This window comes from Panulirus ornatus, chromosome 14, assembly GCF_036320965.1.
Source record: "Panulirus ornatus isolate Po-2019 chromosome 14, ASM3632096v1, whole genome shotgun sequence".
Taxonomy (NCBI): Eukaryota; Metazoa; Arthropoda; class Malacostraca; order Decapoda; family Palinuridae; genus Panulirus; species Panulirus ornatus.
This window is the reverse complement of record NC_092237.1, coordinates 53,728,505-53,800,593: the sequence shown is the minus strand read 5'-3', so window position 1 is coordinate 53,800,593 and position 72,089 is coordinate 53,728,505. Positions and strand designations below refer to the sequence as shown.

Genomic DNA, 72,089 nt, shown 5'->3' with positions numbered 1-72,089 from the left:
ATTGCAGTCATCACTAGTGGGGTAGCGTCCTCAGATGAATGATGATGACCCCCAGCTAGTCGTCGTCCTCAGATGAATGATGATGACCCCCAGCCAGTCGTCGTCCTCAGATGAATGATGATGACCCCCGGCCGGTCATCGTCCTCAGATGAATGATGATGACCCCCAGCCGGTCATCGTCCTCAGATGAATGATGATGACCCCCAGCCAGTCGTCGTCCTCAGATGAATGATGATGACCCCTAGCCGGTCATCGTCCTCAGATGAATGATGATGACCCCCAGCCAGTCGTCGTCCTCAGATGAATGATGATGACCCCCAGCCAGTCGTCGTCCTCAGATGAATGATGATGACCCCCAGCCGGTCATCGTCCTCAGATGAATGATGATGACCCCCAGCCAGTCGTCGTCCTCAGATGAATGATGATGACCCCCAGCCAGTCGTCGTCCTCAGATGAATGATGATGACCCCCAGCCAGTCGTCGTCCTCAGATGAATGATGATGACCCCCAGCCAGTCGTCGTCCTCAGATGAATGATGATGACCCCCAGCAAGTCGTCGTCCTCAGATGAATGATGATGACCCCCAGCCAGTCGTCGTCCTCAGATGAATGATGATGACCCCCAGCAAGTCGTCGTCCTATGATAATGATGATCACCCTTTCCAACTCCTGCTCTCATCGCTCTCATTTCTGCTGTCTGCGAAATTGATGAAACTTTTACTTCGCTCTTTCCCTAAACGCTTAGAACCTCATTCCCTCCGTCCATACAACCGCCTGCAGTGTTCACGGTGTCAAGTCCACCAGGGATGATCTCTCCCATGTGACGCCTCCTCTGCTCGTACCTTTAACGGATTTTGATCAATCTTTTCCTGCGGCTCTCTTTATCTCCAAGAGCATTTGGTAAGGTGTGGCACGAGTCTTTCCGTCCAAACTTTGCTCCTTTTGGCTTTTTTGCTTCACTTTGTTCTTCGATGCATAGTCTCTTTAAGTTGTTCCATTGCAGTAGCCGTCGATGATGGAACGACTTTTCCCTTTTATTCTGTTAACAGTTGTGTCTTTGTGTGTTATATAGCATCACCTACCCATTTTCTTCTCCTCATAAATGATCTTCCTCCAGTCTTTACCCATGTTAACTCTACATAGCTCACTTTCCCTCCCTTCCAGACTACAGACATCTTTCTTTTTCTCGCTCTGAACATATTTTCTCTCTTATTTCGGACCTTTGGACGTGTGCAGTATCTCAAAGTGGAGGATCAGTCACTTTGTTACATTCAAATGTGAAACAAGCAATTTCTTCGTATCTGTTTTCCTAAGGCTCTATTATTTCATGGTGTTAAGTTTCTAATACTCCAGTTTAATCTTGTTAAGACACGAAACTGTTAGGCTTGACCATGTCCCCGTCACCAGATCTGCATCTCAAAGGCTGAAGATGTTATATAGGTGTCAAAATCATATTTCATTGTGGGTGGTGGTTCGATACACTCAGGAATCTTTTTTTTTTTTTTTTTTTTTTTTCCAAAAGAAGAAACAGAGAAAGGGGCCAGGTGAGGATATTCCCTCAAAGGCCCAGTCCTCATCCTCTGTTCTTAATGCTACCTCGCTAATGCGGGAAATGGCGATTAGTATAAAAGAATATATATATATATATATATATATATATATATATATATATATATATATATATATATATATATATATATGTATATATATATCCCTCCCCCATACCTGATCACCGTTTTCCACGTTAGCGAGGTAGCGCCAGGGAGCCAGGAATAGACGAAGAAAGTCCGCATTCGCTCACATCCATTCTCTCTCTCTCTCTCTCTCTCTCTCTCTCTCTCTCTATATATATATATATATATATATATATATATATATATATATATATATATATATATATATATATATATCTATCTATTAGCTGAATAACACCGACCATCAAGGGGCATTGTACCCTGTTGAATAACTTATCACCATCAGTCTGACTCCCCTGATGTTTAACAATGAACGCTGGAATTTGTCAAGTTCCAAACTCTTTCTCTCCTTGTCTCTTCCCTGGTGCAGTCCCTCCTCCTCCTCCTCCTTCTTCCGCAAACTACACCATGTCTTTTCTCCTTCCCTTCCCATCCCTATCCCTTTGCTCTTCCATATCAGTGACTGGTGTTCGGCTTTCCTCAGCAGAATCCAGTTACCTGTGCTTCATCAACCAGTCCACCTCCGCCAGACTGGTATGCCCATTCAACATCTGTAAGATTATATAAGATTCTCATGAATAACACACGACAGGGAAGGAGTGACCCGACTGTATATTTAAACAGAAGGATCTAACAATAGAGAAATGGTGGCACACGTATCAGTTTAGAGTTTCAAACTGTAGTCTGGTAAAGGGCGCGACAGAGTAATGTTGTGCTCTTAGCCTGACGTGAAGAGAATGGAGAACATATGACTTTATTACATAACCGGTCAGCACCTTCGATGGTGGACGAACAATACTGAAAAAGTCGGTCTCTCTCTCTCTCTCTCTCTCTCTCTCTCTCTCTCTCTCTCTCTCTCTCTCTCTCTCTCTCTCTCTCTCTCTCTCTCTCTCTCTCTCTACCTCGTTTTCGCGTTCCAGCCAATTTTTTTTAGTTATGTGATCCTATTCACTTATCCAGCATTTTTTTTCTTCACGGTTTTTGAAAAATGTTTCGAGATTCATTATATTGGTACAGAAACTCATGCTACAGCCATAACCAAGATCCATCCAGCCCCACGACTCAACCAGCCCCATGACCCGGCTAACCTCCATAACCCAGCCAAGTTTTATGGCACAGCCCCCCCCCCCCCCCCCCCGTGACTTACTCAGACCCCTCACCTCCTAACTAACCACATGAATCACTCTTCTCCATGTTTCTCCCTCTCTCATAATCCAGGTAGCCCCATCTTGGAACTGGCCCCAAGTTTAAGACACCTTACGTATCGAAGTCATCACCGTATTCCAACCAGCTCTTATGTTTCAGCCATCCTTATCTACCAGTCAACTTAAAATACCCTCTTAGCACCGGACCCTGTATTACCTGACTGCAGAAGTGGTATGTATGCATAGTGTGTGTGTGTGTGTGTGTGTGTGTGAGTGTACAATTAATGTGTGTACCCGAGGGTAATATGTGTACAAATTAGGGATGTGTGTCCTTCTCTTGATGAATATACAGTATGTATAATTAACATGTCTTTGTATGGTACTATGTGCGCGGGAGAGTAATATGGGTGCATAATGTGCTTCCTGCATAATGAATCAAGACATTCCCCCTCGTACTAACATGAAGGATTTCTGTGTCGTTGGCACACTGCCCAAGCTACTCTGTTGATCAGGCCTTCGGTGTTAACACTACTGGGGAAGAAAAACTGTGTATATGCTGTGTTACATGGGATAATGTGTCTTAGGCGAAGCATCACTAAGAAAAACTAGGTCAGCAAAGAGGATACCTCCAGCTTACGAGGGGACCGTTTTTTTATTTTTTTTTTTTTTCTAAGATTCACAATGTCTCCGCCTGGCACGGGCGTTTGTCACATGACGACAGCAAAGGGACAAGTTTTTGGCATAAAGGACTTCGTATGTATCATGAGACAATCACGTCTGACGAAGACGTGTCTCTCACGCCTCAGAAGCTGTGAGGCTCCTGAGGGTCGTCGGTCTTGCTTCCAGAATCAGAAAAAAGGACATCGTACTTCATGGGGAAAGTGACGTCACTCATGAGAGAACAAATCGCTCCAGATGAACGTCTTGCCAAGAGGGAAGTATACTCCTGAATGACGACTCTGAAGGACACGTTCCTAACTGAAGAACGTGCCCGCAAGAAGCATGTTTCTGGAGGGACATGTTATTCGCGAAGAAATGTGTTTCAGGGGGAACACGTGCCTGAAGGATATGTCATCGCCGAGGGAGCTTTGTGCCCTGGAAGAAACTTAGTTTCTGAAGTAAAATCTCGAGCTAAAGGAATGTGTTTCTTCAGGGTATCTTGGTGGAGGATCAAGTCCCGCTCTATCCATAGTATGACCTTTTGTTGCTGCGTCTTGACAGGTGCCTTTGGCAACTTTCTTTGGTGGGCACAGTTGTTGTTGTTGACGTCACTGGATGTTGGGAGGTGCCTCTGGCAACTTCCTCTAGCGTAGCACAGAGGTTTCCCCACGAAGCAGAGGTAGAAACTATGGTTTCTAACTCTGAATTGTGATGGCGTCATGGCCAAGTGGAACAGTCATGCGGCCGGTGTCTGTGGTGCTTCCCTGGTCCTGCCTACCACTCCTTCTGCCCTCAACTTCAGCCCTAACCGCCCTCAGCCCTCTCACTGACCAACTTTCCTCTCTTTCAGTCCCTCCCCCAACTTTATCTTCCCTTCCATCCTCATGTCCCACGCCCATCCATTTTTTTTTTCACAAGGTCCAGTATATCCTTCCACCAGACTATAAATATTCATTTATGTATACATTTTTTTTATCATTCCTGTAGAGTTTTGCCTCAGCAGTCCATGTCACCTACACATTTTATGACAATATTCATGCCACTGCCGCGGGGTCAACGTTACAGGTCAGACTAGTTGTGCCACATCGTCTGACCTCTTGTCTGACTGATGAAAGGGACGCGAATATGACAACGTCGCAAGCTATATCATTGTGTGTGTGTGTGTGTGTGTGTGTGAGAGAGAGAGAGAGAGAGAGAGAGAGAGAGAGAGAGAGAGAGAGAGAGAGAGAGAGAGAGAGAGAGAGAGAGAGAGAGAGGAGTGAAGGTGAGAGAGACACGCGCACAGAAGGAACCATATTCAAAACCGAATAAGAATAACAGAAAGGGAATTGTCATCATTAAGGTACCTCTAAGATGATATATTTAGCAAAACCTTTTATATACTTCCTCTTGCAACCTCATACCGTCGACAAGGAGGAAGGATTTGTAGCACAGAGATGCACATGGGGCAGCTTCACTCTGGTTATTCTGTTTTTGAGAACACCCCTGTTGACCAGCTTTGTTTTATTTCGCGCCTTGCACAGCTAACTGACATTATTAATCACTTGAGCATGGTGGTACGATCCTTGGATTTGACGACCCTTAAGACTGGGCCAATATACATCATATCCAAGGGTCGTAACATCTTACGAAAGGTGTTAAGGTAATCATATATTTTGAACAAATACAGTTCATTATATTTAGTTCTATTTCCGACCCTCGCCAATTGTGATGAAATAATATTTACTTATCCTTTTAACGTAACATAAGTGGGTATATTTTTAAAGCAGAGATATATATATTAGGTATTAAATGTGAGGCGGTTTGTAGATAATTGTTCAGCTCCAGCTGTTCCTTCCCAAAGCCTCCCTTCAAAGTTCATTACCGGTAAAAAAAAAAAAATTAATTGTTTCGCGGAGAAAAAAAAGTGCGCACGCACGTAAGTACGCTTTTGTTTATCAAGAGGTTCATTACTTAACTGCAGAAAGGAGGCAGCGTATGAATAGTTGATGGAATGGAAACAGTGAAACAAAAGGCTGGAAGGGAGGCGAAAGACGTTATTGAAGGAGGGACGCGGAAAATAATTAGACGGAGGTTAGAGGGGGAGGTAGCTATGCGGCAGAAAGATGTGGAAAATGTCATAACCAGCAGTGTCCCGGTCGTCAAAAAGCTCTCATTCCCAAGTAAGTTTCCCTAAAACTAACTGAAAATAATAAGACTTGTTTCCAAGCGCGTTAAAGCTCACACCCGATGCAAACGCGTTAGGAATCGCACACCTTGTTTTAATATTCTAGTAATTATAGTGTTGATAATGATGATACTACTACTACTACTACTACTAATAATAATAATAATAATAATAAGAAGAAGAAGAAGAATTATAATTAAGATAATACGGTAAACACACAAATGAGGTACCAAATAAAGGGTGCAAGGTGACAATTTACGAGTGAAGACAATTGTGACAAAGAACATCTTCCATAGAAATTGGTATCGCGATTGTCTGGTATTGGTTCCTTAGATGTTTCTACGCGTGACTTTTGGAGCTAATTTGCAGTACGTGAAAGGGACGAAGCATTTCAAAAGCCTAGCCGGGACGAAACATTTATAAAGCATAACAGCCTAGCTTAACACAGTTCAGGAGTGTATGGCACATCCATGGAGGTTACAACATATAAATGAACCCATACAGTGTGGTGGGATCCTTGCCATGTGGTACTAGTAATCTTATCCAGGCTCCTTGGTGGCTGCCTATCGTTTCCCCTCGCCTGACCAGCACCCTATTGATTTTACGTTCCACCCACCGACGCGTTTTCTTGATATATATATATATATATATATATATATATATATATATATATATATATATATATATATATATATATATATATATATTTTTTTTTTTTTTTTTCTTTTATACCTCGTCGCTGTCTCCCGCGTTTGCGAGGTAGCGCAAGGAAACAGACGAAAGAAATGGCCCAACCCCCCCCATACACATGTACATACACACGTCCACACACGCAAATATACATACCTACACAGCTTTCCATGGTTTACCCCGGACGCTTCACATGCCTTGATTCAATCCACTGACAGCACGTCAACCCCTGTATACCACATCGCTCCAATTCACTCTATTCCTTGCCCTCCTTTCACCCTCCTGCATGTTCAGGCCCCGATCACACAAAATCCTTTTCACTCCATCTTTCCACCTCCAATTTGGTCTCCCTCTTCTCCTCGTTCCCTCCACCTCCGACACATATATCCTCTTGGTCAATCTTTCCTCACTCATTCTCTCCATGTGCCCAAACCATTTCAAAACACCCTCTTCTGCTCTCTCAACCACGCTCTTTTTATTTCCACACATCTCTCTTACCCTTACGTTACTTACTCGATCAAACCACCTCACACCACACATTGTCCTCAAACATCTCATTTCCAGCACATCCATCCTCCTGCGCACAACTCTATCCATAGCCCACGCCTCGCAACCATACAACATTGTTGGAACCACTATTCCTTCAAACATACCCATTTCTGCTTTCCGGGATAATGTTCTCGACTTCCACACATTTTTCAAGGCTCCCAAAATTTTCGCCCCCTCCCCCACCCTATGATCCACTTCCGCTTCCATGGTTCCATCCGCTGACAGATCCACTCCCAGATATCTAAAACACTTCACTTCCTCCAGTTTTTCTCCATTCAAACTCACCTCCCAATATATATATGGATGTTAATGTGCTGAGAGGTGCAACTGGAGGGATGTCTGATCATTATCTTGTGGAGGCTAAGGTGAAGATTAGTATGGGTTTTCAGAAAAGAGGAGTGAATGTTGGGGTGAAGAAGGTGGTGAGAGTAAGTGAGCTTGGGAAGGAGACCTGTGTGGGGAAGTACCAGGAGAGACTGTGTACAGAATGGAAAAAGGTGAGAACAATGGAAGTAAGGGGAGTGGGGGAGGAATGGGATGTATTTAGGGAATCAGTGATGGATTGCGCAAAAGATGCTTGTGGCATGAGAAGAGTGGGAGGTGGGCTGTTTAGAAAGGGTAGTGAGTGGTGGGATGAAGAAGTAAGAGTATTAGTGAAAGAGAAGAGAGAGGCATTTGGACGATTTTTGCAGGGAAAAAATGCAATTGAGTGGGAGAAGTATAAAAGAAAGAGACAGGAGGTCAAGAGAAAGGTGCAAGAGGTGAAAAAAAGGGCAAATGAGAGTTGGGGTGAGAGACTATCAGTAAATTTTAGGGAGAATAAAAAGATGTTCTGGAAGGAGGTAAATAGGGTGCGTAAGACAAGGGAGCAAATGGGAACTTCAGTGAAGGGCGTAAATGGGGAGGTGATAACAAGTAGTGGTGATGTGAGAAGGAGATGGAATGAGTATTTTGAAGGTTTGTTGAATGTGTCTGATGACAGAGTGGCAGATATAGGGTGTTTTGGACGAGGTGGTGTGCAAAGTGAGAGGGTTAGGGAAAATGATTTGGTAAACAGAGAAGAGGTAGTAAAAGCTTTGCGGAAGATGAAAGCCGGCAAGGCAGCAGGTTTGGATGGTATTGCAGTGGAATTTATTAAAAAAGGGGGTGACTGTATTGTTGACTGGTTGGTAAGGTTATTTAATGTATGTATGACTCATGGTGAGGTGCCTGAGGATTGGCGGAATGCGTGCATAGTGCCATTGTACAAAGGCAAAGGGGATAAGAGTGAGTGCTCAAATTACAGAGGTATAAGTTTGTTGAGTATTCCTGGTAAATTATATGGGAGGGTATTGATTGAGAGGGTGAAGGCATGTACAGAGCATCAGATTGGGGAAGAGCAGTGCGGTTTCAGAAGTGGTAGAGGATGTGTGGATCAGGTGTTTGCCTTGAAGAATGTATGTGAGAAATACTTAGAAAAGCAAATGGATTTGTATGTAGCATTTATGGATCTGGAGAAGGCATATGATAGAGTTGATAGAGATGCTCTGTGGAAGGTATTAAGAATATATGGTGTGGGAGGCAAGTTGTTAGAAGCAGTGAAAAGTTTTTATCGAGGATGTAAGGCATGTGTACGTGTAGGAAGAGAGGAAAGTGATTGGTTCTCAGTGAATGTAGGTTTGCGGCAGGGGTGTGTGATGTCTCCATGGTTGTTTAATTTGTTTATGGATGGGGTTGTTAGGGAGGTAAATGCAAGAGTCCTGGAAAGAGGGGCAAGTATGAAGTCTGTTGGGGATGAGAGAGCTTGGGAAGTGAGTCAGTTGTTGTTCGCTGATGATACAGCGCTGGTGGCTGATTCATGTGAGAAACTGCAGAAGCTGGTGACGGAGTTTGGTAAAGTGTGTGGAAGAAGAAAGTTAAGAGTAAATGTGAATAAGAGCAAGGTTATTAGGTACAGTAGGGTTGAGGGTCAAGTCAATTGGGAGGTGAGTTTGAATGGAGAAAAACTGGAGGAAGTGAAGTGTTTTAGATATCTGGGAGTGGATCTGTCAGCGGATGGAACCATGGAAGCGGAAGTGGATCATAGGGTGGGGGAGGGGGCGAAAATTTTGGGAGCCTTGAAAAATGTGTGGAAGTCGAGAACATTATCTCGGAAAGCAAAAATGGGTATGTTTGAAGGAATAGTGGTTCCAACAATGTTGTATGGTTGCGAGGCGTGGGCTATGGATAGAGTTGTGCGCAGGAGGATGGATGTGCTGGAAATGAGATGTTTGAGGACAATGTGTGGTGTGAGGTGGTTTGATCGAGTAAGTAACGTAAGGGTAAGAGAGATGTGTGGAAATAAAAAGAGCGTGGTTGAGAGAGCAGAAGAGGGTGTTTTGAAATGGTTTGGGCACATGGAGAGAATGAGTGAGGAAAGATTGACCAAGAGGATATATGTGTCGGAGGTGGAGGGAACGAGGAGAAGAGGGAGACCAAATTGGAGGTGGAAAGATGGAGTGAAAAAGATTTTGTGTGATCGGGGCCTGAACATGCAGGAGGGTGAAAGGAGGGCAAGGAATAGAGTGAATTGGAGCGATGTGGTATACAGGGGTTGACGTGCTGTCAGTGGATTGAATCAAGGCATGTGAAGCGTCTGGGGTAAACCATGGAAAGCTGTGTAGGTATGTATATTTGCGTGTGTGGACGTGTGTATGTACATGTGTATGGGGGGGGGGGGTTTGGGCCATTTCTTTCGTCTGTTTCCTTGCGCTACCTCGCAAACGCGGGAGACAGCGACAAAGTATAAAAAAAAAAAAAAAAAAAAAATATATATATATATATATATATATATATATATATATATATATATATATATATATATGACGTCCCTGAAACCAAAACCATTGCGGATGAAGGAAACAAGAGAAAATGAAGATAAGAATTGATAATGTGGTTTTAGTATATCATTATAATCATCATATTAAAATGAAAGTATTTCGTTCTCTATATCCTGCTGTATCATGGCTCCTTTCCTCCATCTTCAGTCGCTTCGTGTTAGTGGTCAGGACGGAGTAGCAGTGCTGCAGGATTCTGTACCACATCTTTTCTGACCTAGTTATTCCTGCTGTTGGTCTAATCTGTGCACTAGATCTCTCCCCGGCCCTATAGAAGTATATAATGCTCCCTCCTCCCCGTAGAAACACCTTCCTCGCCTCTCTTGATTATCCCACGCAGGTTGTGCAAACATCTATCAATAACTTTTGTTTAAGGGTTATCATGTAATGTTTGCTTCTCCCTAAAGGGCTATAGTTTACACGTCCGTGGGAAGACGTGCAAACGTCACTGGCGGCGGGGTACCCATTCTGGCAGGTGACGGTGTTCACGCCCGTGGCAAGTGCTACCGATATGCGTCCGTAGTAGGGTGTGGAGTATGCGTCCGTGGCAAGCGATGCAATACACATCCCGACACGGTGTTGCGCACGGTCTTTTCATGTGATAGTGTGCACATCCGTGGCAGATGGTTAGTGTACATCTAGGTGAAAGGTTATGGTGCACAGATCCGTGGAAAGTGATGGCGTTCGTATAAATGATAGATAGTGATGTACACATCCCTCCTGGAAAGTTAAGAATGAACCCCGGTAGCCAATAGGGAGGGCTGGAGTGATCTGGGGTGATGGTAACAGTGATAGTGGTGGAGGTAGGGATTTTCAGGGTAGTCAGCCAGCTGGGAGCCTTAACAAGACCTCTTTGTTTACGTCCTGATTGCTGGAGAAGGCCAAGGAATTGGTGAGAAGGTAAGGCCGCAGATTTAACGGTGACTGTAAAGTGAAATATGTCTTTCTTAGCTCCACCTTCCCTTTACCCCTTTCACTCTCTCTTACTCGTCGACCCACTCTCATTACCCGTGAAACGAGTTTCTCTCTCTCTCTCTCTCTCTCTCTCTCTCTCTCTCTCTCTCTCTCTCTCTCTCTCTCTCTCTCTCTCTCTCTCTCTCTCTCTCTCCTGGCGTTATTTGTCCTCACCATCTTGGGAGATTCCTCCTCAAACATTGATATTTTTACAACCATTCTCACCTACCTTTCACAGTCTGCCACAGGTCCCACCGCTATCGACCCAGACTCAGTCCTCTTCCAGAGGTAGTGTTCGTTAGCACATTATTCCCACTTGCATGGGGTTGCGTGCCTAGCCTTCGAAGCGGAGCGAGCCCGGGTCTATAAATTTCCACTCCTTACATAACCAGTTTAGGGGCCCTCCCTTACAGGTTTGGTCTTCGTTTTCTGTCGTGTGTCACTTTTGAGCTATGATGGTGATGTTATTACTGTAAACTTATTGTATAGCTACAGCTGAGTCAAGCTGATAAGGCATGTACACGTTTCTTATGTGCTTTTCTTTCCGAAAATGAACGTGATCCGCTTCGTCATGACGTCAAACTGTAGACGAAGCTGTAACAGTAGCGTTCGTTGTCAAGGGTAGCTTCCTTGCGGTAATCTAATGGCCCACGGGCAGCACAACGCCTTTTTAACATATAGTCCAATGGTGTTGCAACACTCTATATGCGTATGGTCACTGCTCTGTCAGGGGAGGTTGGGGGGATGGACTGACATTCGAAGAGTATGTCATGACCTTAAAAAAAAAAAAAAAAAGATACATCTTATGATTGAGAAATTAAGGAAATTTACTCTTATTTTATTATCAAGTAAAATCTTTTTGTAAATGTATATCGAATTCTTTATCACGTTGTAGTCTATAGGTATGATGGTGTGGTCTTTGATTTAATCCTTATGAGTCAGGTCAAAGGCCAAGCCATTCAAACTTCTATGGTCACACTGTTGAAGGGGTTAAGATTGTCTAATCAGGACATTTATTTCACTAATGATATACGGTGTTATGCCTGTATCGTTAGTACTGCCGTATTTTCCTTAAAAATTCTACGTTCATTTCGAAAAACTCGGGATTACATTAGTGAAATGTAAGATGTGACTATAGATTTATGTTACATTGTATAGTAACCCCAAAACTTCTGTGCCCAATAATTCGCATCACCACGGTTGCGAACGGTACCAACATCAATCATTCTTTTGACAAATGATAAGAATGAAATTAACGATGATTTTCAGTGAAAGTACTTGATTGTCTATGAAAAGAGTAGTCTGGCATCAAAAATGAGTAAAGATGAATGGATGGTGATGATACGCGATGATTTTTTTTAAAGGTGTTTAATGACGTGACGGTGTATTAATCTGGTAAAAAAAAATTATCACGATGATTAATCACTTTTAACACTGAGTTACGTGACATAGGGCGTACAAGTAGTTGCATTAGAAGATGCAGCGAGTTTAGCACAGTTGACACATCGGGACATTTTTCATGACATACAAGAAACCGTGTTTTACCTTTACTGAACTATGGTTGTGCTGGAATACAGTTACACAGATTGTACTAAATTTCACAAGCTAAACGGTGACAGTAATACATCACAGCTAAGGTGAAAGGTAAGATAGTCTAAGCAGAGAGGAGGAAAATGCATTGGTGATTTATGGTCAGGAACCTTAAGAGCCGTGAAGATAAAAGTGATAGGTAAGGTTAAGGTGGACACTTCAGCAGAAACTTAGAATACATTGACCCCCGCAAGGGCAAGGGAAACGGCGGCTAGGCTCCAAGCGTTGTGTGACGTTGGAGTGCCGAAAATACACATTGTTTTGAAAAACAAAAAGTGAAAAGGAATAAGTCCAAGAAAAACATTGTTTTGAAAAACAAAAAGAGGTATTTGAGACTGTGTATTGTTACTTAGGCACTTACTAGTGAAAAGGAATAAGTTCAAGAAAAGATAATAAGTAAAAAAAAAAATGGTGGAGCATGATTCTAAGAGCATTACTGATGCTTAGAGGAAACCCTTGTACGTGTGTAGGTGTGTGTATGTATTCGTTAGGATGTGTGCATTTAGAACTCGTTTCTCGTCATTACAAAGATCGTAGATCAGACAAGTTATTCTCGCTATGATAATGAAGTTTTAGTTTGTAACCTTTTCACAGATTATTTTTTCTCCCTACAGGAAGAAGCCAGGCTGGAGGACAAACGGAAGATGCGCTGGCCGAACGTGAATGAGCGATAACCTTATCCCACACTCTTAGAGTTTGTGAGTCACTGCTAATGATATGCTGTCTCCTCACGCCAGAATAGTGGAGGATGTGATTTCGATGTCTAGATAACCTGTTGCGGTGATGTAATCAAATAGTTGTATTTAGAGAACGACAATGGTTATTTCAGGGCGGATGTGAATATGGACTGTCCAAGTATTCATGTGACAAATGCATACTTACAACCCAATCTAGTGGCGTAAAACTTTGGAGTCATCAGTATCAAGAACAACTTAATCCGGTTACGAGAGCTACTTCATGCAGAGTTCGTTAGTTGTCATCCCAGGTGGCGAAAAGATTCGTCGTCAAAAACTTTAACAGACATTTTATCAGGAAAATAAGGAAGGGGTACCACTCTAAAAGCAATACGATTGCATCGTGAATCATACTTTGAGTAAGAGCTCGTCGTGAACCAAGTGTTTTGTGGGAAACAAAAATGGCAATCTTCATGTGTCTCATGAGTCGAATTGGTTAAGAATTATGAATTGGTTCGTTAGAAAACTGTCCTGGAACGCATCATCACTATCATCAGTAAAACACTAATGAATTGATACTGTCATTGATGAGATACCACAGTCCGCCACGTTTCCAACCAGCCGCCGTCAGATCACCTATAAGACACCAGCAGAGATGGAAACAATAAGAGGAGTGTCAGGGGAGAGAAAGCAGTGGCTGAGAAGCAATGAAACAAAATGTAAATAGAAAAACTTATCCAGTCGAGAAATAAGGTTAGGAAAGAGAGAGGAATCGTTATACTCGACTGACAGCAAGACAGGAGTTTACACGCTTACATCAAGAAAAGGGAAATGAGATACTGTACTCCGTAGAGACATAGGTATACAGATGGCTACCCTCTCTTGTAAGAAAAAGAAGGCATAAAATTTACTGAAGATTAAGAAATGAGACTGATACACCTCACTGAAAAGGAAGTTTTCACAAGAGGTACACCTGTGATTATTAATAAGAGCATTCGAAGATGAGAAGGCCGTACTCGAAGGCGACAGCATATCAGGCATCATAATTCAATGGGGCTAGAAATTCACCGACAAAAATGTTAAATCTGACAGGACATAGAATGCTACATCGACATTAGGATGGCATAACGACCCTAACAGAGTTCCACACCTCACACACACACTCAGATGGTACAGCATGTGTGTCTGTCAGCGACCGCTGCCAGGAATGACGGCGACACTGACAGTGGTGTTGTTGGCGATGATGGCTGTCGGCGAGCGGACACAGCACTTCCAAACTACGACCCAAGACCAAGATAGTCGGCCAACTTCACCTGGACGGACCGATGTACCTATCACAGCAGGAAGCCATACAGATTTGCCTTCTAGTGTTAACACACGAATGGGAGACTTCACTTACAATGAATGTTATGAGGATCACACTCAGCCTCGGGCAAATAAAAAGTCAGTTGTAATACGAGATTCCTTAAGTAATGAGAGCATTAGTCGAGAACAATATAGCGAGGCTGACGGTTTCTTTATGGAAAACAAGAGTTTCCCAACAATAGCTGGAGCAGCAGGTAGTACAAGTGATCACTGTGATGGAGACCAAAATGCTAGTGGTGAGGTCGGCAGTGGGGAGGAATGGCGGGAATGTCTGCAGTTAGCCTCGTCTGAGTTGGTACAAGTAGGCTTCCGACGTGCGGTGGCGCTAGGGCTGAAGCAGTGCGCCCAGCTCTGGTGCTCTCACGTGCAGGTGAGTGAGGAGCGGGAGCATTTGGATGGTGTTTATCACGTGGTGCAGCTAGGACATGTGGCCGAGCACCAGCACGTGTGCCTGCTCAACCTAACTAGGATGGTCGTGCTGCACCACTCATGGCCTATGTGTTCCAGCGACTTTATCTGCGCCACCAACCACTCCACCTTCGACATGTCTGCTTTGGACTGCATGCCACTACGGTGCCGAGTGGCGGAGACGTTGGTGCTGGTGTTCATGATGTTAGCTTCTACCTGCATTACCATCATGAGCTTCGTCATTATGGCTGTTATAGTCGTCTGTCCGCAATTCCATAAGCCCAAGTATTATCTAAGGTTTTCTCTTGCGGCAACGGATTTCCTCATAGGAATTGTGGTGTGTGGCCACGCTGCCTACAACCAGTGGGTGGGGCTGACAGAGATCCCTTCCGAAAGGTTCCCTTACTATGCCAACCTAAAGGCGAATCAACTGTTTCGTCATGTACCCAATTGCCTATGGGGTGTGTCGGACGTGTTCACACAGATTAGTGGCTTCTTTGTCACCTCCAACATGATCATCTCGCTCTACACTTTGTCCTTGATGAGTTTAGATCGGTACCTGTTGCTCACCAGGACGCACTACCGAGCCCTGGTCACCTCCAGCCGGGTCACTGCAGCCCTCGTCGTGTCTTGGTGTTGTAGCCTCCTCGTCCCGTCGCTTCACTTCATCTACAGACCCCAGATGCAGTACGACATCTGTGTCAATTACGACACGTCGCCACTAGACGTCCACATCATAAATAACGAGAGCAAGATCGCGACAGCGGACTACAAGGTGTACCTGAAGCACATAGTGCCCTTCGTTGTAACGCTGGTGGTGATAGGGCTTCCTATCGTCACACTTTTCGTATTTTCCTTCAGGGCTCTCCGTAAATATCACTCTTACACTCGTGAACGCTCCGTCCGCCAGGTCAAGTCTGCCCTTCAGCTGACGCAGAACCACTGTTCTCTATCACGGCAAGTCAGCTCCACCAGCCTAGCTTCCATAGTCAACCTCGGTGCCGTGCCCAAACTCCACCATCTCCATCCCCTTGTTGCACGGAAAGGGACTCCCGTTGGCTCTACCCCGCCTCCTTATAAGCTCAAATTTACCTTTAAGAAGAAAACAGAGAATGACGACGGGATTTGTGATCCCAAAATGAGTGGTTCGTCCACTCGGCTGCAGAAAGCGGGTGTCGACAACGCTACCGCCGATAGTCACACAACATCGCTGACAGGTAAGTTCCGCACAGGATTAAAAGCCTTTCTGAAAAGATTGTCAGTAATGTAGAGATGTGCAGGGAAGTTGGTGAAACTCCTTCCTTTAGCTGGCAAAATTTTGTGCATCCGAACCTTACCTTAGATAATCCAAAGTCCTTAATACGTTTCAGCTTATAATATTCTCTTGTATTTGTGCTTAAAACTTATTGACTCCCTGTTCTTCGTAGCCAACGGCCTTCACCGTGTCACTCACCTGCTGACTTACATGTCATGTTTTAGCTAACGTAGGTAAGGATAACCACGCAGTTTGAATTTTCCTTGACACGAAAAGTAGCAGAAAAAACATTTGTCCGAGTTGACAGATTTTCATAAAGCGCAAATTGTCATGGGACAGTAAGGAATAACATTTATAACAAAGTTCTTCCATTTTGTATCGGATCGCACCACCTAATGTTCATTTTTGAAAAGCAGAAAGGCAAAGGAGGTAACCATGGTCTCCGATAACAAGGCAATCTACGAAAACGTGTCATAATGCGCTTTACAGTACCTGAAAACTGTATGCAGATATTGTTCTTTTACTCTTGTGCTCTCTAGTATTCTAGGTATCAAATATTTACAAGGTTAATAATAATAATAATGACACTTGATTGAATGTACGAGAAAATGCGATCGTCAGTACATATATCCTAGATGGTGTCGTTGCGAGGTAGGAGTTGCAGTACTTGTATCCTAATGCGTTTCTCGTAAGGTAGGAGCTGCAAAGCTCCAGACGGTATCAAACTTTTTTTTTTTTCAGTTTTATTGCCATTCGTGCTTACTCTCGTTATCCTCGATCTTTACGCCTACACTCTATCAGCCCATTTCTTAATTCGAGGTTGTTATAGTTCCGTGAAGCGCTGTGCAGACTCGTGTAAAACGTACGGAACAATATCCATCGTCTCATAAATCACCGATGAGTGTTCTTGCTTCTTCCTCATAGGAACATCTCTTCCTTTATCACTCTCCACTATTTGAGAGTCGTAAACAGGACATTGTGCGCGCAGAATCAACAACTTTAGAAAGATTCCTTCCCTGGAAGCCCTGAAGACATGCATTATACAATTGTTAGTTCTTTTACGGAATTGTTCTTCAGATGCTTTTGTTTATCTGTTGTGTGGAGTCTGTTGTCACAATAAGTTTATTGAATCTACGTCTTTGCATGCTCGTTGTTGTTCTGTTTTGCTCTTGGAGGCTGTACTCGGCCACCATATTCATTGTGATGTACCCAGCAGGGATAGATGTGTTGAGGACATCCAGCGGGTCGGCAGCAGCTGAGGCGCCTGCGGAAGGTGAAGCAGCGAAGTCATGCGGGGTGTCTGTGCTGGGGGCGTTAGGCCTGCAGCGGGTCCTCGCCTCACATTCCAACACTCACCATGCTACCGCCACCATCCGACGACTCAGAGGGTCAGCTTCTTCACGTATACGTCAGAGAATCAGAACCAATTCAGACAGAATCCTTGTCATAATGAAATGGAGCAGACTTTTATAAAAACATAGTAAAATATCTAAAACTGTCCGTGTAAAGCATAATTCTAGTTCACAAGGCTTGCCTAATATTTACTTTTGGGAAGAGGCTCTTGCACTGTTTGTCCTTCAGTTTAAAATGAAAGGTGATAAACAATGTCAACTTTCTTCAAACCACCTAGATGTCTAACTGCACACTTCCAAAGGTAAAGAATCCTTGGGGAACTCACTGTTTTGAGTGGCAACCAAGTCAGATATGCATGTCTTGAATTTGCAGCAATTTCAAGTGGTAAAAGGCCATGCCATGCACAAGGCTCTTGAGAATCATGTTCCTGATATGTATCATGACCTCAGATACACTTTCATGCCCATGAGGATGATCAAATTTACTAGGTGGTATCCTAATGAATTACTCTGGAAGTGTTACAGTGGTGTGGCTGCTATTGTTGGTGGCTTGTGTATTGCAGTAGTGAGTCTGGAGGTGTATAAACTACAAGTATTGGAGTGGTGTGGCTGCTGTTGTAGTGACTACAAGTGTTACAGAAATGCGCGTGCGAGCGGAGAGCGAGTGACGGTGCGGGAGAGGGACCGAGAGATCACTTGCACCGTCCTGGTCAATGTGGCCGTCTTCGTCTTCGCCTGCTTCCCCCTACTGGGAGTCGGCTGCTGGATGATGTTCCTCTACTTCACGCAGCAGGTAGGTGGCTCATTATGACTTCTACTGAACGAGTCAGGTTGTTCCTGCATTTTGGACGCCAGGTCATTTGGTTCCTCCTCCTTCACACGGTAACTTGTTCCTTTATACTTTTTCAGCTGTTTTGTTGCAAGTCCCTTAATTTGCTAAAGCAAACTAGTGGTTCTCTTATCTTACTTGCTTTAGGAACATCGTCACTTTCCTTATCTACAAGATATACTATTTACACATTGTATTTTGATAAATAAAAAAGAAAATCCGTCATTGTCTTTCTCAGATATTTTTGTTTACATCATTGACTATGTGATTCTTAAACTTATTTCATTTAAGCCGTGACACACTAATTCAATATTTCTATTTGTAAAACCCTGTATATGTAATTATTTTATTCATAATTTCTCAATAGACTTAAGTCTACGCGATTTTCATTCCCTTATATACAATGGTATATCCCTGAGAATATGATTAACCTGTTTCCTTTTGTAGTTTAAAATTTCAATCTTAATTTTTTTCATATCATCCAAAAGATGCCTTTAAGTTCATACCTGGCCTCAAATTGTTTCTCGATTCATTTCCTCTAAACCGTTAAAGATGATGCTCTTCCATCACTTACAGCTTCTTATGGCATAAAAATATTCTTTTTTAATGTAATCTCGTTTTGTAACACTGTGTGGTTCTTTGAACTACTGCAAATCATCACACCCTTGGCTGTGACGAGCCATTTCACTTGCACTATAATGATTCCCAACAGTGACTCTTTCTGTGTTCCTGCAGGAGGCTATCAACAATCCCCCACCTCTGAAGCAGCTGTTGTTCGTCGCTCCTTGGCTTATGGCACTCAATAGCCTGTGGAACGCCGTGCTTCATCTCTCCTACAACCATAAGTTTCGCGCAGCCACCCGGCATATGATCTGGGCCACCTGCAGGAAGTTGTGGCACATCTGTACGAGACAGAACAGGTACCAGGAATAAATCCAGTGAAGTACTGGTGTTGAATAGGTGTCACGAGTCGACCTGTTGCAGTGGTAAGAGCAGGCAGGTGAGACAGATACCAGGAAAACAAAGTGAAGGGGTCAAAACAGGCTTGGGGAACAAATACCAGGAGAACCAAGGGCGTGAGTACCAGCAGGTACCTGGAGTGAACACGTCGCAGTATAAATACACATTATGTGGGAAGGCCGTCACGTGGGAATCAGTTACAGCAGTAAGCACAGATACAAGAAGTGAACTCTGTGCAGATGTAACACATGTTACACAGAGACTAAGAGTAAACGCATCGCAGGTGGGAAAGTACCTGAAGTAATTCCGTTTCATCAGTAACAACAAGGTAAACGAGATAAATACCAGACGTCAACAAACTTCGGTAGTAAGGAAAAGCAGATGGGACGCTTTTCTAGGACAGTCTCTCTGGGCAGCAACAAGAACGCTTTCCAAAGGTTATCCTAGCAAGAGATAAACTTGAGTACTGATGAGCAACGAACGAGATACACTATAGAGAGCCAAAACATTTGACTCGAAATTAGTACAAGTTCCACAAAATGGTGCAATATTTGCTTCTGGCAAATATACAAGGTTAGAAGAAACAGAGGCTGCGGAGCACACTTGAAAGTATGGCACTAAGATTTGTGAGTCAAGCTCCAAGGGTAAGTGTTGCTTAAGGCGATATCTCTCCCCTCCGGTGCAATAGCTTTAGTAAATGTAACTGTAGATCCTGTGTGGATGAGGATTGTGGTTTCTTCAAGGGATAAATGGAGCTTGATGAGGTATGACGCCCTAGGAAAGGGGTTACAATAGGCTAATTTACCCAGTATATTAAGAGATGTCCCTCACAGACCACTGGAGAATAAAAAAAAAGGGTGGTTTTCACATGTTCAGAGCTGAAATTTCTTAGATATAGGCTATGTGGTGTATACTTCATGTTCAATATGACACTTATTTGAATAAAGATTCACACACACTAATCTGCATCAGTCATGTGAAATGATAACTAAAAGGAATGTCTTTTGTCTGTTAAAACTATCCATAGTAAATGTTCTGTAGCTGGGTATGATGCACTATGTGTAGTAAAATGTTTATACAATATTACATACCTAAATTCATATAAGGGAATTATATATATTAGTATATCATGATATCTATAATGTGAATATGGTTTCAAAGATTATGTAATTGTGTGACTGAGTCTTGTATATTATAGCAGGACAACGCCTTTTTTGTGGTTGTACCACAGGTGAAAAATCACCTTCGACAAGGCAGCTTCACCGTCTTTTTGACGAAGGGAATAGAGTCTTATCGGTAAATTTCTCACTCCAAAGGATTCGATCATTTCCCTGCTAGAAGTAATGCAGCATTGGAACTGCAGAAGCTCTTGGAAAAGTTGGAAAAGAGGTCATGGAGTAACACCAGGACCCTCTCAAGATTTCCTGGGGCGATATATATATATATATATATATATATATATATATATATATATATATATATATATATATATATATTATCCCTGGGGATAGGGGAGAAAGAATACTTCCCACGTATTCCCTGCGTGTTGTAGAAGGCGACTAAAAGGGAAGGGAGCGGGGGGCTGGAAATCCTCCTCTTTTTTTTTTTTTTTTCAATTTTCCACAGGGACCTGCGGTTCCAAGGATGTGCAACTTCCAGTAGCTGGGAAATGATGAACTCCTTTGAAGTGAAAGGGTTTTGACGAGTCTGTACTCCTAGCCTAGACCAGGTACCCATTTATCGACCACCATCGAGGGAAGCATGAGCAGGTGGGTTGTCTATGGTGAAAAGTTCCGCTCCCAGAATTCGACTCTGTGCGGTCCCGTGTTTGAATTCATGGATAGTGACGTTAACCATCGCATTACTATATCGAAATGAGTTGCCTTTATGTATTTGCAATTCTTATCCAGTATTATTTGCTGGTATATATTTCACCTTGGATACCATTTCATATATTGTAAGCTTAGCAGAAAATTAAATCACTTTGCAAAGGCTGTGGTGTCCCAAGTATACTCAGTTACCCATGGAAAGGGGAGTTCTGATGTAGCCTTGATGTATTACAGACATCTGTAAATATTTGGTTCACTGTTAAATTCAATATTTACTTGTACCTGCCCAAGACTTACTGTTTGTACCTGTGTCGTGTTCATTGCAGATGTTTATGAAGCATCCATATATGTTCATAGCAGTAGTTCTTAATACTTATAACTTCATAAACATTAATGTATAATTGCTCTTCTCTGTGACCAAGTTGATGCCATTCAAAAATGCCAAACGTCTTTGTTCTAAACGATATTGATATAAATGTATGTCACAGTCACTGGTAATGCACTATACTTACAACAAAGATCTCCCAACAGCTGCTAGAATCAAGTTATACAAACATTCTCCTACATGATTTTACTAGAAACAAAACGCCTAGTTACAGAAATCTGATTATATTTTTATATAATTCTGCAAACTTTAGAACAGCTCCAGCGATCATCTGCAGTTTTATTGCTCTTAAATGATAATCGAACTCTTGACAACAAAAACCACGTACTTTTTATCTGCTTCTGACAGCAAATCTAGCCTCCAACTTGTTTTTCACGATAATCCCACCAGCTAGTACTATATATCACCTTAAATCTAGAAACCACACTCCCTACCATAAACATTGAATCAATATATCTCACGTCATCAACTTGATCACCCACCTCACCTTGAACCTGGTAACGTACATTCCTTTTCACAAACATGGCCATTGTAGAATCCATCATACATTTGGCCACAAACAAACCTCTTATCCTCTTAAGCACAACGACAAGACCCTTGAGTATGATGGCCTGGCCTATAACCTGACTATGCGTCAATTCAAAGATGCTACCATATCTTTGGGTCGTATAGTTGTGCTCTGGGTTTGACCATCCGCTTTGGCCGGCATCATAGCTCCAGACCTAACCACAAGCCTCCAACACCTCACTCGTTCAGCACCCAGCCGACACGTTCCTCGCCATATTCCTGTCCACCTACATGTATTTCGCCACATACTTGTCCTGCACTATAAACCTGGCCATCAGTTCCACGAAACATTCCTCTCTATATACCTGACTACCGACTATTATCTCATTTATACACCTAACTATCGATTCATCCTACATGTAACATATGAACACCAATTCATCCCGCACAAGAGACTTGAGCAAGAACTCAGTCCACGCCAAAATGTTACAATCTTGGCGACCAATTTGTCTGTTACTATAGCGTTATTGTTCTTGAGTATCTAAATTACCTATTCAAATTGGATATATGTCAAATATGTTTTTGAAAAAAAATAGCAAATGTACATTAGTCTTCAGAAACGAAAGGCCTTCCTAATTTATTTTCTTTTTGTCTGTACCTAATCAACGTAAAGTGATGGAATACCGAAGCTGATTTCATTGTAGAGAAAATTGTAATTTGATCAATTTATAATGATTTACTAATGGGAACTATTTCTAACCTCTAAACATCAACGTGACAAAAAAAAAAATCAAAAGTGAGTTTGTTTTTGGGATGGTAGGAGAACAATCTATCATCATGTGAGCCACAGTAATATCTCGCTAGCAAAGTTCGGCATTCTTTTTCCATTTTCCCCAGGTTGTGCAATGACATTTTTAGCAAATTTCACACTGTACCTTAGTAAATCAAATATATGTGATATAATAAATGTATATCCACGTGTATCATTTTTTCCCTCTAGACGGGTGATGTTGCGTGAAACAGCTATTCGCCTTAGTTTCCATGTTACAAATTACACTATTTTTTTTTCACTGATTTGTTGATATACAAATAAATAACCTAGTTTAGATATCCTGTCCTTTTATTACCCTCTACTGGTGGATCTGATGACTCGTTATGTTTCGAAAATAAATCAATCGTACATGATATTTGTGGTAGATACACAGGTCTTCAAGCCTGTACCAGAATGTAACTACGCTTTTTACATAACTTTAGATTTATATTTTGTTGTTTAATCATTCCCTATTGCTCGCAGTCTTGCTGACCATTGAACAAAGCGTAACTAAGACAATAACATCAACGACACTATGCATAAGGATCCCTCTGCAGGATTTTAATCTTGGACCAGCTGAACTTATCCACGCGTATACAGTTGTATTTTTCACTACTGTATGCATGTTTCTCAGAATTAAAAGAAAATACAAATCGCAAACGGCGCCGAATTTAGACCTGTAGAGGCCCACAGGCAACTGAGACGGTAAAGGGGGTCTAAGCTCACATCATGAAGAATTAGTTTTTTTATGCAAATTGTATTTTGTAAATGTCTCATTTGGAATCATTCACATAACAGTAATGATACTGGCAAAGGCTTGATATATATTGACCTTTGACTAGTGACCTTGTTTTCGATGCTGATGCTGAAACGCCCCCCATCAGAACCCAACCGGATGATCCTTTTTCACATCCAAGATTTGTTTCAAGTCTGTCTACCGGTGTACAGTAATGTGTCCCAGCCACACTTTGCTGGGTCATATCTATATTAACCATACTCTCTTATCAAAGAGACCGCTTACCTTGACCCATGATTAAACATTTCATTTTTAATGATAATTAGAAAAGTCACGTCTACAAACAACCAGTTTTGGAGTAAGCCTAGCCTAAGGACACTAAAGGCCGCATAAAACCATTCTTGGGACTGAATGCGGCCCGGGAGTTGGGAACTCCTGTAAACTAATCTACTCGATTCACTTACTTGTTCATCTGCAGAATTATGAGAAATGGCTGCAACTGATGTACTCCAGAAGCTCAGACTCGACATCAATCAATAGGGTATGAGCCACACCAGACGTCTTTTGTATCTTTATCAATGTGGTCCATAAGTAACCATGTGTAGGCGATCGTTAAAACTGGAACTGAAAACAAATAAGGGAACTCAGATCCAGAGTTGTGGGCGAGTGGCTGAAATATAAATGATATATAATGATCATAATGCAAATTTCAAATGCATGCGGTGCTATTTAGTACATATCATGATCAGTAGAAAAACCATAAATCATTCTATGATTACCTCTATTCCAGCTCTTCATACACTTCCATCAATTGGTCTGAAGTAAATATCCTCTCTACACCCCCTCAAGTATGGAAATGTAGATGTGAACATCTGTGAACAAATGAGCACCACGAACACTTCATAAGTGAGATCAAGTTCCTCTCTTTTGAAATGAGATGCGCTTTAACACTGAGGCTATACAAAAGATATATCTTGGGAAAACTATGTAATTTGCTGTAAGTGATTCATTCGTTCTTAAAGAATAAGACAAACTGTTGTCTACCAACACTGCTTATCTAATGTTGGCAATTTGGCGTGATACTATACTACAAGCTTAGTGACACTGCAATTTTAGAACACTGTGAAATAAATCAATCTTTTTACTAGAACTCTTTTATCCCAAATGATTGTTACTCACCTACGCACCTACTACCCGTCACTCACACCACACCACCACGCACTCATTCTCGTCCAAGCCTATCACTCATCAGTCTTGCATCCGTAATCCATTTTTTCTCTCGCTAATAGTGTTGGTGGATTGCATAAGTGACAAAGAGCCAGGCTGCACAAGCCCTACTTTTTTTAGAGCTGGATATGAATAAACCAATTTACGTATATCACACAGATGAGTAAAATAAATGCTATTATAAAACAAAGCAGTAAAAATAAGCTGATAAACGCAGATAATACTACAATAAATGTCACGATTAAACGATGTACGCATATACGTATTCAGAAGCAACGGAAACAAGTAGAACAAGGCCCTGAGTATTCATATATGAGCCAACAATTGTATTAGTCATAAATCAGTCGATAAGGAGTGAAGTGTTGGTAAATGTTAGGGACCACTCTCTGTTGGAGTTTAGGATTCTCAAAAACAAATCAACTTGCCAAGAGATGTTGTGGAAATTGTCAAAGGAAACTGAAAATTAAGGAATACATCTACTTGATAATGAAAGGAAGAACAAACGAAAAATCAAATCATCCATAAACATATTTGGTTCAAAAGTATCTTATTCTTTTCAAACTTGGCGCGGTAGCCAAGTCCGGGTGGCACCCTGGCGGCGAATAGTGGCGCTTGTTTTGGTTTCTGGCATTTTGCATCATGGCGGACGTATTGGACATCGAAAACGCTGAAGAATTTGAAGTTGATGAAGATGGTGACCGTAAGTGACAGATTATCACACTATAAGGCATATAGGTGACGTGAGGGAGGATTCGTGGATCATATAAGGATAGAATTACAGTTGCTTTTGGAATCCTTTACTGGAGGGGCCCTTGTATAAATAGGCCCGGCATGAATTGCCATATGTAGACATTCAGTAAATGTGATAACCATTTCTGTTTCAGAATTCGTTGTTACGATATGAATCATTCCTCTTCTGAGTCTTACACCGCAGAAAATCCTTAAAAATCGTTCGAAGATTGGGTAGAAACTCGCAAATATGTTACAGCTAGAAGTGAAAGTGCCGATTGCAATCCTTATTTTTTACGTTAACAGCCCTGGGTTAAATGGATAAGAGGCCTTAGCACTTTTGCCGCCAGTCGTGACAGTTAGCAAAGTCTCAATAGATACAGGCGAATGTGGAAATGGAGCAATTTAGGCCAATGCTCACCTTAACCCTACCTAACCATAAAGTAAATTAGCATAAGTTCAGTTAAGCTCCGCATCGCTATTTGGGCTGGATGTTAAATGACTGGGAAAATGATTGCTAATGTTTCCAAATACAAAGATACTTTTTATAAATGATACATGTTAACGAAAGTGGTACAATTGGAATCTTTACATTTTGTAGATTTAGAATTGTGGATGGGATTTTAGGTGTAATCTTGTGAAAATGATTGTTAAGTAACTCTTAGCCCCTACCCGAGGTTAGATTAGGTTTTCATAGGTCCTGTTGATTGTTGGGTGGGGTCAGATGTGTATAAAGATATAGATATGGAATTATAGCCTAAATAAATCTTCCTCACAGGATCGAATTCTAATATTTCCATAGACTCTTGGAGCCCACTGTTTACCTATGAGAATAATTAACCCATTCTCATAACCCTACCATTAATGATTCATTGAATATTGAAGAATGATTTGTAATAGTGAGAATTGATAATCTCGCCTTTCATTAACATTGAATCATTATAATCATAAAACATGGCTGCTTTCATAAACTTTTTTTCCACTTTGAAACTAGTTTCGGGAAATACGTACTCAGGTTTAAGGTTCCTTATATAGTTTCTTGTGATTACAGATTCATGTTGAGGACTTAGCATATCTTTTATACTGAATGATATCAACTAAGACGATATTTGTATATCAAGAAAAAGCTTGGGAGTAGTGTAAAAGTAGGTAATGCACTTGTAAAGAATCAATAAAACCTTAGATTCTCACCTAACATCCTTAACAGTCAAGATTTATCATGATGTTTATTTTTTTTTTATTGTTATACATAACCAGTTTCCCGTGTCAACAATTTAGTTTATTTTTTTTTATTGTTATACATAACCAGTTTCCCATGTCAGCAATTTAGTGCCAAGAAACAGACGAAGAATGTCCCATCCACTCATATACACATACATATACGTAAACGCCCACATACGCACATATACATACTTATACATATCAACATATACATACACGTGTACATATTCATACTTGCTTGCCTTCATCCATTCCCATCGCTACCTCACCCCACAGGAGAATAGCATCACTATCCCATGCTTCTGTGGGGTAGCATCAGGAATACAGACAATTATTATCATTATAGTATACCAGTCAAACCCATGATTGCATGCTGGTACTATACAAATGGCCCTGGGTGTGAACAAATGGCTGACACAGTGAGTGTTCATTTAAACCTTAGCATAATTTAGATGAATTTGACGAGGTACTTTATTTTCTGTCATTTTGGCTACTATGTGAGATTTTTTCATTATGTTTTTAACCTACTTTTTCATTAGTCATTTCTACATTTTCTCTTATATGTAACCCTCACTTCCATCATCTTATTTGGTATTGCTAAGGAAATAGCTTAAGTGCTTAAAGTCTTGCTTGACACCTCTTATTACTGTCTTAAATACTACACCAGCTGTTGGACTATAACATATCTTCATTGTTGCAAAGGATTCATGTATTGTTTTCCTGTGTTTACAGAAGGTTTGGTTAAGCTCAAAGAAAGAGCAAAAAAACGTAAGGGTCGTGGATTTGGGGGTGAAGATCGGTCTGACCGTCAAGACATCCTGTATGAGGGAATGGATGTAGATGATGCTGATGCTGAACCTGGACCACAGAGATGTTAGTAATTCTCCTTGTGTTTGAAAGTCATGGGTGTTTGTAGCTTGTTACGGATAATTCTAACTAAATTTGTACTCATTGACCAAAGTGCAACATGATACATTTTTATTTTGTATAGCTTTTTGTACATTATTTTGTTGCATCATCCATTTCACATATCCTAAGACATTTTACTAGTTATGCCATATACCCCTTAGTTGACTGACAAGAGAATTTTTACCGCAGCGGTAGAGGGTTGGATTCTTTTTGTTACGGGTGTCCATGAAGAAGCACAAGAAGATGATATTCATGACAGATTTTCTGAATATGGTGAGATCAAGAATATTCATCTGAATCTAGATCGGAGAACAGGATTCTTAAAGGTAAGTGGATTTTGAATATAGTATCCAAGGGAAATCTTTAAGAATTTGTATTTTAGTAAAGAATAGTACAAGAAATGGAGCTTCATGATTGTAGAACTCCTTCCCTGAACTGTGCAAAATAGATAATTACTCATACACACACACACACACACACATACGGTTTCTCATGGAGGCAAGTTGTTCAAATGTATATAAGAAAATTTCCAGGGCAAGCATGTTTCTGAGAATATTAGTCAGAGAGGCAAGACATAATTATTAGTTGGTCTTATAGTCACCCCAAATTCCAGTGGAAATTAGAATATCATGCATAATGTAGCTGTTGACAAAAGTGATAATGTAATGATTGAAGTCAGTTTTGTAGTAAATGAGGAAGTAAAAGGAATAGAAATGGAATCAGACACAAAGAAGAGATGAAGTAATGTAAACTACACAGAACTAAACATTTTTTTTTTTGGACATATTGGAAAATGGAGTTTTTTTTGACAATCCAGTACTTCCAAGGTATAAGGGAGCAGAAAATGAGTACAGGAGGATAGGAATAGAACAGTGAAACTTTGGAAAGGATATAGTGGAGAGAGCAGGTGATAATCCAAAACTTACCAACAGTTCTTTAGAAATAAATTGTAAGCTAAAGAGCAGTTAACCAATGCCAGGGATTTAAAGGAAGAGTTCTTGAGGATAATGTAAAGATATGTGAGGAACTAGATAACGTTCAAAACTGTTCATGGTGAAAGGCACTACAGCCCCAGCACTAGTAATGTGGAATGAGCAGGTGTTTAAAAGCACAGAAATAACAAGAAAAGACAGAACATAAAAGGGCCTTGACCCTTTGGAAGTTCATTCTGATAGAATTTCTTCGTATGTGCTTAAAAAGTGGAGAGATACACTCGACAAGCCACTTGAAATGTTCAGTTTGGTCACCCAAACTAACATGTGATCTCTTTCCAGGGTTATGCACTTGTAGAATTTGAGACATTCAAGGAAGCTCAAGCAGCTCTAGATGGGCTCAATGGTGCAGTCATTCTTGGACAGACAATCTCAGTGGATTGGTGCTTTGTTAAAGGACCTAGAAAGTAAGTGCTTCACCAGGGAGTTTTATTTCTCTCATTTATTAAATGGAATTTCATATTAAGAAAAATCTATTTTTTAGCAATTCCTTTTTTTCCTTCTTTTAACAATAATTGAACTAAAAGCTTTTCATAGACTTTAAGGGCATCCCTCCTCTCCTGGCAGCATGTGGGATTGGGGCTAGGGACTCAAGTTCCACATAATCAACTTTGAAAAAATTTGCAGGTTTTACATTTTATCCTCCCTACTCCTCTCACTTGTAAATAGGAGTTAAATGTAATAGAATATTTTTTGTTTAGTGTTCTCTTGTATGTAGGTAGAATGGGTTAAGTTGGTGGAATGGAAACATTATTATGTTTATTTGCTGTACAGTGGTAATTTTTTTATTGTTGTCTGTGCCACAATTTTGACTTTTATATTTTCTTCAGGAGCAGAAAGGACAGGCGGCGACGATGAACAACTAAAGTTTTTTGCTAACTGTGAAGTGAATGTTGAGGTGGCTGAACTTTATGATTTGTATTTATACAAGTATCATAGTTAATGTATGATTTGTATTTATACAAATATCATAGTTAATGTATGTATTAAATATCCCTAATGAACCATTTTTAAACAAATACATTTGCACCAATTAATGTACCTTTTTTAGATTTGTAAAAAAGAAATCTGTTGTTTCAAGATGAAATTTTCATGTAATATTTTGTACAAGTACAGGCACGGAAATTAAAGACAGGAATTGCCTATTTAACTGAAAACAAATGTACATTTCCATGGGACCTGGTTCTTTATTAAATAAAGAAGTTTCATTACGAAGTGTAATTTCATTGATCATTAATTTTGATTTTACTATTGTACTGCTTGTTCTTGAGGAATATTGGTTTTCCTGTGACATAACAGAAATTGTGATGTCATGTGTAATTTTGATATTACTGATAAGCCTTTGTGTTAATTATTTCACCACTCTTTAAGAAATGATTCTAAAATCCTTTCCATGTGGCTGCTTTGTGCACAGTTTATCTTTCATGAGTTTCACTACATCCTCTCTTCATAAACCACCTGCCATGACTTCTTATTTTGCATACCTCTACATTTAAAACATCCCACACCTGCCACCCTATCATCGACCATGTTTGAATTCGGCAACCTTTCGAAATACATCTTCAGTCCACCTCTTCTTCAATCTCTATAATACATAATATGTTGCTGCGTGGGTAGCACAGAAATGATGAGCTATCCCCACAGCACTCTGATGGTTACTGATCAACTGATATGTAAAAATATGGGTTAAGGATGAAGAAACATCATCTGAGTTGTCATGACTCTTCTTCATGACTCACAGCTCTGCTATTTATCTTGCCCAGCCATATACAGCACACTGACTTATGGAACCATCTTATACTGTACAGGACACATCAGCAGTCAACTGATTAAACACCTCAGCATCCCCTTCATAGACAGCACTGCAAGCACGAGAAAGATCACAGTCATTTACAACATAATTTGTAATCCATAACAGTAAAACAAAAACAGTATATCCACAACATACATATCACTCCTTACCATATGCCCCTAATATAAAATCCCCAGCTATAAAACCCATCCAACATGCACAACACCTACTTGTGTGTGAATTTTAGTGCCCACTGTCCTACATGGCTCAGCAACACTTGCATCCAAGATTGCAGAGAACCCTTGAACCAACTAGAGCCCTTCAACATCCCCTACTTATGCAACTAAATGATGGCTCTCAACCCACAACAACCAACTCTACACAAGGATCACTTGGAGCACAGTATATGAACTATCCTCAAGCCAGTTGCCAACTGCAATAAGGTTTCAGCAAACCCAGCCTACCCACACAATCACCAAAGAAACATATAAAGTATGGGAAAACAGTCTAGCCAGCAATACATGGTGCCTAGTAACGAATCTTCAAAATTTCATCCTAGATAACTTTCCATCTCCTATCATGCAATTTCACACTTCATCCGTACCACCAGCCAATCCAGCAAAGAGCAGACAACAGAAGGGCTTCTCCTTTCAAGTCATGGACCTCATAGCGATAAGAAATTGACAAAACCACTCTTCAAGGAAGAGATCATAAGCAGTATCATCACTTATATTATAACTGGAAAACATATGACAAACTGGCATGCATTCCTTAATTGTATGAACCACAAAACCACAGCAACCAATTCTGGAGAGCTGTAAAGAAAATCTACACATTCCATCCTGCACAAATGAAAACTTAAACATAATAATTTGACACTACTGAAAAGATGGCCACAAACCATCCACAGACATTACTGAAAAGTTAGCAACAAACCAACCACAATCCTTGAAACAGTTTTGAAAACTATACAAACTTTACCCCCAAAACAACTGCTTCCCCACCCATCACTGATCCATAACAATCAAGCAAGGTGTCTCACACACACACACAGCATAATTTAGTCCTAAGCACCCCATATATGCTGCAAATAGGCCAGAGATTCCACACAACACTTCCTGGATCACTTAACCAACAAAAAGCCTCATTCTGCACAGTACTAGTGACAACAGATAAACCAGTATTTGACAATATTACCAGATTCCCCCACTAGATAACTCTTTCCAGACTTCCTCACACTAAAGATACTTAAAACCACCCTCTACAAACCTGGCAAAGTGGTTAATTAATTTCATAACCTGCTTAAGAACTAGTCATTCTCAAGGGCTCCACCCCTAACATGATGAATTCTTACTTACTGAGTTTCCAGGGAGCAGCAGTTCTTTCTCCAACCCTCTTCAGTTTCTCTGCACATAACTAACCAATACCCAAGCAACAAATATTAAAGATCAATTTGCACAATTAGAGCAACTCCAAATTGACTAGGTATAATGTAGGACACACACATGACATTTACTCTCCACACCACAGACACCAATACAAAGTCATAAACAGACTAAACATCCTCAAAACACACTGACACCAGCATCAAAGAAGGAACAGAATAAATCAAAGTCAAAAAGAATAATCTAACCTATCCTATCATCATTTGACCAATACCGATAACTTCAGCAGTGTAGCCTCGATAACTGACTATTTTCTCGATATTTTATGCCATCTAACCTTCAAAATAGTATTCATTCAGAGAGGAACATAATATGGAAAAAGGTTAATCAGAGGCTGACAGTCAGAGTATATCAAGCCATATTCGGGAAGATATTATTGAGAAGTTAACTCAGCGATGTAACTGGGGACAGCGATACAGATGCCATGTTAGCAAGTATTGATAAGCATAAATCAATCAAATCTATGTTAAGTAAGTACAATACAACATTGGTTTCATTAGCTCCGTTATAACTAATTAGTAAGTTTCCAGAACACAGAGTGAAATTGACCAGCATACGGAAAAGCCTTGGATTTGAATCGGCAGTCTTAAAATTGGCCTTGGGTCTTGACAAGTAATCATGTAATTCAGCTTTAAATAATCATGCAATTCAATTTTAAGAAAACACAGGAGGAAGAGAGATGAAAAGGAAAATATGAATAGGAAAAAGTTATAAAATTACACGTTGCGAAACCAATACAGATTGAACTAAACTTATAAACCCGTTAGACCATACTTGGCTGAACCTTAACCAAATGAATTTTTTAGATAAAGTATTTAGATGGTAAGAAATTGATCCTGAACATGTAGTTATTAATCCCAGAAAATTCCGTTTCCTTTTTTTTGATGAGATTGGAGAGATCTTGTTTGTGTAGTAAGCGACTTAGTCTCCATACTGTAAACACGCTTAAACCCATAATGGCATGTTTTGAAGAAGATCTTTTTGATTTCGTAGAGGACGATGTCGATAAGCAGATTGAAACTTTGCCAGAAATAGATGCAGTTGATGAAGATGTTGATAAGAGGTAATCCTTATTTTAGACTGTAAAGTATGTGCAGTGATGGCATCATGTGTACGAACTTCGTGTGTCACGTTGTTGAAGTTTCCAGGCTAGTATTTTTGTAGATTGTGAGAACGGGATTCCGACATAGATATTACCACTGTTTTTGCTCTAAACACATAGCTGATTACACATTGTACTGTGAAATAACAGAAGAGCTCCGCCAGCTTATGGTGAAGTACCAGTTTGTGGGCTCCATTGAAAGTGTATGAATTTAAAATAAACCTATATCAGTGGACTTCTTACACTCAGATAAAGTGATTTAGAGTGATGTTACGGTATATGACTTTGAATGTCATGTAATGAATTAGTTCTGTTGGGGAAAGTTATGATCCGGTATTCCAAAACTGAATATCACCAAAATTCAAGAGGATTGCATTTGATTTGGTGAAATATACCTGTCATACTATAGAACACCTAAATGAGTAACATGATAAATGTTGATATCAACATTTTATCGCTTTTATGTGTTTATGAATTTCTTTTGAGACATCTCACTCTGTGATGTGATATTATCCTTTCTGGCACCAAAATTTGGGTGCTTTTCAAGTAAAGTGAAAAACAATATATAGTGCAAAAGAACATCATACAAGAAAAATTGAACAACTGAGAAGCAAGTGATATAGGACTCTCAAGTTCCATTGAGAGTGTATCACAAAGACTAGGGTATGCATGCACTGCCCTATCTGATGTTCACATGTCTTGCTTGGTGGCACATAATTCTTTTTATCTTATATCAATTGTTACCTGCTGATGATATCCCACATGTGAATATATTGTTTTTCATTCCCTGCCTGGCCTTTTTATGATTAAAAAATCTTTCCTCTTACCTGTTGTTGTGAATACCTTGGGTTGGAATCATGATCTGTGCATTGTGCACTCTGAAGGGCAAGGAGTGAAAGGATGTCATTGACCAGGATATGATGCATATTGGCTAAATGTTTTTCTGTTGGTAGGGTAAAAGACTGATAATTTGAGGATTGACCAGAGAGTGAGTGAATGAGAGCTTCTTCACTAACATTAAGAGGTATATACCTGGAATGAGCCATTCGATGATATTCCCCAGGGGACACTACCTTAGAGAGAAACTTTTCAACTTTCAAAACCAATAGTTTTTGTGCATTTTTTCTTGTATATAATTCTTTATCTTGTGTTAATGGTGCAGTTGTTACTTGTCTGTGGAACTGTATGAAAATACTTCTTTATTATTTTGTGGTAGATGTTACTTTAAGATTGTGTCATGCAGCATGAATATGTAGCAGACCTTTAATTTGTTTTAATCAATTGGTATTTTCTGTATATAGAATTTTTTTCTTCAAGCTAACTCATCCCTTGATGCTGCCATTGAGGAGGGGTTAAGTTGACTCTACTTATGATTGGTAAGCTAAGTTGAACATAGTTGAGGGAAAGATGACAGTCAGGCCTGACTTTCCATTTTCAAGGATATAATTAACAGCTTTCCATGGTGTGTAATCTGTTCAGGTGTAGAAGGAAATACAATACATGATACCTTAAAGCTCAGATTTTTAGCCCATTGATGTTGAAGGTACAGACCAAATACTTTCCCTTGTCACTTCTTTTTTTTTCCTTTTGTAATTCTCTCAATATTTCATTTAAGGTCGAGCTTAGATATGGACTTCTGTCCATAACTGGAGCAATGAATATAAAAAAATGGATGTGCATGTTTGTACATGAATTGTGTGTAAAACTTCTATCTGTTTATTTATATCTCTGATGCCCATTCCCTTCAGGAACTCCCATGAAGAGTTGGCCATGGCAAAAGAGTGCATTTGTTATTGTCCTACATGCTTCTGCCACATACACCATTCCATGCATGTGGTCTTCCTCTCACACCAACTCCCTTTAATAATGGCATCATACACTTTCCTAATAATCTCCCTATCTTGCATTCTTTCCACATGCCCATACTTCCTCAAAGTATTATGTTTTACTCATTCTGCCAGTCCACAATCTATCCCCGTTGCATTCCTTGCCATACCAAATTTCTCATTCACTCCCTCATTACTTTTTTCTTTCCATCTAGTCATACTACATGCTCTTCTCACATAACTCATTTCTACACCCTAGATTCGTGACCTCTGTGACTTATGTCCATGTTTTGACTGTGTAGGTCAGGGTTGGGAGGATTATGCTTTCCCTTAATTTCTTCACTTTCATACTTACACATGCTTTTCACTTACGTTTGATTGTGCCATCAAATGATACATCACAGATGTACTAGATCTTTTTCTGCTTATCTACAGGGCTGTGGAGGAACTCAATCAGTTGTTGGGGAAACGAGCTGCAGAGGATGACAAGAAGATTAAGGGAGCAGTGAAGAAGCGTCGTTCACAAGTGGAGGAAACACAGTCAGAGCTCAGGTTAGTTTAGCAGAAGAAAAGACTGATATTCACACTTGACTGTACTTTTAATGTCTTACTGTCTTTAGTTTCAAATACTGATATTCATAGGTGAATTGTATTATCTAATGCTATTTTGATGATTTAGTTGGTTTTATGATCTCATGAGTAATGCATGTGAATTGCTGTGGTATGTTGGTCATCTTGTAAATTATAGTATTTTTTTCTAAGTTTGTCAGTTCTTATTTTCTATTTTTCCTATATTTTTATAAGGAAGATGCCTGAATAGACGACACACTCTCAGTCGTTCAGTACTCCTTTATCTTGCATTTTTGTTGTATCTGTAAGTAAACCTAAGATACTATGACAAGGATTGTTTGCAAAATTGTTTTAATATTTGTATGGTATGTAATTTGTTAAAAGGATGATTTTTTCTAGTCTTTGGCTGGTGCAGAGTTAGGCCTTATGACTGTTAATTTCAATTGTTTATATATGATAGCCTAAAAGGCATTATTATCAGAGATGCAAACAAACCCACTACTTAAGATAAAGTTTGAAATCTTCACTTATTCTCTCCTTCAAATTTTATACTTCAGGAGCTGTTTTCATTGTGAATGTTGGAAGCAGTATTGGTATATTACACAAAATTTTATTGTTGATGCTGTGGTAATAGGATAATTACTCTCAGTGTTTAACTCCTTTTTTTATTATGTTATTTAGATATGTAGTTGCTGATAGATATTGATAGTGTAAGGAAAACATACTCTTTAAAGTCATTCCTTATTTCATAAAATGCTAATGGTTTTGATAGCTTCAGTCACTATGTACATAGGTAGTAGAGAGTATACTGAGGATATTTGTAGGTAGTCTCAGCATATATCTGTGAAGTATAGTAATGATATAACGCTTTCTTAAACAGTGAAAACACATCCTGATTCTCATTTTTCCAGACGTATGCATATGACTAACTGTATATATATATATATATATATATATTATTTTCAGACTGACTGAAGATTTACCAAGAATTGCTGTCCACATCATAGAAACTATGGAGGCATGTACACATGAAGTAGCAGTCCCCCCTGGAGCAACATATATTCCACTTAAGCCCCCAAAAGACAAACCAGCAAAGACTTATCAGTTTATACTGGATCCTTTTCAGAAAGAGGCCATATTATGTATTGATAATGATCAGTCAGTATTAGTGTCTGCTCACACATCTGCTGGTAAGACAGTTGTTGCTGAATATGCAATAGCCATGTGTTTACAGCACAAGCAGAGAGTAATTTACACTACACCTATCAAAGCCCTGAGTAACCAGAAATACAGAGACTTCAGTGATGAGTTTAGTGATGTGGGTCTGTTAACTGGTGATGTTACCATCAACCCAAATGCCTCCTGTCTTATCATGACCACAGAAATTTTACGGTCCATGTTATATCGAGGCTCTGAGGTGACAAGAGAAGTTGGTTGGGTTGTTTTTGATGAGATTCATTACATGAGAGACAAGGAACGAGGATATGTGTGGGAGGAGACCATTATCCTGCTTCCTCCTACAGTCCACTTTGTTTTTCTTTCTGCAACTATTCCTAATGCAAGCCAGGTTAGTAGAGATTTTTGTTTTTATGCATTTACTCTTTTTATTAGGTATATCAGTTTTGTGTCATTTTGATCCATTGTATTTATGTCTTAGTGCGATTGTGATGCTGTGTTAGATATCCTATATGGATACTATGTTAGGTATCCTGTATGATTCAGAACATTTGGAAAAGTATTAGCAGTAATCTAATTGTCTATCTGCCCCCCATTTTTTTTCTTTTTTACTTGATCGCCATTTCCTGCATTAGTGAGGTAATACTAGGAACAGACAAAGCAAGGCTGCATTTGCTCACATCCTTTCTCTAAACATCATGTGCAATTAAATTTTACATTCTTCCAAACTCACTTTTTATGATACCAAGTGTATAGTATTGGGTACATTCATGCATGTAGTGTAACAACTGATAGCTTAGACATATGATGAGAAAATTCTGTATGATTAATGTTACTTTTCTTTTGTGGTAGATTTCATAACTTTATCAATATTTTATACTTTGGAAAATCACCTTTGTCTGATAATTTCAGTTTGCCCAGTGGATCTGTTACCTTCACCACCAGCCCTGCCATGTAGTGTACACAGAGTACCGACCAACACCACTACAACATTATATCTTCCCGGCAGGAGGTGAAGGGATCTACCTTGCTGTTGATGAAACTGGAAAGTTTAGAGAAGATAATTTTAATACAGCAATGACTGTTCTGCAGAATGCACCAGAACAAGTAATGTTTGGGATGTTATAAGTTATGAATGATAAATTTTAAGTGTGAGAGTTTACCATTGACCAGTTGCTTAGAAATTGGTAAAGTTGGTCTTAAGAATGTTTTTAGGTTTGAGTATCACTTAAAAGGAAATTGAAAATGGCTTTAAGAGTGTTAAGAGGTTTTAGGATGCATTATTGATTCTTAGGCTAGTTTAAGTTGACTAGCCAAAGTTGACTAATGGTAATGAGTATTTATGGAAAATTTTAATTTGAAAAGTTATTTCTTATGTAACGATGCTTTTGTGTGGTTAGCATATCTTAACATGCAGGAGTGAATAAGTTTTCCTTTCAGTTGTCCAGTGTTGCAAAGCCTGTTTTATTCATTATAGTTACTTAACTATACTTAAACTGATCAAGTTATAAAAGTCCTTCACCTTCTTTCACATATCTCTGTGTAGGTCTTTTACAGGTTTTTTACATGTCTTCACTTTCTTGGTTAAATTTCATCTACTCTCTCCATACCCACAGCACCTCAGCAGAACCACTACCTTCTCCTTAACAGAAATTCTAGATAATGATCTTGTCTCTTTATTTATTCTTACAATGATGATTAATCCTTTTAACTCTGCACTCTTTGCATGTGAGATTTTTTTTAGCAGACTGCATTCTATAGACTATTTTGCTGTGTATCATCTCTCTTGAAACCTATCAGAGGCATCTCTTTCATTAGATCTTGTTATATGTGTAAGCATGTATCTTCCTTCTACTTTTGTTTTTTTGCTGGGACATTCATAGATTTGGCATAGTCTAAAGAAACTATTTTTTCTGATTCAGATGGAGATTACTAATTGGTCATTGGGAGGACCTAGGTCAAGCCATAGGCTACATACTTTGAGTAGATTGTTAACAAAGGGTGAGAGGTATTTTACTTCACCAGAAAGCAATGGGTGTGGAGGTTTCTAACCTCCAGGGATTCTCATGGAAGCTCTTGGAACACTGCCATGGAGAGATTCTTTTCATGCTTGAGAACTTGCATTTTGATGTATTTGAATATTGTGTGTCAGTACGACAGTGATTGAAGCAAAGTTTTACATGCCGGGAGAGTAATTAGAAGTACATATAGATGATAAACTTTAGTTCACTTTAACACACTCGACAAGTTGAGAATGTGAGTGAATGGAGAAGTCGTATACTTTTGTTGCATCCATGTAAGTAGGAAAAGGGAATAAAGATAATAGAATAAGAATAGGTAGATTTAAATACAAGAAATCCATCAAAGCTGGATCTTTGCTTTAGTGTTTCAAGATGTGCCGGTTGGTTAGACTTGACTGTCTTATCTGCTAATAATGACTCAGTTTTTTAGGATTATTATATGTATTATTGAATTTGCAAAGTGTTATTTTGAAAGCTTTTTATGTTATACTGAAAAAGTTGTTAGAATACTTCTTTAGTTCTCAGTGAGTTTTAATCCCATTTTCAGGCGAGCTTAAGAGGCAGGAAAGGAGGAGTGAAAGAAGGTTCAGATTGCTATAAGCTTGTGAAGATGGTCATGGAACGCAACTTTGCTCCAGTCATCATATTCAGTTTCTCCAAAAAGGAATGTGAAGCGTATGCTCTCCAGATGTCTAAGCTTGATTTCAACTTAGCAGAAGAAAAGATTTTGGTGGATGAAGTTTTCAACAATGCAATAGCAGTCCTTTCAGAGGAAGATAGACAGCTTCCACAGGTGGTGTCAGTTTTGCCCTTGCTGAGACGAGGAATAGGCATTCATCATGGAGGTAGGTAATGCTTTCATTTGGATTACATATCATGTTTATTTTATAGTTAGATGCCATTACAGGGAATTAGATTAGTATTAACAAAAAGTTATCACATTTTCTTTTAACATAAACAGTAATTCTTGTCCTGTATAGATGTTGTTTCATGGGTAAGCTAGTGTGAATGTTTTTTTTTTTTTTTTTTTATACTTTGTCGCTGTCTCCCGCGTTTGCGAGGTAGCGCAAGGAAACAGACGAAAGAAATGGCCCAACCCCCCCCCCCCATACACATGTATATACATACGTCCACACACGCAAATATACATACCTACACAGCTTTCCATGGTTTACCCCAGACGCTTCACATGCCTTGATTCAATCCACTGACAGCACGTCAACCCCGGTATAACACATCGCTCCAATTCACTCTATTCCTTGCCCTCCTTTCACCCTCCTGCATGTTCAGGCCCCGATCACACAAAATCTTTTTCACTCCATCTTTCCACCTCCAGTTTGGTCTCCCTCCTCTCCTTGCTCCCTCCACCTCCGACACATATATCCTCTTGGTCAATCTTTCCTCACTCATCCTCTCCTTGTGCCCAAACCACTTCAAAACACCCTCTTCTGCTCTCTCAACCACGCTCTTTTTATTTCCACACATCTCTCTTACCCTTACGTTACTCACTCGATCAAACCACCTCACACCACACATTGTCCTCAAACATCTCATTTCCAGCACATCCATCCTCCTGCGCACAACTCTATCCATAGCCCACGCCTCGCAACCATACAACATTGTTGGAACCACTATTCCTTCAAACATACCCATTTTTGCTTTCCGAGATAATGTTCTCGACTTCCACACATTCTTCAAGGCCCCCAGAATTTTCGCCCCCTCCCCCACCCTATGATCCACTTCCGCTTCCATGGTTCCATCCGCTGCCAGATCCACTCCCAGATATCTAAAACACTTCACTTCCTGCAGTTTTTCTCCATTCAAACTCACCTCCCAATTGACTTGACCCTCAACCCTACTGTACCTAATAACCTTGCTCTTATTCACATTTACTCTTAACTTTCTTCTTCCACACACTTTACCAAACTCAGTCACCAGCTTCTGCAGTTTCTCACATGAATCAGCCACCAGCGCTGTATCATCAGCGAACAACAACTGACTCACTTCCCAAGCTCTCTCATCCCCAACAGACTTCATACTTGCCCCTCTTTCCAAAACTCTTGCATTTACCTCTGTAACAACCCCATCCATAAACAAATTAAACAACCATGGAGACATCACACACCCCTGCCGCAAACCTACATTCACTGAGAACCAATCACTTTCCTCTCTTCCTACACGTACACATGCCTTACATCCTCGATAAAAACTTTTCACTGCTTCTGACAACTTTCCTCCCACACCATATATTCTTAATACCTTCCACAGAGCATCTCTATCAACTCTATCATATGAATATGTATTGTTAATATAATTGTAGGAAATTTATGAATGTGACAAGTATGATGTCTGTAAAAAGAGTACAGGTTGAGTATCCTTAATATGAAAATGTGAAATCTGAGATGCTCCAAAATCCGAAACTTTCTGAGTGGCAACATGACTTTACAAGTGGAAAATTCCACACCTGGCCTCACTTGCCCATGCTGGGCTCTGAATCTCTGTTGGCACCAGTTTGTTACAATCCATCTTCACTGCCAGACCTACATGGATTACTCAGTGTATTTGTTTTTCCTCTGCTCTGTGTGAATAAGTTTAAGAAAATAACTGCTTATCAGTAGCATATAGATTCAGAGTCAGGATTGAAGGTGATGCCAAACATCCACTGATTGTTCACATGGGTGGCTGATGTTGTGATACCTTACCTTTCTGATGGTTCAGTGTTACACAGAATTTTTTTCATGTGCAAAATTATTAAAATTATTATATACATTACCTTCAGGCCTTTGTTGTCTTTTCTTAGCGCTACCTTGCGCGCGCGCACGGGCGGGGGGTGCCATTTCATGTGTGGCGGGATGGCGATGGGAATGGACGAAGGCAGCATGTATGGATATGTACTTATGTATATATATATATATGCCTATGTATGTATATGTATGTATACATTGAAATGTATAGGTATGTATGTGTGTGTGTGTAGGTGTGTATGTATATATATGTGTATGTTGATGGGTTGGGCCATTCTTTTGTCTGTTTCCTTGCGTTACCTCGTTAACGTGGGAGACAGTGACAAAGTATAATGATAATAATACTGATCATGATAAGAATTACCTTCAGGCTATGTGTATAAGTTGTATATGAAACATAAATGGATTTTGGGTTTAGACTTGGGGTCCCATCCCAAGATATCTCATTATCCATTATCATTCATGACAAAAGTATATGCAAATTTTCCAAAATCCAAAACACTTTTGGTCCCAGGCATTTTGGATAAGGGACACTCAACCTGTTGTATAATGAATACAGTAGCTTTCTAGGGTGAATAAACAGTATTATAATGTCTTACTGATTGTGATGTATCTTTTTGGATAAACTTGCTCATCTCCCAATATATGGAGATTATGAAGCAAGCAGTTCAGAGGAGCATCTTAATTTTTAACTATGTCAACTTTTGAATATGTTATGCTTTTTGGTTTGCATGCATGTAAATAATCTCTTTCAGAAGTTAACAGAATTACTTAATTTGAGAGTTTAAACCATTTCTATACATTTAGCGTCAGATAATTGAGGCATTTTAGTAAGTCTGTATATTTACTCCACCCTAAATTGATGGGCATGGAGATGATGATAAAAGAAACAAGGAAATAAAGTAGGATCACTCATCTTTATTTAAGAGAAAGTTTATATATGCTGTATTCAATGAATAAGGATGTTTTATATGTTACAAAAGTGAATTATTCACTAAGAATTATGCCTCACCCAAGAGTGACCTCTGTTGGGAGAACCCAAAAGAAAACTAGAGAAAGTGGACTGTTTTGAATAAGATATACAGTTTTTGTAATTACACTTATAATCTGTTTCTTTTATGTATGATAAATTCTGCATTCATAACATTAGACATGCAAAAACTTTCTTTACTCTTAACACTTTATGTTATCACATGACAGGTTTGCTACCAATTATCAAGGAAACAATAGAAAGCATGTTTAGTGAAAGTCTTGTAAAAGAAACAAGGAAATAAAGTAGGAATACTCTCCTATATTTAAGAGAAAGTTTGTATATGCTGTATTCATTACATAAGGCCTTCCCCAAGAGTGACCTCAGTTGGGAGAATCCAAAAGAGAGCAAGAGAAAGTGGACTGTTTTGGATAAGTTATAGAGCTTTTGTTATTACACCTATCTTTATTTCTTTTATGTATGATAAATTCTGCTTGCATTCCTCATGTGTCGTAGAAGGCAACTAAAGGGGACGGGAGTGGGGAGCTAGAAACCCTCCCCTCCTTGTATTTTAACTCTCTAAAAGGGGAAACAGGAGTCATGCGGGGAGTGCTCCTCCTCCTTGAAGGCTCAGATTGGGGTGTCTAAATGTGCGTGGATGTAACCAAGATGAGAAAAAAGGAGAGATAGGTAGTGTGTTTGAGGAAAGGAACGTGGATGTTTTGGCTCTGAGTGAAACGAAGCTCAAGGGTAAAGGGGAAGAGTGGTTTGGGAATGTCTTGGGTGTAAAGTCAGGGGTTAGTGAGAGGACAAGAGCAAGGGAAGGAGTAGCACTACTCCTGAAACAGGAGTGGTGGGAGTATATGATAGGTTGTAAGAAAGTAAACTCTAGATTGATATGGGTAAAACTGAAAGTGGATGGAGAGAGATGGGTGATTGTTGGTGCATATGCACCTGGGCACGAGAAGAAAGATCATGAGAGGCAAATGTTTTGGGAGCAGCTGAAAGAGTGTGTTTAATTTTGATGCATGAGACTGGGTTATAGTGATGGGTGATTTGCATGCAAAGGTGAGTAATGTGGCAGCAGAGGAAATAATTGGTGTACATGGGGTGTTCAGTGTTGTAAATGGAAATGGTGAAGAGCTTGTAGATTTATGTGCTGAAAAAGGACTGGTGATTGGGAATAACTGGTTTAAAAAGTGGGATATACATAATTGTACATATGTAAGTAGGAGAGATGGCCAGAGGGCATTATCGGATTACGTGTTTATTGATAGGTGCTTGAAAGAGAGACTTTTGGATGTTAATGTGCTGAGAGGTGCAACTGGAGGGATGGCTGATCATTATCTTGTGGAGGCTAAGGTGAAGATTTGTAGAGGTTTTCAGAAAAGAAGAGAGAATGTTGTGGTGAAGAGGGTGGTGTGAGTAAGTGAGCTTGGGAAGGAGACTTGTGTGAGGAAGTACCGGGAGAGACAGAATGGAAAAAGGTGAGAGCAAAGGATGTAAGGGGAGTGGGGGAGGAATGGGATGTATTTAGGGAAGCAGTGTTGGCTTGTGCAAAAGATGCTTGTGGCATGAGAAGCATGGGAGGTGGGCAGATTATAAAGGGTAGTGAGTGGTGGGACGAAGAAGTAAGATAATTAGTGAAAGAGAAGAGAGAGGCATTTGGACGATTTTTGCAGGGAAATAATGCAAATGACTGGGAATTATAATAGAGGTGAAAAAGAGGGCAAATGAGAGTTGGGGTGAGAGAGTATCATCAAATTTTAGGGAGAATAAAAAGATGTTTTGGAAGGAGGTAAATAAAGTGCGTAAGACGAGGGAATAAATGGGAACATCAGTGAAGGGGGCTAATGTGGAGGTGATAACTAGTAGTGGTTATGTGAGAAGGAGATGGATTGAATATTTTAAAGGTTTGTTGAATGTGTTTGATGATAGAGTGTCAGATACAGGGTGTTGTGCTTAAGGTGGTGTGCAAAGTGAGAGAGTGAGGGAGAATGATTTGGTAAACAGAGAAGAAGTAGTAAAAGCTTTGCGAAAGATGAAAGCCAGCAAGGCAGCGGGTTTGGATGGTATTGCAGTGGAATTTATTGAAAAAGGGGTTGACTGTATTGTTGACTGGTTGGTAAGGGTATTTAATGTATGTATGACTCATGGTGAGGTGCCTGAGGATTGGCGGAATGCTTGCCTAGTGCCATTGTATAAAGGCAAAGGGGATAAAAGTGAGTGCTCAGATTACAGAGGTATAAGTTTGTTGAGTATTCCTGGGAAATTATATAGGAGGGTATTGATTAGGAAGGTGAAGGCATGTACAGAGCATCAGATTGGGGAAGAGCAGTGTGGTTTCAGAAGTGGTAGAGGATGTGTGGATCAGGTGTTTTCTTTGAAGAATGTATGTGAGAAATACTTAGAAAAGCAAATGGATTTGTATATAGCATTTATGGATCTGGAGAAGACATATGATAGAGTTGATAGATATGCTCTGTGGAAGGTATTAAGAATATATTCTGTGGGAAGCAAGTTGTTAGAAGCAGTGAAAAGTTTTTTATCGAGGATATAAGGCATGTGTACGTGTTGGAAGAGAGGAAAGTGATTGGTTCTCAGTGAATGTTGGTTTGCGGCAGAGGTGCGTGATGTCTCCATGGTTGTTTGATTTGTTTATGGATGGGGTTGTTAGGGAGGTGAATGCAAGAGTTTTGGAAATAGGGGCAAGTATGCAGCCTGTTGTGGATGAGAGAGCTTGGGAAGTGAGTCACTTGTTATTCGCTGATGATACAGCACTGGTGGCTGATTTGTGTGAGAAACTGCAGAAGCTGGTGACTGAGTTTGGTAAAGCATGTGAAAGAAGAAAGCTGAGAGTAAATGTGAATAAGAGCAAGGTTATTAGGTACAGTAGGGTTGAGGGACAAGTCAATTGGGAGGTAAGTTTGAATGGAGAAAAACTGGAGGAAGTGAAGTGTTTTAGATAGCTGGGAGTGGATTTGACAGTGGATGGAACCATGGAAGCGGAAGTGAATCATGGGGTGGGGGGGGGGGGGGGCGAAAGTTCTGGGAGCCTTGAAAAATGTGTGGAAGTCGAGAACGTTATCTTGGAAGGCAAAAATGGGTATGTTTGAAGGAATAGTGGTTCCAACTATGTTATATAGTTGAGAGGCGTGGGCTATAGATAGAGTTGTGTGGAGGAGGGTGGATGTGTTGGAAATGAGATGTTTGAGGACACTGTGTGGTGTGAGGTGGGTTTGATCGAGTAAGTAATGAAAGGGTAAGAGAGATGTGTGGTAATAAAAAGAATGGTTGGGAGAGCAGAAGAGGGTGTTTTGAAATGGTTTGGTCACATGGAGAGAATGAGTGAGGAAAGATTGACCAAGAGGATATATGTGTCGGAGGTGGAGGGAAGGAAGAGAAGTGGGAGACCAAATTGGAGATGGAAAGATGGAGTGAAAAAGATTTTGAGTGATTGGGGCCTGAACATGCAGGAGGGTGCAAGGCGTGCAAGGAATAGAGTGAATTGGAACGATGTGGTATACTGGGGTTGACGTTCTGTCAATGGATTGAACCAGGGCATGTGAAGCGTCTGGGGTAAACCATGGAAAGTTTTGTGGGGCCTGGATGTGGAAAGGGAGCTGTGGTTTCGGTGCATTATACATGACAGCTAGAGACAGAGTGTGAATGAATGTGGCCTTAGTTGTCTTTTCCTAGCGCTACCTCATGCACATGCGGGGGAAGGGGGTTGTCATTTCATGTGTGGCGGGTTGGCGACGGGAATCAATAAGGGCAGACAGTATGAATTATGTACATGTGTATATATGTCTGTGTGTGTATATATATGTATACGTTGAGATGTATAGATATGTATATGTGCTGTGTGTTGACGTGTTTGTATATACATGTGTATGTGGGCGGGTTGGGCCATTCTTTCGTCTGTTTCCTTATGCTACCTCGCTAACGCGGGAGATAACGACAAAGTATAATAAGATAAATAATAATGAATAAATTCTTCACTCGTAACATTTGACATGCAAAGACTTTCTTTACTCATAACACTTATTTATTGCATAACAGGTTTGCTACCAATAATCAAGGAAACAATAGAAATCTTGTTTGGTGAAGGTCTTGTAAAGGCCCTCTTTGCCACGGAGACCTTTGCCATGGGCCTTAATATGCCTGCCAGGACTGTCCTCTTTACAACTGTTCGCAAATTTGATGGTCGTGACTTTCGTTGGGTGAGTATTTTGATTATCAGCATTAAGTCAAAGAATTATGCCTTATAAAAGAGTTTATTATTCTGTCTTTGGTAAGTTTTCTTTGTCTTTTGATTTTGTCAAATATTTTTTGTGAAGTTCCTGAACCCTTTCTCTTTGACTTGGATATATCCAAATAAACATTTGTACCTGTGTGAATGTGAAGTTCAGATTTACCCAGTGGTTAGCAAGAGTTTCCCTCTACTGTATTACATCATTTGGGAACATCTCCGTAACTGCCACATCTGTGCACATGTTGCATGACATGAACGGTGCCATGAAATCCAGATTTTTATATCATCAGCTAACTGAGTATGTGGTGGATGTAGCCTTTAAATCTCCATATTTTGAGTTGATTTTATTTGTTTAGAAGTGAATTATATGTGTTGCTATTGTTATACTAATTAATTTTTTATTTATTTATTATACTTTGTTGCTGTCTCCCGCATTAGCGAGGTAGCGCAAGGAAACAGACGAAAGAATGGCCCAACACATACACATGTATATACATACACGTTCCACACATGCACATATACATACCTATACATTTCAATGTATACATATATATACATACACAGACATATACATATATACACATGTACATAATTCATACTTGCTGCCTTTATTCACACATGAAATGACACCCACCTCCCCCCTTACGTGCGCTAGGTAGTGATAGGAAAAGACAACAAAGGCCACATTTGTTCACACTCTGTCTCTAGCTGTCATGTATAATGCACCGAAACCACAGCTCCCTTTCCACATCCAGGCAAGCTTTCATGGATAAGTATCCCTTTTGTTTCATACATTTTATAGTGTTTTTTTTAGTTATTTGTTAATGTACATGTGCAAGACTGAGTGTGAACAAATGTGGAACAAATGGGAAACTAATTAATGGTAAATAATATATATATATATATATATTTATTTATTCATTTATTTATTATACTTGATTGCCATTTCCTGTGTCATTGAGGTAGTGCCAGGAAACAGATGAAGAAAAACCCAGCGACTTGTATACACACATATATACATACACACCCATACACACACACATACACAGCCATATACATATATACACATGTACATATTCATACTCGCTTGCCTTCATCCATTATTGGTGCCACCCCACTCCACAGGAAGCAAGCAGCACAGACATATGCATATATACACATGTACGTAATTCATACTGTCTGCCCTTATTCATTCCCGTCGCCAACCCGCCACACATGAAATGACAACCCCCTCCCCCCCACATGTACATGAGGTAGCGCTAGGAAAAGACAACAAAAGCCACATTTGTTCACACTCAGTCTCTTGCTGTCATGTATAATGCACTGAAACCACAGCTCCCTTTCCACATCCAGGCCCCACAAAACTTTCCATGGTTTACCCCAGATAAAGATATGTATACGAATATAGTGTATATGAACATGCACTTTCATAGAATGCACAGTGCCCTCCAACAGCAGGGACTCGAACCTGGGATGGGACCTTTGTATGGTAGTTGGGAATGCTAACTGCTTGGCGATTATTGCTAAGTGGTTAGCATTCTCAACTACCGTGCAAAGGTCCTGGGTTCAAGTCCTTGCTGTTGGAGGGCTTTATATGTATATTTATGAATGTGTACATGTATATGTGTGTATGTTTATATGTTTGTGTATGAGTGGATGGGTCTTTCTTTGTCTGTTTCCTGGGGTTAGCTTGCTAGTGCGGGAAACTGTGATCAAGTATAATGAAATTATATAAGATAGTTTTTGATAATTTAGATTAATATCTTATCGTAAAACCTCTTTTTGTTTCTGATCTGTAAAGAGAATTAGCAAATTACATACTATGTCCGGACTCAAATCTTTTCTCTTTTATGACAGTATTTTATGGGATAAGATAAAGTGTTTTAGATATCTGGGAGTGGATCTGGCAGTGGATGGAACCATGAGAGCGGAAGTGAATCATAGGGTGGGGGAGGGGGCGAAAATCCTGGGAGCCTTGAAGAATGTGTGGAAGTCGAGAACATTATCTCGGAAAGCAAAAATGGGTATGATTGAAGGAATAGTGGTTCCAACAATGTTGTATGGTTGCGAGGCGTGGGCTATGGATAGATAGAGTTGTGCGCAGGAGGGTGGATGTGCTGGAAATGAGATGTTTGAGGACAATGTGTGGTGTGAGGTGGTTTGATCGAGTAAGTAATGTAAGGGTAAGAGAGATGTGTGGAAATAAAAAGAGCGTGGTTGAGAGAGCAGAAGAGGGTGTTTTGAAATGGTTTGGGCACATGGAGAGAATGAGTGAGGAAAGATTGAATAAGAGGATATATGTGTTGGAGGTGGAGGGAACGAGGAGAAGTGGGAGACCAAATTGGAGGTGGAAAGATGGAGTGAAAAAGATTTTGAGTGATCGGGGCCTGAACATGCAAGAGGGTGAAAGGCAGGCAAGGAATAGAATGAATTGGATCGATATGGTATACCGGGGTTGATGTGCTGTCAGTGGATTGAATCAGGGCATGTGAAGCGTCTGGGGTAAACCATGGAAAGCTGTGTGGTGCCTGGATGTGGAAAGGGAGCTGTGGTTTTGGGCTTTATTGCATGACAGCTAGAGACTGAGTGTGAACGAATGAGGGCTTTGTTGTCTTTTCCTAGTGCTACCCCGCACACATGAGGGGGGAGGGGGATGGTATTCCATGTGTGGCGAGGTGGCGATGGGAATAAATAAAGGCAGACAATGTGAATTGTGTGTATGGGTATATATGTATGTGTCTGTGTGTGTATATATATGTGTACATTGAGATGTATAGGTATGTATATTTGCGTTTGTGGACGTGTGTGTATATACATGTGTATGGGGGTGGGTTGGGCCATTTCTTTTGTCTGTTTCCTTGCGCTACCTCGCAAACGCGGGAGACAGCGAAAAAAAAAAGATAGATAAGAATTAAAGTTTATGACATGATAAGAATGAAACTTTAAGATTTAAAAGTAGCCTTTTGTCATCAGTTCTTGAGAGACATTGTGAAGAGAATTTCGTGCTTGATACCCATTCAGATCTCTTTGAGACTGTTGGACTTTTCCAGAGTGTATCAAGCAAAACATTTTTTGTTCCCCTGGAACTTGGAAATCTCTTTCTGGGAGGAATATTTCTATGTGGATTAAGAGACTTTTTATTATGTCGTGTGCTTTATGTTTGAGCTCATGTGAGGAAGTTGGCCTCCACCTTTGCCTTTCACAGAGAACTTTCCTTTGAGGAAATCAACAAAAAGAGGTCTTTAGCACTTTTTTGAAATAATACCTTAGCTTGGACTGTGTAAATCAACCATCTCTTGTTTTAGGGATCACCCCTTCAGAAGGGAAAGATTTTAGTGTGCCTCTAATTCACCGTTGAGGGTACTTATTTCTCTCAGTGTTTAATCCTCTCGTATAAATTTTTTCCCCTAAACCTCCCTTCTACAAAGTGCAGAGGAGAGAAATGTAGGGTTTGAAAAATTTAAAGATCTTTGTGTCGCTAAAGCATTGTTTTGTGGGCATAATTTTCCGTATTCTTTTTCTTGCCATGCCATCCCTCTCCATTCTCTTTTTTCTCCAAAGAATGTATGTACTAACTGTGACTGCTTTTGGGTTGATGCTCATGAAATGCAAATTCTAAGTTGTGACTAGCCAAAAGTAAATGAGTTGATGACGCCATATCTGCAGTGGTCTCGTATAGGCTCAGGATGGACCCTGAAAATAGCGAGCTGTTGCTAGCCTATTTGGGAGAAATATGACAGATGGGGAAACCAGTGATTCTCAGGTGAAAAGACAGATGGTTAGAATGTCCTAACCTTGAAATTTCAGTAGAATATGCTAGAGAATACCTCATGCTCATGGGACATCACTTTGGAGAGAAGAGGTTTTTCTGTTTTACCAGTCCCACATTTTTGTTAAAATTAAAAGTATGAAATTGATTGATGATATGAAGATCAATATTTTTTCCCCATACTTGATTGCTGTTCCCAGCATTAATACCAGGAACAAATGAAGAAAGGCCACATCTGTTCACATCTGTTCTAATCATACTATGAATAGAATTAAAAATCACATTCTTAATTTTTTCAGCTTACCTCAGGAGAATATATCCAAATGTCTGGTCGTGCTGGGAGGCGTGGAAAGGACGATAAGGGTATTGTGATAATGATGGTGGATGAAAAACTCAATACATCTGTGGTAAAAAATCTGGTGCAGGTTTGTGTCTTCTTAATTGTCTTTTCTTATTTTTTAGAGCACATTTCAGTACTAGAATGCTGAGTTGATGTAAGTAGAACTAATTGAACGAACCTACTTCCTCTGCTGTATTTACAGTAACATGATTATGTTTAGCTTGCAGGGAGTTACATTGCTATTAATGGCACAAGGGAAATATACCTATATTGTTAATCTGTACATGGTGCTGTTAGTTTTAAAGTTCTTCTTCCTATGTTTATTTAGAAATTAGTTCAATTTTTTCCTTTTTATAAAATGGTGGGTTTGCATTTAGAATACAAAAATATACTTAGTGTTACATCATATCCCTTGATGTTGGCCTGATCCAGTGAGGGTTTAGGGTGGGTGTGTTTGACATATCTCAGTATCTCGTAATAAGATGTTAGGACAGGAAGAGTTTGATTCCTTTTTATAGTTATCTTGGTTTACAAAATAATTTTATTTTTTGCACAGGCACAGCATTTTAGTAGTAGCAGTAAAGATTGTGAGAAGAGCAAAAGGATAGATGTGAGCATCATTTGAAGGGCTATGGGGAATTGTTAATGGGTAAAGAAGAGATGAAAAAGAGACGGAGAGAGCACTTTGAAGGACAGTTGAATTCGTTAGTTGATGGATAGTGGATGTGATGTTTGTAGGCTGTGGTGGCATGCAGAGTGAGTCCTGCTGAATTGTCTGGTGACAAAAGAGGAGGTAGTGAAGCCTTGCATAAGATTAATTATGGTAAAACTGCAGACTGGATGAGATTGTAGTTGAGTTTCTTGAGAAATGATATGGCAATGTTGTTGATTGGTTAGTGAGGGTGTTCGACATTTTTATTGCTTTATATTAGTTGCTTGAGGACTGACAGAATCCATTTATAGTCTTATTTTTTAGATATAAGGGAACAAAAATTGCAGAGGTATAAGACTTAAATATACCTGGTAAGGAGTATGGGAGAGTGGTGATTCAAAGGCTGGTGGCATACACTAAACATTTGATTAGGAAGGAATAATACAGCTTTAGGAGTGGTAGAGGATGTGTTTGCTTTGAAGAATATGTGTGAAAAATAAATTTGGATGTGAAGTGAGCATATGATAGGGTTGATAAAGAAGTCTTGTGGTGGTTGCTATGAAAATATCTGATAAATGAAAAGCCACTGAATGCAGTAATAAATTTGTATCAGGCGAGTAGGGCATGTGTCTGAGTACAAAAGGAGGAAGATGAATGGTTTCTGAAGGTGGGTTTGCGTTAAGGATATGTAATGATACTGTTTAATATCTACAGATGGGATGTGAGGGAGTTTAATGCAAGAAGCTTAAAGTGAAGGGCTGGTCTATGGTATCCTGAGGGGCAAGGCATGGGAGGTGGATCAGTTACTCATTGCAGATGACAAGGCTCTAGAGGCTGACTCAAGAGAGGGACCACAGAAGTTGGTGATAGAGTCTAGGAGAGTGCATGAGAGGAGATAGTTGCAATAGAATTTAAACAAAAAAAGAAAGGTGATGAAGTGTAGCAGGGGGATAAGTCAGGATGACTTGAAAAAATGTTTTAGTGGAGAGGACTTGGAGGAGGCAGTGTGCTTTAGGTACTTGGATGTGGACATGGCAGTAGATGGAGCTAGGGGAGTTGAAATGGATCATCGGGTGGGAAAGGGGACTAAGGCCCTTGTTACATTGAGGAGTGTATGGAGGGAGAGTTCAGTGTCTGTTAGGGCAAAAATGGGTATGCTTGAAGGTATTGTACTCTGCACAGTGTTGCATGGTTGTGACTAGTGCCCTAATTGCAAAAGAACAGACAAGGGTGGACGTGTTGGATATGAAATGCCTGAGGGTTGATGATGTAAGGAATGCCAGTGTAAGAGAGATGTGTTTTAGTAAGCACATTCTGAGTGAGAAAGTAGAACAGGATGTGCTGATATGGTTCAGACACATGGAGAAGGCTTGTCAGGAAAGATTGATTGAGAGGATTTATGTCTGAAGTGGAGGGAAGAAGGGAATGGAGGATGCCAAGAAGATGGAAGGATGAAATGAAAGATGCTTTGAGGTATCTGGGCTTGAACATTCAGGAAGGTAAGATGCATGCATGGAATAGAATGAGTTGGATTGATGTCGTATACAGGGGGTGATATACTGTTGTTGGGCCTAATCAGGACACACAAAGTTGTCAAGTTAAACTAGTGAATAGGCTATGGGTGGTATGCTCTGGTTTCAGTGCATTTTGCATGACATCTAGACAGTGGATGTTTGCAGCTGAGGCTTTTTCTTCTTTTCCTAACACCACCGGACTGAGTTGGGGAAAAAATTCTTTACAGATGTTTATGTTACATAAACAGTTTGTGCATACATATATACAGTTTATTTGTGTCATAATACCATTCCTGCTTTATTGACGTAGCATCAGGAGCAAGTGAACAGTGGCTTCATTTGCATACATCATCTGTAGCTATCATTAATGCATCGAAACCAAAGTCTACCATCCACGGCTAAATCTTGGTTCAATATGACCACTTCTTATAGATGCATTCTTTAGCTAAAAGAATTTAAAGATGTGAATTATTAGGGTCAGCTTGAAATTTCATGAAATATATCTTTTCAGTTTAGTTTGCTTTAAGTTAGAGTTATGTAGATTTAACATCATATATGTAACTGATAGGTTACATGCAATATGTTGTGGCCACCCCCTTGATGGGAATTCCTGGAGGGAATAGGTATCAGGGATATAAGTGAATAGTTAGAGAGAGAGGTAGAAAGAAAAGATTTTTAAGCTTAATGAACCCGGGACATGAGTGCCCATCCATAGGAATTTTTTTTTTACTTAGCAAGGCAAAGTGGTACAAAAAGCATGTGCTTTGAAATTATATGTAATCCTATCATTGTATGAAACTCTCTCAGGGCCTTGCTGATCCCATCAACTCTGCTTTTCATCTGACTTACAATATGGTACTGAACTTGCTACGTGTGGAGCAGATAAACCCCGAGTATATCTTAGAACGATCATTCTTCCAGTTTCAAAATTACTCGTCCATCCCATTACTTTGTGATCGTGAGTATAACCACTTGTTCATGTATAAGAACAGTGTTTGATATTGTCTGTTTTAATGCTTTCATATGGGAAAAGGCATTTTGTTAAAGCTTTTCCATGAGATTAACCGAAAAGTGGTAAACAATGTTTTATACATGGTTTACATGAGGCATGTTCCAAATAGATGCATGCTTTCACCTTTTCAGTCACCACTTTCCCTTACAGCTTAGTAGGTATGCTCAACAAAGTAGTGCCTCTGTAATTTTAACTTATTGTTTAGTTATTTGGTAGTAAGAAAATTATTTGGTTGTTTATTCATGTAAATCTAGATATGCTTGTGTAATGGTATAACATGTAAATAATAGGTATATATATTGTGCTTTATTGTATATTCTCTAGTATGCAATCATTCACAGTTGGAAAGCAACATTTTATGTTAATTGTGTGCGCTGCTGTGGTGTTTCTTCATAATGTGTTATGTAAGCACCCCCTCTTTCTTCAGCCCCAAACAAAAGACCAAGGAAGGGCTGAAAATTTGGTTTTAGAATAAAGAAACAATTACTACAGCATTAGTGCATAATCTTTTGGTGATAAGCTAATATTTATTTTAATTGTCCATGTTAAGGACTCCATTCACACATCAGGCCAGGTTTTAAGTGAATTACATATAAAGAGGTTAATGAAAGGGAGAAAGATTTGAGGAAACATATTTATGAATTTAGAGGAAGTGAAAAACCTGTCTTTCAAAAGTTGCATTTATTTATTTATGAAGTTTTGCACCTGTGAATGATAGGTAAATACAGAAATAATACATGTTTATAGTGTACTTGGTGTACATGGTGTGAAATTACCCCTGGAAAGAAATGATAAAGTGTGTACTGTGCTTAGGTGTTTATATTGTGAAATCATGCCTAAAAAGCATAACCATCAGTCACTTGTAGTGACGTTTATCCACACAGGCTTTTTTAAACCTCTGTTCAAAGGGAGCACGTTGTTGGTTTGAAAATTTATTACAAGACCATTGCTGATTTCTAAGGACCCCTGATATATGGGACGTAGCCTTTACCCTGGCTTTCTTTAGGAATCTTTCATTGCTTGAGATTAGCAGATAAGGTTTAGGGCATTGGACAAATACCTTTAATTGATGATACCTTTGTTTAGATTAGGCTGACTTCCGTTTGTTGTTATGGGATTAATGCCTTCAGAAGAGGGTGTTGTAGACTGAGGGCCATATTGTAGCTATGAATGATTTCTGTTTTAATTATTTTTTTTAGATTTTTTATTTTTAAGGTCCCACCTCCTAGATGTGGGTATGCCTTCTGATGCTTATAGGGCACTGTCCATAGGTGAGACATGCAGAGCTTATTGAACTGAAAGCCATATCTCTACTGAAAGCACAGCAGATGGAAATAAACAGCAAATACAACTCAAATTTCAGGATGATAAACCCTATACTGAAAGCTAAGAATGTACCTTGAAATGCGAGACAGTAATATGTACCACCATACTTACATCCAATTTATCATATGGACCAGAAGCATGGTCACTCTCAACCAAAACAAGGTGGCAGATTCAGGATGCCAAAATGAAAACTCTGAGACTAATCGGAGAAGTTACATGAATGGATAAGATGAGAAAGACCAAGATAAGAGAGGATTTAAAGGTTACACCTGTATTAGAAATAATTGAAAAAAACAAGCTAGGTGTTATAATGTTTAACAAAGAATGAAAGATGTGCGAGATGCTAAGAGGTATTTGAAGTGGAGCCCTTAAGGGAAATGTCCTGCAGGGTGTCATAGAATGTGATGTTATGAGGGCTTCAAGGGCTCAGTTGAAAGAAGGAAAACACGAGAACGTTGAAGAAAATGGAGAATAGAACGACAGGGACGGTTGCAGGGGATTGACATGGAGGCTATTGACTAACAGACTTTAAACCTACTTGGTTTATGGCAAGAAAGGTGGTGAAAATTTTTACTGAAGTCACAGCCAGATGAACATCCATTTATTTTTTATTTATCCTTTTCTTCTTCACTTTCCCTTTTGAAAAATCATTCATGAGCCTTCACAGTAACAGACCTGAGGCTGGGACCTTATTGGGCAGTGGGTGATGTAGGATGATAGCTGAGAAGCACTACCAGCACTCTGTAGGAATTAGGTCTTTATGAATGAACATTTGTTAGTCTCATAGGTATTGTAGTTGTAGAAAAGGGTGAAATTTAGATGGGATACACCTTATTTAGGTGAGTAAAATTGTTTTAGTCTAACTTTAATTACATATTTGTAATTATTTATTTGTACTGCAGGGGAGTGAGTTTTACAATCATGAGTCCCCATCCCTTGAACATTCTCTTCTCTCATACAACTTCTTAAATTTATTTTATAGGGCTTAGCATTTTTTTGAAAAATTTTACATTTTACATGTGAACCTACATTTTTGAATTGTTGTGTAGGTAATTGGCATGTGCAGTATGTTTGAAAATTTCCATCAATCATGTTAATGGAGAAGAATATATATGACTCCTCTGTAGATGTAGAAAATAATTTATGAGTTGTTCCTGGAAAACTTCAGTGATGACTGTTTAGTTTGAGTAAATTAGTTGTTTGACTTTATAATTCATTTTGCTAAAATGAAGGTGATTTTATAACTATTTGTATGCTATTCTTGCTAAAAAGAAAAATGCATGTTTGACATTTCAGGTGTGAGCAAGTGTGAAAAAGACTTGGAAAAAATAGTTGTACCTCGAGAGAGTGAAGTAGAAAGTTACTACAAGATCAAGCAGTCTATACACAATCTCATGTTTGAACGGCAAGCTTTCATCACTCGACCTATATATATCATGCCATTTCTGCAGCCAGGGAGACTGGTCTATGTGAGTTTACAAAATTGCTGAAGTTAATTTTATGTCTTCTTGTTGCTCTTTCCCTGTGTTTCTCAAAAAACTGCTCACTGTCTGTGTTACTGATTTGTTTTAGAAACTGAAAGGTAATGATCAAGTCACCCCTCATTCCTGTCTCTTCTAAGGAGGGCACCTGTACCTCCCTTCGCTCAGCTTTCTTAATTCTGGTATCATCTCTGTTGCCTTCTTTTCGGCCTTCTTTTTAAATTAGCTCATTCTGCCTCTTTGGAAATGGTGACCAAATTTGAGAGGTATATTTTAGTTTTGGCCTTATGTAGGATATGAATAGGTTGCTAAATTCATTTACTTGAAACTGATTGTAATAATTGCCTGCAGACTGTTTATTTCCTTAACTGTTCACCTAATGTAGGACTCTGACAACTTGTTAGGGACATTTTTAACTCCAACCGTCTTTTCACATACAGAATCCTGAAGCTTATTTCCTTCTAGACATTGATTTTATTGATGCCATATTTCACTTGAACCCATCCTCGTTACTTTACATATGCTGATGTTGAATTTCATCATCTGTATATCAGACCACCTATGGTGTATTTATAGGTTCTCTCGTAAGTTGATGGAATCTTCCACAGTTTTCTCTTCCCTTATGATCTTAATATCATCTGCACCATATTCAGGTAGGAATCCATACCTTCAGGCAAGTTATCTACTTTGATCAAGAGGAGTAATGGTCCTAGAACCCTGTATGACTCTGCTGGTCACTTCCACCCATTTGGAGAATGCCCCTCTGTTGTGTCTTTTGTTTCTTTTTAGAGAGATAATCTTCTATCTATTGAAGTGGGTTCCCCCTTATTCCTGCCTTAATCAGCCTCCCATGCAGTATAGTGTCAAATGCTTTCTGGTCCAGGTAAAAACAATCCACTGAGCCATCCTTTTAATCTAAGATAGCTCACTCGCATAGAAATCCAAGAGGTCTGTTACACATGACCTTTCCATAAAAATTTTTACCATGCTGCCTTTAACTTCTGTAATTTCTCCTGTGAAGAAAATTATACACTGCATTTTAATTATATTTTTCAGAATCTTACAGTCTGCATTTTTCAGTGAGACTGGTGCTAAGTTAAATGTCTGTCTGTTTTCAGTCACTTTTCTTAAAGATGGGTATAACATTTCCTTGGCACTCTCCCTATTTAGTGACATCTTGAACAGTATTTTAAGAGACTTATGTAGTGTATCTGCACACATCTTCAGCACAGTTGGTATAATTTTATTAGTACTGTGAGCCTTGTGTGGGTCAAAAACTTTTAGTATTTTCATAATATCTTTTCTAGATACCTCTATATTTTCTAAAACCTTCTCTCTATTCCCTTACTTGTGCTTGAGTTGTAGTTTCTTCTACTGTCAAAACACTTTTGAACTTGTTATTCTTTGTCTGATATATCTACATTTTTGTGAGAATTATACAGAAACAGAAGTATTTGTATGTGATATATATGGATCTGGAGAAATCATATGATAGGGCTAATCAAGATGCTTTGTTGAAGGTGTTATAAATATATGATGTGTGATATGGTGTGTAAGAAATGCTATTAGAAGAAGTGATGAGTTTTTAACAAGAGAGCAAGGCATGTGTGCAAGTAGGTAGAGAGGTGGATGAGTGGTTCTAAGTGAAGGTTGGTCTTTGGCAGGGATGTGTTATGTCACCATGACTAATCTGTTTATGGATGGGGTGGTGCAGGAAATGAGTTCAAGGGGGTTTTGGGGAGAGGAGTAGGTCTGTAGTTTGTCTGGGGTGGGTTTGAGAGGTTTGGGAGTTGAAACAGTTAGTGTTTATTGATATTGGGGTAGATTCGAGTAAGAAACTGCAGAGTTAGGTTTCTGAGTTTGGGGATTATATAAATGGAGAAAGTTGAGAGTGAATATAAATAAAAGTTAGAGATTGAATGTGCGTGAATGAGGCAATTTCCTTGTATGCTCCTGGTGCTATCTCTAACATTGGAAGTGACAAAGAAGTATAAAAGAGAAGGTTTTCTCTTTTATGGTTTTTTTTATTATGCCTTTGTGATTTGAGAATTCATTTTGTTCAAAGGGCATTATACAAACATTCTTTCATTCTTCTAGCACCTCACCTTGGGCTGAATAGCCCAGCTAACCAAGAAACAATGCTTTTCCTTGAGAAATCCCACTTGAATGCTATCCACTCCTGCCACTTTGCTACACTTATTATTCACAAAGTTTGTGTTTATTCACAAAGATTTATCCTTCAGAAATAATGTAAAGGATATTTGATTTATTTTTTCAGGTACTTTTTTTTTTTTTTTTTAAATTGCTTTATTTTCTTCAATTTATACTTCTTTATTGCCTAATTTTGGAAATTTGGTACTTTCAAAAAAGGGCATTTTTTTTTACATAGATAGGAAGGAACATTGAGTAGAGGAGCTTGAAATACCTATATTTTCATGTATATTTATAATCTTGACAGATTAAGAATAATGAAGATGACTTTGGATGGGGTGTGGTACTCAGCTATAAGAAACAGGACGATAAGAAGAATCCTCAGGAGGCTCCAACAATAACAATAGATGTTATATTACGGGTCTCTGAGCAAACTGCTGCTTGTAAGGTATTTCTGAATCAGTCTATTTACACAGTACTGTAGAGAAATCAGATGAAAACACTATTAAAAATATAATTCTGTGTTGATATAGTGGTTCATGTCATTGTTTATGTTTTGCATTTTATTCATATACAAGAATATGCTCATTTTTTCAGTCCATGATGATTAAATCCAGACTTTACCCACTTCTTTTGTCACACTTGATGTCAAACATTTAAGCTTTAGACATGTAGTAGCAATGCCTGAAACATGAGTGAGGAACTTGATGTAACAGAAGCAAAATGGTTGTCATCTAAACTGAAGGAAATTCTATGGTTCACTTTTTCTTTTTTAATAATCTAATGACTCCAAAATGCAATAATTCCTTATCTCCAAAAAATTATATAGAGGTTTCACATGTATAAGGATTAGTTGTGTCTGATATGTGGGGCTATAATAAGCATTAGATTTTGCTGCAGTTGTTCATTAATATTTAATGAACCTCACCTGCTGAGGTTACATTGTGAATGAAAAGTCACCTTTGATAAAGCTGTATCGCTGGGAGTACGGTATTGTCAGATACCTTATTTCATTCCAGAGGAGTATGCATTTCCCTGCTACTGGAAGTAGCATAGCTTGGGCTGCAAAAGCATTTAGGAAGGACTTGGTTAATATTAGGAGTTTTTCATAGAAATTAGTCCTGGATAGTCATAGGTAAATAAATAGATAATGAATTTGAACTTACTGTTTAATGTTACTTTCTTCCTCCAAAAGATAACATCAGATTTAAAACCACCAAAACCTGGTGAGAAGAGTGAGCCAGTGGTGATGTCAGTGATGATGAAGCTGATCCAGGAGATTTCAGCTGTCAGACTTAAATTGCCCAGTGACCTCAAGCCCCTTGACCAGCGAATTATGGTAATGAAAATGGTTCAGGTGAGTGTCTAAATTTTTTGTAGAAAGATTTGATTAAGGCATTTTTCATTATCTGAAATCTTTATTTGTCCTGTGCTCCATTTACACTCACAAACAAATCAAACCAAAGAAATTAGAATGTTTAGGCAGCAAATCTTATTTTCAGTTTTACTGATTATCAGCACTCCAACACAAGGAAGGATTGTGTACCTGGTACTTACTGATATGTTTTGCCACTGTCTGAAAAGCAGAACTTTCCATATTTGGAAATTGCATAAGTATGGCTTCCCCTGAAGAAAGGGGACATTTCTGATCCTTTCATCTATCATCTGTTGAATCTGAAAGCCGGTACTTTTTGCTCATCTTGGAAATTGTATTAGTGTTGCTCACCCAAAAGAAAGTTGACCATGCTAATCCTTTCATCTGTTTATATCTGTATATCCTTGATGCCTATTCCCTCTGGGAACCCCCTTATGTATATCCTTGACACCTGTTCCCTCCAGGAACCCCCTCAAGGGTGTGGCCATGGCAAAAGAGTCTCTACACTACAGCTGGTGAACTCTAGTGCTGCTTTATAGCCTTTAGTTCCTCACCCTTAACAGGCCATTGGCAGAGGGCCATTCCAGCACAGTGGTTCCAGAGGCTCCTACCTGTTGTTCCTTTTGACTACTTCTACCAAATGTTTCTACCTAATGTTCTAACCTGATACTTTTACCTAATACTCCTGCCTAGAATAACCATCTTACTCCACATTTTCTTCATTCAAACTCACACCCTAGCTAACCTGTCTCTCTGTACTGCTAAACCTAATAACTTTGCTTTTAATCACATTTACTCTTAGCTTCTTCCTTTCTTACATTTTCCCAAACTCAGAAAACAACTATTGTAGTTTCTCACTCGAATCTGCTGCCAGTGCCTTGTCATCAGCAAATAACACATGACTCACTTCTCAGGCCCCCTTTATCTCCTACAAACAACATACCTGCTACTCTCTCCGTTAATCTTGCATTTACCTCCCTTGCCACCCATCCATAAATGAATTAAACAACCATATTGACATCACACATCCCTGCCTCAGACCCACCTTCACTTGAAAGCACTCACTTTCCTCACTATCTACTTGAAGACATGCCTTCTCTCCTGATAAAAACTCATTGCTCCTAATAGCTTTCCTCTCACACTATGTATTTGTAAAACCTTCCCCAAAGCATCTCTATCAACCCTGTCAAATGCTTTCTCCAGATCCATAAATGTTACATACAAATCCTTCTCTTTCTATATATATTTCTCACACAGGTTTGTCAAAGCAAATATCAGGTCCATACATCCTCTTCTACTACTGAAAGCAAGTTTGTTCCTCCCCAAGCTGATGCTCACAGTCACCTCCCTTCTATACAACTTATCAGGTACACTAACAAACTTGTACCTCTGTAATTTGTTAACTGGTGTCTGTCCCTGTTCCTTTTATACAGTTGCACTAAACATGCATTCTGCCAATCCTCAGGCACCTCACCATGTTCCATACATACATTAAAAATCTAAACTAACCATTCAACAACATAAACCCCCTTTTTTTTAAGAAATTCAGCTTTGATACCATCCACTCCAGCTGCCTTACCACATGTCATCATGTATACAAGGCTTTCATAGCCTATACTCTATTCACCAAACTACTTGCCATAACTCTCACACTTTGCATACTTCCCTGACCCAAACACCCTACATCTCCCACTCTATCTTCAAATGCATTCAGCAGTCCTTCAAAGTACTCACCCCATCTTATCTTTACCTCATCTCTACCTGTCCCGACTTCCCCTTTTGTCCCCTTCTCTGAAATTCCCATTTGTTCTCTTGTTTTTTGCAATGCTATCATCCTCCTTCTAAAACATATATTTTTCCTATGAAGTTTGCTGATACTCATTCACCTCAGCTCTTCATTACCCTTTTTTTTTCAGTCCCTGCACCTTCCTCTCGACCTCCAGTTGCTTTCTCGTGTACATCTCCCAATCACTGATACTCGTTCCCCAGAAGTACTGCCCATACACTTCTCTTTTCTTTTAGACTTGCAGCAACTTACTATGTCATTCCACCACTTGCTACCATTTCTCATCTGCCTACCTACCGTCTTCCACATGTTACACATTTTTCTTGTGCATGCTGTCACTGCTTCCCTAAACAACTCAATTCCTCACCCTCCCTGGGTGGGCAGGTTTAAGACAACGTATGATGGTTGAAAGTGTTCAAAGGACAGGGCCCCATGATTGTAGAACTCCCTTCCTTGTACTGTAATGTAATTTTCTTTTCTTTCATACTTGTTTGACTTTCCCGTGTTAGTGAGGAACAGACAAAGAAAAGCCTCATTTGCTCACATCCATTCGCTAGCTGTCATGTGTAAAGCACCAAAACCACAGTCCCCAGTCGACAACCAAGTCCATATATTTAATTTCAGATAGACAGACTTGGAGAAGCCATGTAGTATATAATGATCGTGCTGATATCTTAGACAGTGGGTCAAGCAAAGGATGAACAGTTACTCTCCATCAATTTTTATGATCTAGATTAAATTTTTATTATGTTGGAAGTCGCTCCAATCCAAGACAGAGTGAACCTTTAGGAGTTTCACACCATTTTTTTTTCCATACTTGTTCCCTTGTCTTTGTCAGGTGAAAGATTGTTAGTGCCACATTGCCCTGCTTAGGCTCAGAATTGTGTCTTGTAGAGCCCTAGACATATTGGTCTTCCAGATATAATTAACAGATTTGGCTAAGGGATTTAGAACTACTTGTTCTTGATGTTATTGTTTTAGCACAATAGTTGTTGTAGGCTAACTGAAACTTTTATTTTATGCAGTTACTATATTTTATTTTTATGAAATTAAGATCTATTGAAAATTTTGTTTGTTCTCTGTATCTCTTCAATAGGAAGCCTTGAGGAGGGTTCCAGAGAACCAGTTCTTATTGGATCCGGTGAAGAATATGAAAATAAAGGATGATGTATTCCTGGAGGTTGCCAACAAGCTTGAAAAGTTTAAGGTTCGATTAGAGACGCACAAACTTCATAGAGACCCAGAACAGGAAAAGTTGTATGAATTATTTTCTAAGAAAGTGGAGGTGGGTTGTAGATTTTTTATAAAATGGAGTTATTCCATCTGTCTCTCAGTGTTCATTCCATATTGCCATTTCTTACAACAGAGCTTCTTGGTTCCCAAGATTTTCCTTTAGACATTACAGTCTTAGCATATCATACATCAGTTTATGAAAATGTAACTGATTGAAATTCCATCCCTTTTTAACTACATTTCATGCTCAGTTTTCCATAGCACCTGCTCATAGGCCCTTCATTGGTGGACATAACCATTTATCTGTTATTTCCTCATGACCACACACACACACACACACACACACACACACACACACACACACACACACATGTGCATACAGGCAAGTGTGCTTGCACATATCTTACATAAGACCCAAACACATGTATTTGTTTATAAACTGAATCATTGTTGAAGATTTAGTTACATATAAATACAACCATACTATATGTTATTTACAGATGAAAAAGGAACTGGGCAATGCTGAATTAGATCTAAAGAGAGCTAAAAGTCTTCTACAGATGGATGAACTGAAGTGTCGAAAACGTGTTCTCCGTCGTTTAGGGTATGCCACCTCTCAAGATGTAATTGAGCGGAAAGGTCGAGTGGCTTGCGAACTGTCTGCAGCAGATGAACTCCTCATAACTGAGATGCTCTTCAATGGTCTTTTCAACAATCTTTCTGGTAAAAATCAGATTTGTAGCCCAAATACACTTTATCCAAATCATACAAGTCTTGCTATGTCTCTAAATATTTTTCGCTAGAATTCTTCAAATCAAACACCTGATCCATACATCCTGAAACCATATGGTTCCTCCCCAAGTTGATGCTGTGTGCATGCTACAGACCTCTCAGTTACCACTACCATATTGCTTTCCCAGTACACAAACAAATTTATATTTTTGCCTTTATACAGTGGCACTATACAAGTAATCCACCAATCCTCAGGCACCTCACCTTGACTCATACACAATATGAAAATCCATCCTAACCAAAGAACAAGTTAGTCATCCCTTTCATCAAGAAATTCAACTGCAGTCCCATCACTGCACTCTCTTTACCACACCTCATCATATGCAAGGCTTTTAACAAACCAGTTGTCATGACTGTCTCAATTTGCGTACTTCCATGTCTAGAACACCTCGCATTCGCCACCTTATTATTGAGCAGATTCAGCATTATTTCAAATCACTTCATCTTTGCTCATTGCTACTTCCCCATCTGCCCCCTTCAGTAATGCTTCCACATGTTCTCTAATTTCTTAACACTGTTTACATCCATCCTAAACATTTTCTTATCCACCCAAAGTTAGCTGATACTCATGACCCAATTCAGATTTGCCCTCTATTGCATCCTGTGCACCATACTTGCGATGTCCTGCTGCATTGTTTGTACCCAGTCATGTGCTTGGAGTGTGCCACCTCCCTTGTTTATCACCCCCATATATCTTAACAGGTATAATTAGCAGACTTAACCTCTGTTTTTCAAGCATTCACTTTTGTCTAATGTGGCTATATGTAACTGGGGTAACTGCAGTCTGTCTTCAGGCACATCACCTTTTGCCATATGAATGCTGAATAGCTTGACTTATCAATCAAGTACATACTGTTTCTTTAGAGGCCAATCCCATCCCCTCTTGCTGCAATGCTATGCTCCATCCTTTTTTCAGTAAACCATTATCCAGGACTGTCTCACTCACTCTGCCTGTCAACTCCCCCAAACACACCTCCTCTGCCACTGTATCTTTTAACACATACAGCAGTCCTTCAAAATACTCTATTGCTTTTTGCCTTTTTTCTGTCTTTTACCTCATTTCCATATGCTTCCATATTTGTTCTTTTGCTCACATTATTCATGTTTTTCCAAAATACTTTCTTATTCTGCATGAAGTTCATTGACTCTCCATTATCCCATTACTCATTTCTCCTCATTTTCAGATCATATATTTCTCATGACCTCCTGCCACTTACTCTTGTACAGTTCCCAGTCTCTAGTACTCTTCTGCAGATACTATCCAAACGTGTCACATTGTTTAACAGATGTGTGATGATTTATGTTCCTTTACCTTTGCTAAATTTTGCTTTATTTACAGCTGCCCAAACATGTGCCTTGCTCAGCACATTTGTTTGTGATGAAAAGGGCTCAGAAATGCCCAAACTTGGTGAAGAATTATCTGGACCACTTAGACAAATGCAGGACATGGCTCGCCGAATTGCTCATGTTAGTCATGAGTGTAAGCTAGAGGTTAGTGAGTTCTGTTTAATAGATCAAGATACATGCTAAAAAATTTTACCGTGAAATGCCACCTAAATTGTAATTTTGGGATTTGGGGCTTAGTCATGATAGGAATATTTAACTTATTTTACATTGAAACAATAATTCACTAGTTCATTTAATGAGAGAGATGATCAGTAGAACTAAAATATTTTTTTTTGACTGCTTTTTACAAAACTCCAGGTAATATTGATGATCTGTCAAGTAAGTTTTTGGTTCAGCAGACATTTTAATATTCTATATTATATATAATTTATTAACATATTTCCTTTTTCAGATTGATGAGGAGACTTATGTGGAGCAGTTCAGGCCCTTCCTGATGGATGTTGTGTATGAGTGGTGTAATGGTTCCTCATTCATGGAGCTGTGCACAAAAACTGATATATATGAAGGTAGAGTATAAGCTATGAACTTGTGTTTAGCTAAGGAGATATGGTTTTGGGATGACAGCTCTCTTGCCGTGCATAGACATTGTTGTATCTCTTATTTAAATAGTGGGTCAAATAAACAAACGGATAGTAACCACTAAATCATTCCAGTTAATTGTCAGTGTTGCCTATTTATCAGAAACTATATAATTCATTTCCAGTTCTCCTCACCTAAAAATCCACTATCAGGTGGCTTGCAAATCATTGCAAGTTCTCCCCAGCTCATAACGTACCTCCAAATGACATGTAAATATTTGCAAGTTATCCCCAGCTCCTAAAACCCACCAACAGAGGGCACCATCTCTTCTTCAGCCTTGGAATAAGTCATATTTATCTTGTATGTTTTGGGTTCACATCAGATAAATTCTTTTTGTGCAAGGGTAGGAGGAAGTTTCTAAATTCTTTAAAGCTGACTGCTTAACTTGTTTTCAGTAACAGAATAACTTTGACACATGGGAAGGAGAGAATTATTTGTGGAACCAGCATTCAGTTTGTGCATTAGAGCAGAAGTATGAGCATCATGACAGAGTTCATACACAGTCTGCCATCATGTGTTCTTAACTTTCCCCTTACCCATTGTATGAAAGCTTAAAGGGGACTGCTAAAGCTTGAAAAAATGTGGAAAGGAAGAATAGGAGCTTTCAGGTTTGACGAGGTCTGTATGTAAATATGATGCAGGCCACATTTATGCATGGGAATAATTGTGGGCTAGTAATAACAGTATAGTCTGTGTAGTGCATTCTGTGAGAGATTTTTTTATGAGATGCAAATGTGGAGAGAGGATTGAGAACAATAATAAGACATATGCTTTTGAGAGGGTAGTGTGTAATGAAGTGAGAACTGGACTTTTCATATACTGGAGGCTTGCAGAAAGAATGAATGTGGAAAGAACAATTTTTTTCCTTTTATATAGTGACCAACTTCACATGGGCAAAACATGCCCCAGTCACAGCCAGCTCCCGTGTAAGGAGAAAGGGTAAGAAGAAAAATTAATCAGCTTCTCATGTGTTTGTAGATCTGACTTTCAGAAAGGTTATAGAAAGGGAAGGGGGAAACGAAAGGAGAAGAGGTCCACAGCTACACCGAGTCAGAGAGAGGAAAGTACAGCTTTTATATTATTGTAAAATGAATTAGTTAATGAATTAGAGATATATATATAGACAGCTCAGAGCATCAAGATACAATGAGATACTAAACCGCAATCATACAGTACCACAAGTTTATATTTGTCGAATGTTTTATGTTAGTTTTGTAAGGATGGATGCATTGAGATTGAGATGCAGCAGCTAAAGATTAAAGTTATCGGATAAAAGCACCAAATGATGATATTAGAATTTCACCCAAAGAATTTTTTTGAAGATGAAGTAGTATGTATTCCCTTTTTCCTTCTAGGAAGCATTATTCGTGCAATGCGCCGTTTGGAGGAATTGTTGCGGCAGATGATTCAAGCTTCCAAAGCAATTGGTATTGACCTGGAAAACAAATTCTCTGAAGGTGTCAAACTGTTGAAGAGAGATATTGTATTTGCAGCAAGTCTTTATTTATAAGTTATTCACTTGAAGAAATGTTATGTGTGATCTTTTTGTATAATGTCAGTGCACTGGACATGAAGATACCAGCAAGAATTCATTTCAGTTCAGAGATATATAGAATAGTAAGTAGTTATGACTACAAAATTTCCACAACATGGCTGTTATATTGTTGGAAGATATATTTTATTTTCAGATGGAAGGAAATGGCATTAGTTAATGTTTCCTGATGATTACTTAAAATAGTAATTGGCTGGTTTCATGTATAAGTTTGAAAGAGATTTATCCTGATGTCGTATATGAAATTTTATTTGCAGACTGTGGTATGTTTTGTACTTGGAGATGTGACATAAAGGATCATTGGTTTGTTGAATAATATGTAAATTACTTTGTCTCATTCTTTTTGGCATTGATAGAATTTTAGTGAGATCAGCTTGTACAAAATTTAACTGGTATTAATGAGTTTTACAAATATTTGTTCCCTAAAAACTTTGTTTACAAAGCCAGTTGATGCAAATAACTGGGCATTGACTAGAACATTATAATTCATATTACTTGGTTGTGTTGAACTGATTTCTTCCAAGAAAGTTTCACATAAACCTTTTAGATACATAAGGCAATTTATGGTCAGACTGAATTTTCCCTGTTCACACAGCATAATTTTATTATAAGTCACTGATATTAGAAAACATTTGTTCCTTGTGACATTTTTCATGTCATCTCTGAGTTTTGAAATATGCACCAAGGTTCTGTCGAGGTTCCATATCACACCGTGGTGGTGGCTACCTGAAAATTTTTACAATTTTATATACCTTATGGTCATATGTTGAAAAAATAAACTTTGATTTTTAGGTGTAAATCGACACCTTTAGGGAAAGAAACTATTGCTGTATCTGAGGGGTTAAACTGTTTCTATTGTGTGTCTTTAATGTGAAATTGTACATATTTTTTTATAATACTTTTGAACGCGTAATTCTAATTGGTTGTATACAAAATGTATAACAAATAGTGAAAGCTAAGCACCTGATAAACATACCAGTGTGTGTTATTCTTTGGATGATTAAAAGTGTTTATCATTTGTTAAGATAAACATTCTCTGATACACTGAAAATATCATTATACAGAATGTATAACTTTAAAAGCCGTTATTGAATATCTGATGAACAAATGGTATGTGTGTTTGTGTGTGTGTGTGTGTGTGTGTGTGTATTGTTGGATATTTTAGGTATTATGTTTGATATGGGAGAAAAATATTCATTCATTAACAAATATTAGAAAACTTTTGTTTAATAATTATGTCTGTAATAACATATTATTTCTCTTGAAACAAAGATTTAATACAGTGACCAGAATAAATTATTTTATATAAATATGCTACTTGTACCCAATCACTTGTATGACATTTGTGAATTTGCATCAAGAACATGTGAAGAAACAGTCTCATTTCCTAATTCTTTTTATAGTTGACTTTTAGGTGCTTTAGGGAGATAGTGTCAGTACAAATGAACAATGGTCTCCTTTGCACACATCATTTCTAGCTGTTGTGTATAATGTACTGAAACGAGTGTACCATCCGTAGCTAAGCCCTACAAACTCCTCCATAGTTTACCTTAACTTGCTCAAAATGCTTAAACTCAATGACAACATGTCCCCTGTATACCACACTGATCTCCAATCTCCATCCATTCTATCTAGTCCATATCACTAATTCTTGGGTTCAGCCCCAGTACTTGAAAGCTTCCTTCAATCTCCTTTTCAGTCCCCTTTCTTTCAAGTCATCTCTACTTCTGCTTAGTCTTTCTTTGCTCATATTCTCCATATGCATGAACCATCTCCTAACATTTCTTTTTTTGACAGTCATTCCTTATGTGATCATGTTCTGTCTTCAGGCATGAGACTGGGAGAAGAACAGAAGAATGGCATGGGAGAGTAAACAAAACCATGGGAGGTATTTAGGGAGACAGGTCTTGTATGTGCCAGAAAAGTGTCTGGCATGCAAAAGATGGATGTGGGCATGTGAGAAAGGGTAGTCAGTGTAGGGATGAGGAAGTTAAATTTTTAACGAAAGAGCAAACAGATGTCGGAGCATTACCTGCAGGGAAGGAGTGGAAGTGATTAGATGTACAACAGAAAGCAGCAGGAGGTTAAGAAGGTGGAGGGGCTGAAAAGGAAATAGGGTGGGAGTATAAGCAAGCCTCAAAGGGAAAATGTGGTGGAAGGACATGAATAGCATGAGGAGAACAAGAATGCAAATGGGAGCGTCAGTGGAAGGAACATATGGAAAAGTGGCTCACACAAACAGGTGATGTGGAGATAGACTGAGCATTTTGAAGAACTACTGAATGTGTCAGGTGATAGGTTAGCAGATGGTGGGTGTCTGAGACAAGGAGTTATGTGAAGTGAGTCATACCAAGAGAACAACAGGGTCATTAACAGTGGAGAGAGAGAGAAAGGGTGGTTATAGTGTAAGTCTGAATGGAGGAAACCTGGACGACGTGGAGTGTTTTAGATACCTAGGAGCAGATATGATAATCGATGGAACCATGGGAGATGAAATAAGTCTAAGGATGAAAGAGGGGAATAAGGTTATGGGTGCAATGATGAATGTGTAGAAAGAAATCAATGTCTGTGCAAACAAAGATGGGGATGTTTGATGGTTTATCAGTCCTGATATTGTTATATGCCTGTGAAGCATTGTCCCAAGATCATAAAGTAAGGAGGAAGGTGGTTATGTTGTGTGTTAAAAGACTATGGTGTATGGAAGGTTGACTGAAAAAGAAATGAATGGAAAAAGAAACATGATGAAAAGGGTGTGCTGAACTGGTTTGGACATATGAATAAGATGGGTGAGGAGAGACAAAGAAGGTATGGTGTTGGAAGGGGGGAGAAAAATGAGAAGAGTAAAAGTGAGGCTAGGGTGGAGGAATAGGCTTCCATCACTGCTATTATCACAAGCTCCAAGACCATGCTGCAACAGCAACAATCAACTCTTCATCCACAATCAACAAACAAAATAATCTGAGGGAGATCTAGACACTATTCATGGGAAGAAGCCTTGTGTAGTTTCACCTGGCCTTCTAAATCATAATTTAGAATGTTCACTGATTATAGTCTTAAAATGGTTGAGGTGTAAGATGTGTTTTAAGGAAAGCAAGAGGTACTGTGGTATGGTGCCTGTGCAGCCCTGTCATTCCACCACAAGAAGAAATATTGGACAGGGCTGCATTAGGTCCCCTTCATCAGAAACATCAAAGAGCCCCTTTAGGATATATCTCTTCAAGTCAATGGAGGGGAGGGATCAATGCAAAAGCTTTGAAGAACTTCTCTAGTATGTGTAATACAATTACTAGTTACACTTGTGGTGTGATTTAAGTGTATATGGTAGTGGAGCAAGTGGTGGTAATAATGGTAGTGGAATTGTTGGTAATATTTGAGGTATAAAGGTGATAAATGTTGGAAAAGCAGTTAGTGGTGGAGGTGGAGTAGTGGTGATTTTAGTGGTAGATTTGTGTCCTTTAATAACCAGTATGACAGGAAAAACTAATCACCATTTTACAGAATTACAAAAACAATTACATAGAAACAACAGAATTTTTCCCTATCATTAAGGAAATAACATGATATACTAAAGCAATTCAATATTTTTGTTACTTTATGATAGGGAATCTATTTACAAACATATGAGTATAAAAACACTGTACATTGAAAACTGGCATGAGAATTCAAAATTCAATACAAACATTCATAAGCTTTTGCACCTCCAGCCTGTTCATGCTTCATTCACCTTGGGATAGGTGGGCACATGATATTCCAGGAACACAGTGCTATAGTGTTAATTGAGAGAGATTGGGTCTGAAGTCCCTACCCAAATACACTTCCATGGAAAATAAAAAAACATTAAATATGTAAAACTGATGAATGATACTGTTCAAGCACACTCTTAAAAACTTAACAATACTTAAAAATATTTATTGTTATCATTAACCAAGTTCCCATTTTCATGCATTGGATCAAGTGCATACAGTCTCTCAGTTTACTTGCATGCATTCTCAACCCATATCCAGTGTATCAAAGTGAAATATGATCATCCAAGCAAATACAAGTACTTCTTACTCCTTCATTGCGTCCATGATTTAATGAGGCCATAATCTCCCGTCACAAGTATTTCACAGAAAAAGCATCCTCATTCCTCCATTTTGTCTACAAGGCTGATTTGTAATGATACCAAAATCTCCAGTCACACAATCTCCTCAGATAATATATCTAACTGATTCCAAATAATTCCTCTTTTGTCTTCACAGGAAACATTTTTGATTCAATTCTGTTACTTCCTTTACCCAGCTCATCCCCTATCCCTGGGGATAGAATAGAAAGAATACTGCCCCCATATATCCTGTATGTTGAAGAAGGCAGGGTGCCAGAAATCTTCCTCTCCTGTATTACTCTCCAAGCAAAGGAGCAGACAAAAGAACCACATGAGGATCTTTCATCCTCTAAAGCTCAGTCATCAGTTCTGGATGCTATCTCACTCTTGTTGGAAATAGCGAACATGTATGAAAATTATGAATGTAATTATTTTTTTCATGCTTGATCATTTCCCATATTAGCAGGGGTAGTGCCAGGAACAGATGAAGAAAGACTACATTTGATCCCTTCCATTCTCCGACTGTCATGTGTAAAGCACCAAAACCACAGCTATCCATCCACATGAAGATCTTTCATCCTCTAAAGCTTAGTAATCAGTTCTGTATGAAAGTAAAGCAGGAAGGAAGGATCTTCAGCCCTCT

General features: G+C 39.2%; 3 protein-coding genes across 6 annotated transcripts in view; all 3 read left to right on the top strand.

Annotated features, from left to right (window-relative positions):
• The window catches only part of LOC139753452 (uncharacterized), a 32,684-nt gene extending 9,844 nt beyond the window's left edge, over positions 1-22,840 (top strand). The window contains exons 2-5 of one of the 4 annotated variants that reach the window (XM_071669976.1): positions 12,918-15,967; positions 17,219-17,393; positions 17,997-18,150; positions 18,922-22,840. In XM_071669976.1, the coding sequence (XP_071526077.1) occupies positions 14,155-15,967; positions 17,219-17,393; positions 17,997-18,150; positions 18,922-19,119 (2,340 nt within the window). In that variant the 5' untranslated portion in view covers positions 12,918-14,154 and the 3' untranslated portion in view covers positions 19,120-22,840. The other 3 variants (XM_071669977.1, XM_071669979.1, XM_071669978.1) reach the window with 3 other exon arrangements.
• A 2,350-nt stretch (positions 22,841-25,190) lies between these two features.
• On the top strand, positions 25,191-29,707 carry tsu (40S ribosomal protein S12 homolog tsunagi). Its single transcript, XM_071669975.1, has 5 exons — positions 25,191-25,341; positions 27,324-27,464; positions 27,690-27,826; positions 28,775-28,899; positions 29,323-29,707. The coding sequence occupies exons 1-5, from the start codon at positions 25,281-25,283 to the stop codon at positions 29,348-29,350; spliced, it is 492 nt and encodes a 163-aa protein (XP_071526076.1). The 5' UTR covers positions 25,191-25,280; the 3' UTR covers positions 29,351-29,707.
• Positions 29,708-32,646: 2,939 nt separating this feature from the next.
• On the top strand, positions 32,647-68,672 carry Mtr4 (exosome RNA helicase Mtr4). The gene is made up of 16 exons (XM_071669970.1): positions 32,647-32,792; positions 35,093-35,209; positions 36,194-36,794; positions 37,316-37,510; positions 38,972-39,269; positions 46,201-46,361; positions 50,462-50,587; positions 53,476-53,626; positions 56,303-56,475; positions 58,946-59,086; positions 59,834-59,995; positions 62,896-63,084; positions 63,533-63,755; positions 65,164-65,315; positions 65,623-65,737; positions 67,166-68,672. The coding sequence occupies exons 1-16, from the start codon at positions 32,686-32,688 to the stop codon at positions 67,318-67,320; spliced, it is 3,066 nt and encodes a 1,021-aa protein (XP_071526071.1). The 5' UTR covers positions 32,647-32,685; the 3' UTR covers positions 67,321-68,672.
• Positions 68,673-72,089: the final 3,417 nt, after the last annotated feature.

Bases quoted from the DNA above. Each gene is read 5' to 3' on its own strand.
- tsu (XM_071669975.1), top strand. From the start codon at position 25,281: ATGGCGGACGTATTGGACATCGAAAACGCTGAAGAATTTGAAGTTGAT. The intron at 27,465-27,689 runs GTTAGTAATTCT...TTTTTACCGCAG, and splicing joins TGAACCTGGACCACAGAGAT to CGGTAGAGGGTTGGATTCTT. The intron at 28,900-29,322 runs GTAAGTGCTTCA...TATTTTCTTCAG, and splicing joins TTTGTTAAAGGACCTAGAAA to GAGCAGAAAGGACAGGCGGC.
- Mtr4 (XM_071669970.1), top strand. From the start codon at position 32,686: ATGGCATGTTTTGAAGAAGATCTTTTTGATTTCGTAGAGGACGATGTC. The intron at 36,795-37,315 runs GTTAGTAGAGAT...TGATAATTTCAG, and splicing joins CTATTCCTAATGCAAGCCAG to TTTGCCCAGTGGATCTGTTA. The intron at 59,996-62,895 runs GTGAGTGTCTAA...TCTCTTCAATAG, and splicing joins TGGTAATGAAAATGGTTCAG to GAAGCCTTGAGGAGGGTTCC.